The 60,948-nt window shown below is 38.2% G+C and overlaps 1 protein-coding gene across 1 annotated transcript; it reads left to right on the plus strand.

The window, feature by feature from the left end:
- The first annotated feature begins 18,654 nt into the window (after nt 1-18,654).
- On the plus strand, nt 18,655-59,905 carry LOC140233212 (uncharacterized). The gene is made up of 5 exons (XM_072313326.1): nt 18,655-20,060; nt 32,013-32,224; nt 55,054-55,152; nt 57,877-57,974; nt 59,582-59,905. Exons 1-5 carry the CDS (start codon nt 18,655-18,657, stop codon nt 59,903-59,905), a joined length of 2,139 nt encoding a protein of 712 aa, XP_072169427.1.
- Nucleotides 59,906-60,948: the final 1,043 nt, after the last annotated feature.

Raw genomic sequence — 60,948 nt, forward strand, 5'->3', positions numbered from 1 at the left:
TTGTGTATTCAACAAAACTTAAAATCGATTATACGGACTCAAATTTTTACAGTGGTTGTTTCTTTCCCAAACTCACATTTTAGGACTATTCTAAAGCACTAATGCTGGGTTTTTGTTTCTTCTGCAAATGGTAACTTATATTCTGCCTTAAATGCCATTGGGGTCAGTGTTTTCGGTTTGTCTGTCCACAAGGATTCTCTGTGGAGGATGACTTGGCGAGATGTTGTCCTTATACTTAGTTGCCTCGATGCCGGTAATCTTTACATTGTCAACTGAGTAGTCGGGCTGGTCTGCCACTCAATTGACAATGTAAAGATTACCGGCATGTGTTGACCATTGAACCCTACACAGTCCCTTCTCAATCCCCACCACTTTCATTCAGACTTGTGAGAGAGACACAGTCACAGCCCATTGGCTACACAAGAGAGCTAAATGCAGGTAAAAATACCCGCAGTGGTCGGGCTGATCGACCACTCAATCGACAATGTAACGATTACGGCCACGTGTTGACCATTGAACCCTACACAGTCCCTTCCCAAACCCCCTCACTTTGACTTCAGACTTGTGGAGAGACACACAGCCCCTTGACTACACAAGAGAGATGAACTGTGATAGCTGAATGCAGGTAAAAACACTCAAAGATACACTGCAATCGTTTTATTATACTATGAGACCTTATCTGTACGTTGCATTGATTACTGCTGTATGACCTCTCAGACATGAGTAATACGTTATAATATATATATATATATATATATATATATATATATATATATATATGTGTGTGTGTGTGTGTGTGAGATATGAGAAAGGGAGGAGAAATCGGTGCGTAGCTTTCACATCGTTATTCCTCTTACTGTTCCTCCTTTTTGGAAAAGCGCAAGAGTTGAAAAATTGGTCTCCGCCGGCAATCGAACCCGGGTCTTTGGCATGGAACGCCATATATATATATATATATATATATATATATATATATATATATAAATATATATATATATATATATATATATATATATATATATATATATATATATATATATATATAATAAACAAATAGATAAATATATATATATATATATATATATATATATATATATATATATATACATGAATGCGTGGAAGTGGAGTTAATATAGCTGCCAATAGGCAAAAGTCCCATCCCAAGGTGCATTTAGTTTGCATAATTATTAAAACAGATGGTTAGCTGCAAAGAACATAAGCATCGGCGAAAATGAAATCGCATGCTGATGAAATTGAATAATCCAGTTCGCAGTTCCACTTTGCGCATGAGCGGAAAAAGGTCATTTGTACCAACAGGCATGTTGGTTTTTAAATTCACTGGGATAAGCATCTGTAATGTAATAATTATTCATGTAATCCTTATAAATGCTGCTTGCCAGCATATCCACTTGACAGCAAAAGTGGTATTTGGCAATAACAATAGAAAGAGATTGTTAATACATCCAATGCAAAATAATGAAATTGATGCTTTCCGAAGTGTGAATTGACGGATCATCCTGGTCATCTGGTCTACTCAAGTTTATTCTTTGTTTTTTAACAAGATTGATGAATCCCATAAGTTGTTACTTCAAGCTTATGCATTATGTCGCTCTGAAAATAAGTGTAGTGCCCCATACCGACCGAAAGGTCATTCGTACCAATGTGCCAATGCGTTAACTCCGAACTGGCTTATTGAATGGACTAGTTATCTTTTTGAATGTTAATCTCCGTGATTATTCAAATTCATTTGAACTTGAATGATCACATCGTTAAATCGAAAGCAAATCTGATGAAATTGGGCAGGAAAACCTAGTGTATATCCCGTTTATCCTATATCTCAAGAAAACATAAACATTAAACTAGTGTTCCTGGTATACGTACCATCATTGAAAAAGAATAAAAAAGAGTACAGTGTACAAAAGTGTAAAGCGCGTGGTGACCACACGTTGACGCTTACATGGATGTGAATTTGGGAATGAACTTCTGCAGATTTCCACATTTATCTCTCTCTCTCTCTCTCCTTGTCCGTTGCTCCCCATTTTCTCTCCATCTCTCTCCCTCTCGTGCGCGAGCGCCCCCCCCCCTCTCTGTCACACCTTCACTTTGTTGCACTCTTGATATCTGCCCTTGAAATCTCTACCACTTTCCACCAAACTTGCTGGTGCGACGCGATAAAGAACGTGATTTGTCAGGACGACATAATACATTAATACTTGCCGCTCTTATAGTGGCGCGAAAACATCACAGCGCAGAAGTTGGAAGCTGTCTTCCAACGCCGCACCTGCGGAGCGTACACTCATGGGTCACATAGCCGCATATAGTCAAGTGACAATATGTATTGTGCATAACAGACCAGAGAGTTTTCACCAGGGCATCTTTATTGTCTCTTTCGACGTTCATATCTGGCAGAGATCGCTCCGGGTTACAAGGACGAGCAAAAGATTCTCGAGGCTACTCTGTCGATGCAGCTCACGAGATCTGTTCAGTCATTTATTTTCCTTTGCTTTGTTACCTCTTTTTTTTTTTGTCAGACATTTTAACTGACGGGGGAAAACGCGCAGCAATTTCTAATTTGCTAATAGCTGACGATAAAAACAGCAAATTGCATTTGAGGTTAGCGGTTTACGGCGTATCATGTCTGTTTTGAAGAAAGGGGAACAAATATAGCTCGGTCTCTGCTGATTTGCCTCGCTAGAGTTGTGCGGGGTTTTCGAAATGCATCGTTGCGTGGATTGTAAAGAAATGATGGTGGTGTGGCCGTTCTGCAGTTGAAAAAGAAAATCCCCGAGAAATCAGAAAACTACTTTCCTCGTTTAATAGTGCGTCGAGCTCGCTGGCGATGTCTCCGTGAATGTGGGCTAGTCTTGGCGGCAGAAGCGGTTTCTCTTGCCGTCATGCAAGGTACGTAAAGATTCCTATACAATCTCTCTCGTTTCAAAGGATTTGTATTGACATCTCTTCATCGAACCGTGGACCTATACTACACATGGACGTTCATTGCTCGGTAATGAATTTATGCACCTGTTACTGTCAAAAGCGTGACAATAACATTTTAAACATGCATTCCTTTGATCTTCCTTTAAGCTCTGATCTCATATCACCACCAACAGCCAGTCTGGATAATAACAAGAACGCGCTTTGAGAAAATCTTAAAAACTACATGCGCGGATTGAGCGAACTTACTAAATACTTGCGAACGTTACTAAATACGAAAGAATGAACGAACTTAAAATCCCGAAAAATGCATGAGACGTTATAGTGTTTATTAGGAAATCATCTCTCCAGCAAATTTCATTTACGAAATGGTCGTACTTTACAAGAGAAAGCTAATATTTTTCGCAGGTTGATTGTGATTTGTAATTTCATTTTCCCCATTCCACACATTGTTTCAGAGTAAACATGCACAGTAACAATGGGGTAACATGCGTGTACGCAAGTGTCCACTTTTATACCAGTTTTGTGACACAAAATTTGGCATGTTTTGAGGTTTGCTGCTCCCCGTCACTAGTCTTGGTTTCTAAATTCACAGGGATGAGCATCTGTGATGTAATGAATATTCATGTGATCCTTAAAAATGCTGCTTCCCAGCCCATCCACTTGACAGCAAAAGTGGTATTTGGCGTGTCAATAAAAAGAGATTGTTAATACATTCAATGCGAAACAATGAAATGGAGGCTTTCTATAGTGTTAATTGAGGGATCATTCTGGTCATCTGATCTACGCATGCAAGTTCATTCTTTGTTTGAACATGACTGATAAATTGTAACGTTAAGCTTATGCATGATGTTACTCTGAAAACGAGGGAAGTGCCCCTAACCGACTGAGAGAATAAAAGAATGGTCCTTCGTCCCATTGTGCCAATAAGCTTACTCCAAACTGACTTAATCAGACAAAGATGAGAGAAAGGGTTCTTTTGTCAGTGACCATGCACGATTACATAAACTGAAAGTGCTCATTAAGATGCACACAATAATCAGGTGGCCGTGGTAATGACGGGATCACAAAAAAGACCTCCGTTCATGGTCCACGTGTAGTAGGCCAAGTTCAATGGTGGCGGTGCATTCAAGTAACGATATTGGTACAGGGTCGCAATGAAGACACTGTCAGCAATGTACTCACACTGTACCCAGCCAAGTGCTTCATCATTTAGCACCGTAGTTTTCAACGTTGGCAAAGACGAGCAACATTTAGAATGTGAACTGCATGTGGACACTTGCCAACAAACAGCACTGGTTTGTGATTAATAATCATTAGCTTTGTTATTAAACATGCTCCTCTTTTCCGTTTGAAGGAAGAAAAAACAAATCTAAAGAAGTAGTTTACTATACTGCCATACACGTGTGTATGTTGTATGTTGTGTTTACACAGACTGATATTGACATCAAATTACATTAGAAGTATGGTGGTTGTTCTGCGCCAGCATTCCTTTATGCAACAACATGCACCATTGGCTCAGTACTACCACTTGTTTCTTTTAAATTGCTGAGCGAGTGCTTACCATTGTGTGTTGTAATAATGTGTATACGTATTATTCATGATGACATATTATAATTTGTATACTGTCCATGATGACATATAATGATTTGTACATGTATTATCCATGATGACACGCATGGCAGCACAATTAAAGCCTGCATATATTACTGAAGTATACGCATTTACTTAAAGGCAGGTGTACATGTTTAAAGGACAAGTTCACCTTCATTAACATAAGGATTTAGAGAATGCAGCAATATTAGTAGAGCGCATCAGTGAAAGTTTGAGGAAAATTGGACAATCGATGCAAAAGTTATGAATTTTTAAAACTTTTGTGTTGGAACCGCTGGATGAGGAAACTACTAAGGCTCGTGATATGAGTACAACTGTATAAAGAAAATGTAAAGAAAATTCAACATATTTTCACTTTTTTTCGCATAATAAAAGAGCACTTGACTTTCCTCTTTCTAAAGGCAATGGGAATAATATTACCCATAACATATGTCAGTAACGAGTCAAGGGAATGTGTACTTTTTTCAAAAGATGAAATTTTGTGAAATTCTCTTTATATTTTCCTTATATTGTTGTACGCATGTGACATCATACACTGCAGTAGTCTTCTCATCCAGCGGTGACTGCACAAAAACATCAAAAATTAATAACTTTTGAACAGATTGTCCAATTTTCCTCAAACTTTCAATGATGTGTTCTACTAGTATTGCTACATTCTCTCAATCCTTATGTTAATGAAGGTGAACTTGTCCTTTAAAGGGGAAAAGCGACACAAATCCCAACTCATAAGTTAAACAGGTCAGTTTGTACAACTGCAACCGCAATCATTGATGAATGAGCAGTATGATAAAACGTTCATCAGCTTTGACAGAACAGGCATTCCTGAAATCCTCTGCAACTGATTAAAATTGTCGTACATCAACGTAAATGCGCACCGAATTAATCGGTATTTTAGCAGTAGCCATGGCAAAAAAAAAAAAAATAAATAAATAACGGGCATACATATTCCGGCAGGGTTCGAATCAGCCATCTTATCATGGCTATATTACTAGAACACCGATTAATTTTGATGCTCCTTTACCTCTATGTAGGGCAATTTGCCAATCATTTGCTATAAAAACAACTCTACGCAAGAGTTTCATTAATTTGATTCCTTAAATTCTCTTTTGCTCGAATCTGTAAAGCGATATGTTTAGACGCTAATACGTACATAAAACAATGGCAGTGACTCGGGATGATAATCGAAAATGTCCTAACCCGCAAATCTTCATGGCGTTGAGCAAGCTATCTACGTCTCGTCAAGGTCCCTGATCAGTCGACCGTTGCGAATAGCTTGGTAGACGCACCCATTAACGTCGATGAAGGTTTGGTTACAATACATGTGGATCACTTTACCATGACAACGTTAAATCAAGCCTTATAGCCTTCCCCCCCCCCCCCCTGTGGCAAAGAGCAGCACTGGAAACAATTGCATGGCTAGCCAGTATAAGCGAACACCCAGCTTTGACAGTGAAATAAGGTATTAATCCTGAAAGGTTCGGTATGATAGATTCCCATGTGGTCTATAGCTACAGCCCAGGTGGATTAGTGAATGTAGTGAATGGCGGAGTTAGTTCTCGTGGCTTGCATTTTATCTGCTATTAATGCTTTCCTGCCAACAGATGCACAAACTTATACAGTTTACTGGGTAATGTTTATAGCTACATGTAGCTTTTTGTGCTGGTTCCCGTATTCATTCGGTTTTTTTTTTTTCATTCATTCCATCTCCAACAGAACAACATTTTTTTTTCTCACATAAAACATGAATACATTTATAATGTATGTGTCAACAATTACAAAATATGAAACATGATATTTATGGATAAACAAATGATAGGGTGGGAAAAAAAACACAAAACATTTTGAAGTTTAGAAAATGCAGGAGATGGGGAGGAATGCTGAAGAAACAATACTTGTAGGGTGCATTCCCCCCAAACACAGTGAAACAAAATATACATAAGATATCATTGATCTTTTACTTTGTACGCGAAATTCAATTTACAAAAATGAATTACACAAATTACGAATAAGAACCTAACTAGCCCTAGACAGACACCCGAAGAAATCCAAACACTACATCGCTGTCATGCAGAAAATAGAACGGGAAAGGAAAGACAGTGAGATGAAGAAGAAGAAGAAGAAGAAGAAGAAGAAGAAGAAGAAGAAGAAGAAGAAGAAGAAGAGATAAAAGATGGTTGGATAATAGAAGAAAGAAAGAACTATGTGGACTGAGAAGACAAGAAGTGAAGAGCGAACGGAACCGCTAAGCCATACGCATAATTATGAAGGGAAAAATGAAAGTGAATATTCCAGTAATTCTGCAATCATTAAAATGAATGAATGAATGAATGTATGTATTTAAGGTTTCACCAAGATTTCACCAAGGAGGTTGGAGGGGTGGAGTTACAACTATGCATATTTATTCAAACGGCTGCCACTTTTCTATGGATAGATAGAGGAATTCCTTAGTCGCATTTGTGTCTTTGATGAACTGACGTCTCCCTGAGCAACCTGAAGAATTATTTTGAACTTTGACATAATACCGGAGACATTTTGCTTGTTTATTCCTTTTAATGAAATGAGATTTCACCCCATGATAAAATATGTAAAACAAAGAGCAATCCTGTTTAGAAATATAATGTGCAAAGCGTAACTCAGAGCTGTGTGATGTCAATTTTTTTTTTAATTTTTATTAATCTGTACCCTCCTGGAGAGCCGATTTTCATTTTTTCTGCTTGATTCCGATAAGTACAACTGATGATGTTTTGTAATATTCAAGTAAAGTTCTTTGTCAGATCAGAGTCCGGACATGCCCAGTCGGGTAAATTTTCATTTTTATTTCATCAATTTTTTGCTCAATTTCTGTTCGCACATTAAAAGTAATTACCATCGCAAAGACATATTTTCCTCAGAAAGTGGCTTGTCATTATACGCAATGAGACATGAGTCCATTTGTCCTTCTATCTGTGAAGCATATCTACTTTGGCACGTATTTCAAATATTTTTGAGTGGCGGCTTTGAACATGGGTTAAGTTAAAGACAAAGACAGTTGTGACTCCATCTCTTGAACCTTCCTGGCTTCACCCATGCTTGCATCTCGCATTGATCACTTCCTAAGGGGCTAAAAAGGGAATGTCGATAAGACGTCTGTTTATAACTCGGACTCAGATTGTCGAGTTGCATACAACATCTGAACAAAGAAGCGTTTGTCGCAGTGAAAAATTGCATTCCACTTTGCCCGATTATATCTTTACCTCTTTGTAATATCAGAATCTATGACAAGGTGACAAAATGCGTCACTAAACTTGACTTTGACTTATTCCAAATGTTTAATATACTATGTTAGTGTCTGACCTTGTTTCCGCACCTTCATTACATACATGTACGTAACTATTTTTCGAAATGCCAGCAGAGGCTTCTAAACGGCGCACTGTGATTTTGTCCACGTGCTCCCTGAATGGCGTCGATAAGTTGCCTGTTGTGAGAGATAATAAAAAACAATTAAATACTCAAAGGAAAGACAGTGTGTCCTTGCGAAATGAAGGGTATGACATTTTCAGTGCTTGATGATATCATACGCATGGATCACCGGGGAAAGGACATCGTGAAATGCGTCTGTTCCGGGAGAATACGTCTTGACTGCAATTGGTTGATATTGTGTGTTGCGTATGGCACATGGGTTATTTAAGAGGCAAACGATAATTCATTCATTTCTTTATTTCGGCACGGCACATGCTTCAGCCATGACTGTTCTCTTAAAGATGTCTGTACACAAATAAAAAAACAAAACAAAATACAATGATACAATTTTACAAAACAATACATTATGAACATACAAAAGCGTAGAGAAGGGGAAAAAAGAAAAAGAAAATGAAAAATAGTTACCTAGAGCAAAATCACAAAATCATATCTCATAAATATAAGTGAGGTCAAAATGAATATCAAATCATATCGATATCATAATGCCCGATTAGCAATAAAAAACCCGTGTTCTACGAGATAACTCTACAATGTTTTCTTTCAAAATATTGATCTAATCTCTGTTTAAAGCATTTAAATATACACTGAGATTTTAGATCTGATGACAGATTATCCCATAATTTGAACTGATTGTAACTGAGGCTTTTCTTTTCAAAATAAGTATTGATCTTGGGGAACAAGAAGCTCAGCAACGAGCTTCTTAAGTTGTAAGAAGTGGATATTAATATTTTTTTCAAATATTCAGGGGTTAATTGAACGTAACCTATATACTCAGCAGTATGTGTTTCTCGCGTCTTGATTCCAATGTGTCTAGCGACAAAGTTTCAAAAATGAGATTTGAACATTTCGTTTCTTAGTATTGTTCCAAAAGACGTCAAAAAAAAATCCTATCTACTTTGTGCAATAATTGTTGTATAAAAGAGCAATGCCTGTTTTTGAGAAACAAAATGTCTTATTCTTTTCCGTAAATATAGATCATACATGCCATTCACTGATTTGTATTGCAAAACACAAAATATGGTGAGTTGATTTTGACATCGATTCTATTCTCTGTATAATCCCTGTTATAGTGGTGGGAGAGAATTTATCTCCGTAAAAGGAAAGGATAAAGCCAGATGGCTTCAAACGGCGCTGTAAGCTTGGCACAGACCAGCATACAAAATTATGGGTGGAGAGGTGTATCAACCTATTGCCAGGTACCCCAAACCTCCAAAAGCCCCTGATCTGATTTGCTTTTATGCATGGCCTTTGTAGTCATCGCATACATAATAAGCTAGCCCTTTCTGGTACACATCTTTCTATTTTGCTGTAGCTGCTTTAAATCTGTATCAACAGGTTTCATTCAATAGTAGCAAAGAAGGAGGCAGAATAACTCTTTCCCATTGTGTTGTTATTTTAATGAAAATTGTAGAGAAATACATGCAGTGGCGTATCTAGGAGGGGGAGCAAGGGGGGCACGTGCCCCGGGCGCCACTCCTTGGGGGCGCAAAAAAAAAAACGAAAAAAAAAAAAAAAAACGAAGAAGAAGAAAAAAAAGAAAAGGAGAAGAAGACGGAAAAAAAATCGCCCGGAAGGGGGGAGGGAGAATGAAATCAAACAAGATAAAAAAAAAAATGATGATGACGCGGACAAAATGACAATGTTTATTGTGTTCACACAAAAATTCCATGTTCTGTGAGCTGAAATACAAGTATTTTCGGCTCACTCGCTGCGCTCGCTCGCCAAAATTTATATAAAAAAGAAGGTAAGAACAAAACGTGATAATGACAAAATGACAGTGTCTATTGTGTTCACACATGTCATTTTATATTTAGTATAGGCAAAATGTTACACGGAGCAGCGACTGCAATTTCATTCGTTCTGAAGCGATCGCCGATTGGATCAAAAGAGGACGCCAACGGTTTCGAACATACGGGGGAGGGGGGCGAAAAAAAAAGATAAGAAAAAAACGTAATGATGACGCAGAAATATACAAATTTCGGCTCACTCGCTCGTACTTATTTAGAGTATTTTTTCAAGTCCTCAGTTTGTTGGAATAAATCGTTATCTATAAGGTCGTCACTATAATTGTGAGATTTAATAAGCAAAAAAATGACAAGAATTCCATGTTTTGTAAGCTGAAATACAAAAATTTTCGGCTCGCTCGCTGCGCTCGCTCGCCAAAATTTATATAGAAAAAGATAAGAACAATACGTGATGATGACGAGGACATAGACAAATTTCAGCTCACTCGCGCGCACTAATTTAGAGTATTTTTTAAAGTCCTCAGTTTTTTTTTGTATAACTCGTTATCTATAAGGCCGTTACTATATGTTGATTAGAATTGTAAGATTTGGTAAGCAAAAAATGACAAGAATTCCATGTTTTGTAAGCTGAAATACAAAAATTTTCGGCTCGCTCGCTGCGCTCGCTCGCCAAGATATATCAAAATTCATTACATTTAAATCACCCGCAAAAGATCCCTTTTAAGTGCTTGAAAAAGCATCATGTGGACTTTGTTTAAAGTCCCTACTAGGATGGTGTTGGGGTTGAACACTTTTTCAGAAATTAGGGGCGCAATTTTCGTGCTTGCCCCGGGCGCCGTTTTCCCTAGATACGCCACTGAATACATGTAGGTGAAATTTACGGCGATTGAAGGGATGCACGTCACAAGACCGACACCCACGAGTCATACAGCCCATGAGTCATACAGCCCACCAGTTATACAGCCCATGAGTCATACAGCCTATGAGTTTGACACTAAGCAAACAAGGCCCCTTCAATTTTGAGGGTGCCTCACCGAAATCTCGATGATTCAACTCTTGCATCTGTGAGAGTTTTGAGATATCCAAAATGGCCGCCAAAATTTTTTTTTTCGAAAAATAAAATGATGCATTTATCCTATTTCAAGATTGCTGAATCCGAACCTAGTTGATCAAACTCTTGCATATCCTTCTGGGTTTAGGAGATATACAAAATGGCCGTCAAACTGGCCATCAAAAATCGATGGGCCTATATTGTATGCAATATTATACAACACATGTTCAAAAGAGTCTTCCTACTAGAATTACTTAATTTAGAATAATAATGAATATCAACATCTAATTAATACCCTGCATGATAACGTATACCGCACTTCTGGAAAGTAATCGTGATAATAATTATATCTTAATAAAATATTGACTCTGTTTCTCTGGCAGCCCCGCAAGAAAGAGAGAGAGTGTGTTCCATGATAATATAATTATTTGCTCCTGCGACAATATTACTCCCATGAAATATATACACGCAAAGTCAAACGTAGATTTTACCCGCTGATACATTCCTGACCCTAATCCTAGTCCTCACATCAACTAAACCTAAAAACCTATGACAACCCTAACCCTGGCTAACCCTACGTTACTGGACAAAATAACGGGTGCTGTTCGTTATTCCGAAGGTTCGATATTCCGAAGGTTCGTTATTCTGAAGGTTCGTTTATCCGAAACACACACATTCCCTATACCTAGAGGTTCGTTAATCCGAAAATGAAAAAGGGTTCGTTAATCCGAACATTAATGTGTCGTTATTCCGAAGATTTGTTAATCCGAAAATGAAATTCGGAAAAACGAATCTTCGGAATAACGAACCTTCGGAATAACAAGCTGTAACCAAAATAACACCGGAGCAATTGTCATATAGGTGCAAGTGCCGTGTCATCGAAGAGAGAGAGAGAGAGAGAGAGAGAGAGAGAGAGAGCGGGGATCGGGGATTTACAAGTTAAATAAAAGACAAACAATGAAATACCACTTTATTTCTAGCACACAAATTAATGGTTGGTAATAATTAGTAAAGGAGTCTTTTATACCTTCGGGTGAATGGTACCGGCCCGTGGAGCTCATCCCTGGTGTACAATAGGTCCTGGTAGTCACTGTGACATGTATTATTGTACATCTAGATTCACAGACGTTATCGAGAAGTACACTTTCATATAAGACATTAAATCTGTAAGAAGTTATAATATTAAAAGCATGCAGAGTAAATGATCGTTTAATGCTTCAAAAAAGTGGGAATCTGTGAGTCTCCTATCCTTAAATTTTCTCCCAAAATAGTCATAAATTATGATAAATTATTGCGGAAAAGATTCAATTGCAGGACGATATTTTGTTCTTAATTACAGAGCGCACGGTGAAGAAATATTGCTGCTGCTGTTACATGTATATGTAATTAAAGATGAGGTTCAAGGAATTTATCCTGTCTTTTGATGATAATGATTAAGAACATTGCAATTGTCTTTCGTGTTTTTCTCTCTAGGCTTCGTTTTTCTCTCACTTTTTACATTCTACTGATTGAGAATTTTCCGAGGAAAGCTTACGGTACTTACACGATTGAAAATAAAAATCGTCTTACGGGCATACAGCGCCGACACTGCAGGATACCAAAAATGTGTTTTCCCGACAAGCATAAGCTAAAAAAGAAAAAGAAAAGAAAAGAAGAAGAGCGAATATTTAATTTCCTTTTTCATTGAAGCCCACTCTGTCCATTTGTTGCAAACTCTTCCCTCCCACATCAGAAATCTCAGCGTGCGATTTGATTCCTGAGTTCACGCAATCAATTCGTTTCATTTGTTTCATTTCTGATTTGGCCTGGGAATATACCCTCGGGCCCAGGTGCCGAGGCAATCAACCGACGAGTGGATGTGAGGTGGAGGCGGTCAACTTTACCGCTCGTTATTTCTAGAAGTGACGTCACTGCCAAAATTGAATTGAATCGAATTGAAGTCATTCCCGCATAAGGCATTAAAACAACAACATTGACCACAAAGGCAGATTACACACAAACTTAACTAGAAGAATCACAAATTCACATGACAGAGGCTTGTTGATAGTGATCCCTCTATCATAATCATATAATAACGATTAAATCTACAAAGTAGCACCATATATCAACGGGCTGTTTAATGCGTAATATGTATATATATATATATATATATTATATATATATATATATATATATATATATATATACTAGGTGTTTCAAAACACATTTGCCATTTTTGATTCTTAATAATTCAAAAACTATATATCAGATAAAACTGTCATTGATATGAGTGATAGCTGAATAGTGTACAATTTTGTTGGAGGTGGTTTAAATATGAAAGCATAAATCAGTTTCATGAAATCCATGATTAATTTCACAGTTAGGTTCCAGATTTTGCTCTATTTTCAACCCTCTGTACAAAACTTTCACTTTGCACAGGGGTCAATGGGTGTGTATGGAAGTGTGTGGTTAACACCCTGACAATGGTCCTGAACAATGGCCAGGGTTTGAATGCTTCATTATCTATTCATGAGAAATTCCACTATCACAACTAGCCTTTATTCAGCCTCTGGCAGTATCTGTGTAAAGTCAAACGCCTGCCGATACTGTCGTTGAGTCGCGACAGTGCTCTCCCTACTTCTGAAAAACGAAATTGCAATGAATACCTTCTATTCTGTCGTAAACATGGTGACAGGAAGCAACACACTTGTGTATATGGAGCCTTACATAAATCTACTGTGAAACAAATCGCCCCAATGAAAAATGCTGCTGAACTCTTTACCAAAAATGATCTCTTTTTATCGGAAAAGCGACAAATTTGTCAGACTATTAGTAGACAGTTGTATTAAACCTTAGATCATTTATGCTTATTTATATCCCTAATTTAGTGATATGTGAAGCAAAATTTGAAAATGATTGCCAGCTGGAATGAAATGTGGTGTTTGCAAGCACATGAAAGCATGTGCTTACTTTTCCATGTGCATACAATTTACCCTATACTGTGTATGAATTCAGACTAGCAGTGCCCAGGGCAATCTACATGAATTATTCATAAAGCATTCATGTGACTGGGAGCGCGAGACTGACGCCTAGTCAACAGGTGGTTCAGACATGTTCATTGTTCAGGGCCATTGTCAGCACACACTCACATACACATCATTGATTCCTGTGCAAAGTTCAATTTTTGCACAGAGGGTTAAAATTTGACCAAAATCTGAAACCTCACTTCAGAATCAATCTTAGATTTAATGAAACTGATTTATGCTCTCACATTCAAATCACCTCCAACAAAATTGTACACTATTCAGCTATTACTCATATCAATGACAGTTTTATCGGATGAATAGTTTCTGAATTATTAATGATCAAAAGTGGGAAACGTTTTTCAAACACCTAGTATAATACATGTACGAAGAACACGGGATAAATCAGAAAATAAGGACTTTTCGACTATTAATAATATATAGTCTGTAAATCTTCTGATTTATCTTCGATAATATTTTGTAAAGTCTGTAAAATTGTCTTAAAGTCTTATTACTTGTAATAGAACTTGAAAGATAATTCCAAAGGGTTGAACAATGATAAAGTATGGAAGATTGTGACATTGAAGTCCGATTGAATGGATGGTGGATACTTTGGGAAGGAAAAAAAGCACAATAACTAGACGTACTGATCATGAAATTTCATTAAGGTAGAATTTCTCTAGGTATTTTATAGCATGAACTCGGAAATTTCCGAAGGATCGATCAATTCATCAATAGGCAATATTTCTATTTTCGAGAATAGATGTGTACTTGTGACGTCATGGTGATAGCAAACACTTGTAACTCTTCAATATGATCTGTATTTTTCTTTGAAGTAAAACCCCAACGACATTGCCGTGACTAACATAATCTGAAATAAAAAAAAATGACAACATCTTTTGAGATATTTTGTGAGAGAAACAGCATCCAACGGTCCGAGTTCCACAAAACATGTAGCTAGTTTTATCAGTATTCATGATAAGTTTAGCTTCCTTGGAGACAACACACACCTCCAACAGCCTTGTCTGTAGATGTATACAATTAATTCATATTATTTCACAAGCATGACTTTGTTTAAACAGACTGGATTTACCTACGGCATATATATTGTAGGTCGGTCGCAAGACTAAGAGGCGCGTAGAAACTATTTTGTTTGTTTTAGTCCAATATACAAATACATTAAGGAATTTATTGCAACTGACAAGAATGACAAGAAACAATAGTATGCAAAATTTTCAAATTACAGCTCTTTTATCAGTAGATTCCTAATAGCGAGAATTCGTCAAGTCTTGACAGGATTGAGTTTGAGAGCAATATCATAATAAAGTAAAGAGCAACAATCAAGGGTTGTGCATGCGATTAAAATAAACACGTTCAAGAGAAGGGGTGGCGCATTAGGCAACATCAACTGTGAAAAATATAAGTGAGCTGTATGCGAGGGACACACCTTGATTTATGGACAAGCAACAACAACAACAACAACAACAAAAAGAGAAAGATATGTCAAGAATGTAAAAAAAGATACAACCGTCTCGCCTTGTATGATATATCTACTCATCTTCGTTTTTCCCCTTTTCAATGTGTTTACTGTACTTTATGTATATGCTCATCCTTATCAAAATACACGTTCTTTTTTTAATGCATTGTAAATTATTGCATTAATAACGGAAAATCGACTGCAATCGATAGCTAAATCAGTGAATAAATCCTGATATGCTGTCGGGTCAAGTCATTGATAAGGTATTTTCTTTGTTTCTATAATGTAATACTTTATGTATTAGATTAAACATAAATTAACGAGATATCCATGCCTCGTGAGAAAAAGAAAACCATATAACAGATATAGTGAAGGTAGGATGAATCAGGAGAAGAAGTCGAATAGATCCTTAAAGTTGCATTCCAGACGATTTTCATAATTTCACATCATGTTGTACATAAATCGACAGCTCCATAGATTTGTGGAATTTATCGTGGTCCTTGAGCAGAGAAACCAATAAACTGAAAATCTTAAACAAATTACACTGAACAGTGTTGATGACATCAGAGCCTCACATATTTCAGAAATGTAGCAGTGTAATTCCATTGCAATACCACTTGCTTAACAAGTTCACCTGTGTAGAATGTATGCATGTCATCTTCTTTTGTTCTGTTTCCTTGAGCCCCAACTCATGCATTCTTATAGTGAGGCTGCCATGTCATCATCCTTGTTCATTGCAATTTGATGTAAATTTTGAAAACATTCTTATTCCTCAACCCAATCACTCTAAATTCTGAAACTCTACACTCGGTATAACTAATTTATAGTTGTTCAAATATAAAAGTTTGAAAATCATCCGGATGTCTCCTTTCAAGTTGCTAACCTGTTACAATCTAAATTGCATAAAATTCCTATTGTGCAAGGATAGCACGGGGGAGAGGAAACTCCTTCGGCATGATAAAATGAAGGGAATTTTCGTTGACCCCCCTCCCCAACGATTCAGTGGCCTCAAAATTTTCATGACTCGAAGCACCGAAAATTTGTGAAAGCGTCGGAAAATTCATCGATGTTAGTGTTTTCATAACGCTCGCAATATACATGCCACAGGAAATTCAATTATAGCACTTGCACAAAACTTGTATTAAACTTTGACCGATATACAAAGTGTAGCCGGTGATATATGTATTGTACGTCCATGAAAATACTCTCAGTCATCTTAAAGGCTGTGATATTCCTATCTCCCCTTTCTTTTCATTATTATTATTTATAATCATACAGAAGGAGAAGGGGAATTCAAGGCCCATGGCAGATATTGCATCGGTCGGTCTCAAGAAGAGAATGGACTTCCTACTCCAAATGCCTAAAGATTTTACAGGCAGTGGTTAAATGCGTGGCAACCCTGGTGAAATCCACGTGCATTATGAGGATAGTGAACCGAGTCATGGTTTTGATACAATCATGTTCATTTCATTACGCGTCCAGTTCTACCTAGCACCGATACAATAACATATTTTAGAGGTAGATATCTTGCACATTTATTTTTTTTTTCATCTCCAACAAAACATGTTAAAGTTTGGTTTACATAACATGTATGTGTACATCGACATTCAAAAACATAAGTGAAACTTATGGATATATCATTGATAATGTATAAAGAAAAACCACAAAAACATTCTGAAACATGAAAAATGCTGGAGATGGAGAGGTATGCTACAAAAGATGAAATGTTTGTTAGGTGCATTCCCTCAAACATAGTAAAACAATTATACATAATTATATCATTTGATCTTCCATTTTTGTACATAAAATGCATATGAAACCATGACAATGCATTTTCAAATACTACCTGTATATCATGATCATTTGCTATGAAAAGGCAATGCGTAAAACATGCTGTGAGTAAAAAATAGATGAATAAAAATAACAAATAGCAATGATAATAGTAAACAAACAAACAAACAAACAAACAAAAATCGGGCATGGAAAGTGGCCTTATTCTAAAGGGGTGTATGTACGAAATGACGCGCTTTGAAATGAATAGACTCCTGCCATTAGAAGGGTACTCTCCTGGCCTCACACCTGTAAGTCAACAGATTTTCCAGAGAGGAGGCGGAAAGTAGATCAGGGTTTGGACAAGACAGTAAATCGTGTTCCTCGCGTCAGTTTCTCGGTCTGTCGCATTTGAGTATCATCACGGTGTCATACACTTCACTGACAAGTGGCGAGCTGGAAGCAAAACAACAAGTATTTATATTTAGCAGATAAAAAAATTTTTACAATAGCTCATGAGCACATTACTTTCTCGCAAGAGCTCTACGACAGCTTTACGAAAGCTTGACCTTCATATTTTCCCCTAAATCTTTACTGGTAGGTCGTTTCAAAAATTGTAAAGATAAACACTCTTTTCCCAGACTCGTCTTAAACTTTGGTTTGCATTAAATATTCTCATCTTTCTATTGCCTTGTACTATATCCACATCAAATTGATGAACAATATTGTGGAAGTGAGTGGGGTAAGTTCTCATTAATTGAATCCTACGTAAAATTACAAAAAGACAACAAAAAGTATATGCAGTTGCTTACAATCAAGTATCTTAAGATCCCTGAATAGGTTCTTGACCTTGTCATGCACTCTCTACACGTGTGAGGTTTAAAGAAAACCACTTGGCTTGCTTGTACATCATCACAACTTCAGAATTCATCAGCACGGTCAAAGCTCTCCTATCATAATGCACACTTCACTTTGCTAAGCGACTTTGCCTCGATAAGTCTTGGATGATCGTAGGTCAACATTTAACCTACCCCGAAGCAATACAATTAGAGAGAATTCCGGAGGTCTCCTCCACATTTGACGAAGATGATTCGTCAGCATTTTCCTGTTTCTTCTGCGGAGATGAAACCGTTGGCAATCATCTCGTCGCGTGGTTATATAACATTAGATATCTTGGAGGTTTCTATTTATCGCACTTTTCATAACTCGCGGAAATGTTTCAGGATCTGACAGATTGTACTCTGTAACGTTTTCGACATAACCCTGTTTGTGGCTCTGAAGACGTCATGCTACCAATTTCTAGTGTATTACGAGCTGATTACTGGTTTCGTTGGACCAGGCATAGCCCAGGGAACGTGTTATACCTACATTTATTGCAAACGGTTTAGTACAATCTTTAGTTGGCGGTTACTTGATTGATCAATATACAATACATCACTTATTCTGTTATATCAAGGTAATAATCAATTTTCTTTGAATCTTTCCGTGAGAATACATGCAAGCATTCTTCTTATATTTCGGCAGGCAGTATAAGTAAACATACTCTCACTCATATCAATTGTCTTTAAATTTTCCAGACAGGCGCCTCCTCAATTTGCCAGAATGCCGTCACTCAACAAGGTCCATGATGTCGGCTCCCCGAAATGGGAGGGGAATCGCAGCGGCAGCGAAGGCACGCTGTCCCAGGCCTCGGTGTCCATTAACAGCGAGAGGCGTAGGATGAGACAAGTAATACGGAGCCTGGCGTCGCGAAATAAAGTCAGGGAGATGATCAAGGTTATGAGTGTCCTGATCGTGCCTTTGGTGGTCCTGGTCGTTCTCTCTGGGATCACTCTGGGAAATAACATCAGCACTTGGAGGACGGCAGCGCAGACCAGCAAGGCGGTAGGCGACATCCAGCTCACAAGCGACGCCGTGAAGCGGTTGCAGGTGGAGAGAGGGTGGTCGTCGACCTTTCTCAGCGGCAATCGGAGCGACCCGGCAGTGCGCGCAAAGGTGAATTCCGCCAGGAATCTCACGGATCACGCCCTGCATGAAGTGACCGTGTGGCCACTCAAAGGTTTGAATACCACCTCAGAATTATTTCTGACAAAGCAACAATTTTTAAACACACTCCAAGCACATCGTCGCCGAGTTGATTTGATGAACGATCCCATGACTGTATCAGAAAACATCGCCTTCTATACTGACGTGAACACCGAGTTCATCTTGAGTGGTATCACGTATACAGTAGAAGCAACAGATGGCAAACTTATATCTTTACTCGTAGCCAAAGACAGCCTTCTCTTTGCCTCTGATCTTTATGGCATCGAGCGTGCCCTTGGGGCGACGTATTATGCGTCCTGCAAACTTTCACAGGGGGATAGTTCCTGGTTCCGGGCTGTCAATTCTCAGGCTGAGATTCTCTTAAAGTATAGCAACGCCTACTTTTTGGATGAGTTGACCGTGGTTTCAAATCCAGCCTACCTTCAGGAGATGCGAGATGAGATAGCAGAGAATGGGGACGCTTGCCAGAAATACGGGACCGAGGGGTCTGCTCTCAGGGCACGGATGTGGTTCGGCAATATCACGATATTCATCGAAGAGCTGGCATCCGTGCTATCGGACAGGTCAAGTGAGATCCAGACACTCAATAAAAAAGTGCAGCAAAACGCCCTCACCACCGTCATTGTCTATGCCGTTGTCGTGTCCCTCATCGTGCTGACGTGCTTCTCGCTCGGCACGTGGTTCGTTTTCCAGACGAACAACCTTCTGAGTTTGGTTGGTTCCCACGCCAAGAAACTCTCGGAAAAGACGAAAGAGCTGGCGGAAGAGAAGAAACGCGCCGATCGACTACTCTACCAGATGCTTCCAAAGACGGTGGCGGAACAACTCAAGTTCGGGCTCGCCGTGGCAGCCGAGCAACACGAGGGCGTCACCATCTACTTCAGCGACATCGTTGGCTTCACGACATTGGCCGCTGCTAGCTCGCCTCTTCAAATCGTCGATATGTTGAATGGCCTGTACAGGTATTATAGGACTTATTTGTGTTCAATTGAATATAATGTGCCTATATATGATTTGAAAAAAAAACTGTGATTGCAACGCAGGTATTATACAAAAAAAAAACTCAAAAAAGGAAAATGAGCAACGTAAAACGAATTGGCATTACTTCTTGCCACCAAATAAATCAGACCCCGTTATTGTTGCTCTCGATGATTTATAGTATATATGACAATAATGGAGGCGGACATCGGGGTAACGGCACTCCTCATTTTGCATTGTCATATTTTAAAGGAATGGTATAGTTTCGGATGGGATGGGACTTTAGTTTTCTAATCCTTTTTGATGATCATTTTTTTTTTTTAGATAATGAGAAACCTAAGAAAGAACATATAATTCTAAGCGGAATTCAAAGTTTTATTTCATGAAAATTGGGTTTAAAATGGCTGAGATATCCAAAACGAAGCAATCCTACTAAAAGGTGGGACCCACCTTTCATTCCGATCCCTTTGTTTTACTTTGTTTTGGATATCTCAGTCATTTCAAAACCGATTTTCAACAAATAAAAGTTTAATTCCTTATAGAATGGTTTGTTCTTTAACATTTTCATAAAGTGGTTTCTTTAAGTATCTCGCAAGAAAAGTAAAAGCTAAATCCCCGTCTCAACCAATACTATACATCCCTTTAACAAGTGAGACGCGGCTTTAAAGGGGATGGCTAGTAACTGATCAGTGGGAATCAGTGGGAATGCTGGGGTATGATTGTTCCAATCCTTGTGGGATTCATTCAAGAATACATTATATGTCTACTGTTGTGTGAAAATTATTTGCTTCAGAACGGTCTCATATTCAAGTAATGTGCAGATTAATGCCCCGTTACTGACCAGGCACGCTAACCTGGAAGCATTAAACTGCACATTACTTGAATGTGAGACCGTTCTGAAGCAAATAATTTTCACACAACAGTAGATATATAATGTACTCTTAAATGAATCCCACAAGGATTGTAACAATAATCCCTCAGCATTCCCACTGATTCCCACTGGTCGGTTACTAGCCATCCCCTTTAAAAGTGTAAAGGTGTCCATTGAGGATAGTCCCCGTAGACGTGTATATTTTATTTTTTCGATTACAGGAAATGTTCTGTTATGTCATTCTTGTTCACTGAGAATTGTAATGAATTTGGCAAGCATTTATCCTTAATCCCAATCACTATTAGTCCTGGAACTTTGCATCCGGTATAACTAATTTATAGATTGTAAATGCAAAAGTCAAAAAATCAGCCGGAAGTCTCCTATTAAAGATTTTAGTGTTTTTTTTTTTTTTGTCTAATACTTAATGCATTTAAATGTTTAGACCCCGACCACTTGATGTTTATTCTTATTATCATCAAGTTTTCATGCAACTCTGACTGTTTGAGTTGTTTATATTTATCGGGAAATACACGCTTGTTTGTTGCATTCTGTTATCTCATTACCAGCTCTGAATATACCCAGATTTCCTGTCGCCATATCGAATTATCGCTAAATATTTAATCAATCTTGGCAAAAGATAAACTGCTACGAATAGCGATTGGGGAAACAGAGGAGGGTGAATAATTCAAAGTGATCCATAGGGCAACAACCTTAGTGATATCCAATCAAAAATCGCGAATTCGGCATCGGACAAAGAAAAAAAAATGGAATTCTGATCATACAGATGGTGTCGATGACTATCGTAACTACCCTGTCCTTCAAATGCAAACAAACAAAAGCACTCTTGTTTTCTAAATGTATTTGGTTGGATACATGATATCATTTTATCAAAACTTCGATTCATAGCCAGACACAAAAACTGTGTTTGTTATATTTACCCCCTTTTAGGATGTTTAAAGGGAAATTTTATACTGCTTCGTATGACAACAGATTTTTTTTAAAGAAGAATTTCAGTGAAAATTTTGGGGAAAAAACTGGACACACACACACAAAAGTTATAAATTCTAAATGTTTAGAGGGTAGGACAAATTGGCAACTCATGGTGATTTGGCATTGAACAGCTCTTTATTTGTTTCGTGCTCAAAATTATATCAATTCTGTTTTTTTTTTCAAATATTTGGACACAGACGAGACGCATCCGCAGAGGAGGAAGCGCGCCCGCAAAAAAAAAAAAGATGAATACTCTTATACGCAGTATAGATCAAGATTTTTTTTTTTTCGTGGACGTAAAAAAAAATAGAGGAAATTAATTGTGAAATTTGATGTACAAACTTAAGGGAGAGCTGCTCAACACCTACGTCGCACAGAGTTGCAGATTTGTCGTAATCTCTAAACGACGACAGTTCATGACTTTTTTTGTGTGTGATTTTTGTGTGATTTCTTTTTCCAAATATTTACTAATCTACTTCCCTGATGTTTTAGTGTTTTTAAAGCAACGTTATGTCAGGATGGAATTTCTCTTGAAAGAGCTGCACAGCCATCCATCTCCTCAGCAACTCGGACTCTTGTTCATTCAACTTTCTAAAAAGTGCGTCACCATTTTTTTTTTATTTTTTTTTAGTCAGAAGTTAGAAGGAGTTGATCGTGATTAACTTTGCATATTTCCAAAGCAGGTCAATGCAAATAAACGCGAATGAGCAGGATATGACGTTAGAGGTAAATCTGTTTGGCTATCTCGTACATCCATTGTTTGATCTAATCTTGTGTGGGCTCGAGCAAACGAAGAGTAGTCATTGATTTCGTAAATGAAAGACAATTGATTGTACTCTAAAGAAAAGTGTGATTCCAGAATACGGAGGCAAGATTTAGACACAATGTCAAACAAATCATAATGAATGAAGACATAAACGTCAACTGTTTTTGATTAAGAAATATCATTATCATAGCCATAGAGATGCAAAAAAAAAAATACAATATCAATAAGAAATACCTTTTCATATAAAGCCAATTAACCTTTAATCACTCACGTGCACTTACATGTGAATAAAAAAAAATATTATTGCACAATTTCGTCTTCAATTTTGGAATAGACGTACGGTATAAAGTGATTACGTAATGAGAAATATTTCTATCGTCTTTTTTTTTTTTTTTTTTTTGGTCCGGGACGCGCCACCATCCGAATCAATGTTGGCTTAATATAGGGGGGGGGGGGGTGCTCGCCTTCATTTACATGTACCTTCTTTGCTCATTTTGTCTAAGATCAAATTTTACTTTTTCGCGATAGTGGTCACAAAATGTTAATTATAATAATGACTAGTCCACGGGCCACGGGCCTTTTTGTTTATTTGTTTGTTTTCTTGTTATAAAATGTGTGTGTGTGTGTGTGTGTGTGTGCGCGCGCGCGTGTGCGTGAGGGGGGAGGAGGGGGTAGTGCTCGTGGTTTGGGGTCAAGGCCCCCCCCCCCCCCCATATTGACGAAGTGTATACGTCTTCCCTTAATCGTTGTAGTTTAGCGAGTAAACAGCTCACCTACTGAGTACGGTCACCTATATTCGTGTCCATCGTCCAGGATTTTATATTAAGGAAGCTTTACTAAGCATAAACGTCCATACTTTTTAAGATACTACTGTGTAGCTATATTTGCCTTTAGATGCAGTTGCACGCATTACGATTCCATTGTTAGATTATTTTGATCTAATTAAGATATGAACTGTGTATGTGCTCGTGGAATTGGTTCGTGAAAGCTCAACTATAGAGCCTCGAATGGCGTCGCCATTGGGGTTGAGGGACTGGGCTCTATTGGCATTCCCTGGTGTAGTTCGTAATGTTATATCACAAATCGATGTCCTTTCAACCGAAATTTGAGGATTTGTAGCTATTCAGTCGCTCCATTGCTTCCATTTATCAAATTATAATGGAAAGGAAAAACAAACAGCTGAAGGTTTGGCAATTACGCATGTGCGTGTAGAGTAGATTTTGTGTTAAGCTGTTCTTCTCTCTAACAGAACAGAAAATAAGGATTCAAAAACAGCCTCAGTCAATGATTTACGCGCACAAACTGGATAAAGGTTCACAAAGAGCACTATAATTCTTAGTATCGTCTATATGTCATAAAGTCCATATAAGAGAGAGGTCATTGTTAATGGACAGCCGCGAAAGAAAAGTAAGCCTCACAGTTTGAAATGCACACTTTGATAGTATGATGGAAGGAACTCGGTGTGGTATTGTTACAATTTTCATGAACAAATCACACATGGAGATAAAAAAAACCCCAACATCTTTGGAAACAGATCATACGCGAGCAGACAGATACATTAAAAAAACGCGTGGGAATTAACTCCTGCTTTTTCCCGCCAAACCATTCCATTCACTGTTTGGTGCGAAGGACAAAATGCCGGAAACTCTCGCTGCTCATCTGTCTCAAATTTTCTTCCCCCGCCGCTTAATGGCGGAGACAATTTTTCAGCTTAGTGAAGGAGGAGGGTGGCATTGAAAGATGCAAACTTGATTCAAAATGCTGTTATGATGGGGGAAAATAGTTTAAGGATCAGCAAGTTGGGTGTGTTAAAAGCATCTGATACAATCTTCTATCTTAGCAATTTGGGTGTGTTAAAAGCATCTGATACAATCTTCTATCTTGAGTTCAGTCTTTGCTATCAAAGGACCTGATCTCACATTGTATCTTGACCTTCGTATTAATGCAGGAAGCGCAACACACGTTATGCCTGTCTCATCCCCCTTCGGGGATAATATTAGACCACATTAGCTGTGCAGATTGTTACTGTTTGTTTATCCTGTAAAGCGAGTGGAACCATTCCCGACGGAGAAGGCATGTTTCTTAAACAAAGAGTAAACCCTTCTCACCTTACAATAGATGAAAGAGGAGGTAGTATGTACGAGCATGCTGTCAACTTGACTTTTTATCTAAATTTAACATTCTTATCTAACGCACAGAATAATAGAGAAAGTACTTTCTTCCGCACTTTTAACAAGGAGGACAAAATGCTCGAGCAATCACGAAAACTGAAAATGGAGTGTTGTATGCAGTAATTCATCACATTTCTAGAAATTGAAATTTCATACTGAATATATTATTGATTTTGAGACCACCAAATATTTAACTTTCTAGATCATAGTTTGCGATCACCTATCAGAGGACAGTTTTATTTTATTATTTTTTTTTTACCTTAATAGCGATAACTTTTGCAGGGAGGGACGCTGCCTCGATTTCCGCGCATAATGCTTGTCATGTACACTATTTGAATGCCACAGTGACAATGAAGCACATTGTAAACGTATATAAAACTCGATTGACTTTTATAGAGACAATGACAAAAGCGAAACCTATATTGGTTATGTATTTATAGCAATCACGGTACTATCGGTTTTGTTAGTGTTAAACACCATACAAGATGTCGCAGCCAGTAGATTTTCGTACACCCATCATTAACTATTTTGAACTCAAATTCTTCGTGGCGTCTTGTTGGTCTCGCAAACTCTCACGCCGGTCTGTCGTGCTCATTAACACAGGATTTCATGCAATTCACAATTTCTTAAATTCAGAAAAGTTACCTGACTTATCGGAAACTTGAAGATGAGAATGATAATTCCGAAGGCTTATGAGCACGCACCTCCTTTTCATTTTCCGACAACAGAACCTTTGGAAAAGCGAAACTTCGAAATATAAACACCACAAAATATTCGGATGAAGGAACCCCTATTTATTTTCGGAATAACCCTATTTCATTGTCGGATTAACAAACCGTCGGAATAATGAACCGTATTTCATTTTTTTTTTTTTTTTTTGGATTCACGAACCTTTGGGATAACGAGTATCACCCACAGTCATTGACAGTGCAGTGAGCTGATGATTTACGTGTTCAACTCATGGAATCCAATGCTATATACGTCAATAAATAGACTTATAAAATGTAAAAAAAAAAATACGCCGTTGGAATGGGAAATCTGATGAAAACGGACATAAAACAATTATCATAACACGCGCAGCTTGAAAAGATGTTCGAAACCTGAATGATTGATTATTAAAGTTGACCATTATACTGATTTAAACGTTGTCTCGTTTTAATGGAAAATGTGCTAATCATGACAGTAGATTGTGAAAGTGTCGTTCTCCAATTTCGTTACTGTTTTCCCCCTTCTTTATGAGCTTCTTCGTTTTTGATTGGATGAAAAGATCTGGACCGTGGGCGAGGACGTAATATATCAATATTGCTCACGTGATCAACATCCATTCTGCTCATCACATGCTTACATCTCTCTCTCCCTCCCTCCCTCTCACTTCCTCTCTCTTTGGGATAATGTCTTACCTCGTGTTAACCTTGGCATAGAAGGCACTCTCTCCCTCGACCCAATATATTTGACACCATGGTGGATATCGATATTAATCATATCATTAAAAGCTTTTCATTCGCCCTTGGAAATATCTGTTCATCGATATCGCAATTGCTGTCCTCCAGCAGACTACCGAGGGGGGTGGGGGGGGGGGGGTCCAAACCTGCTCCCATATATGTAACATCTCACGGCGCCTGTCCTTCAACGCAGTGACGTGTGAAACAAAAAAGTGTCAACGAAAACCTTTCAGTGCTGGCTCTTTGCACTTAGAGTGCCATACAAGTTTCACAGCATTCCCTTTCCCATTTCTATGCGACTGTAAACAATAGCTGTTACCCACAAGGTATGAACCCCGGCCCGTTTTTTCATGTGTTTTCATGACTGATCAATTTTAATCAGGGACATGATCAAGCCATATCATCGCCCATTAGTGTTTTCTTCAACGCAGTGGTAAAATTACCGTCCCCCACAAAAAAAAAACGAAAAAAAAAAAACGAAAAACACTGTAAAAAAAGAAAAGAAAAAGAAGATCATTAAAGTATAGAACCAGACACTTAAAAACGCAATAAAACAGAAACGGAATGACAGCAAAGTGGATTGCGATAACCAGTGAACTTGACCGTCACCTGAGGTTGGGACTGAATTTTCCTCGTGAAAGGAAATTAAAGTCTGAGGATGTGATAGATGAAAAGCTGTTTCGTCCGTCGGGCTCGGTAAATCAGAAAAAAAAAATATCCATCCAAGTAGATAAACCCACTATTGAAAGCCGGTCATATATTGTTCATATTTATGAGTGAAGATTGAATATTTTTATATATGTCGGGGCAGTGTCACATGACATAATGCGTCTCCAGTGGAGACAAAGGTTAAGAATTCAAGGAATGTTCATTTCCTATAATTCATTTATTTATTTATTTATTTATTTATTTATTTATTTATTTATTTATTTATTTCAACATATTTTGACAGGTAACAAGATCAGCAAGTGAATGCTGTTTTACATCAAGGTCCTGTACAATCCAACTATATAAATCTAAAAATCATGTTACATAAATATAAGCATAAAAACCACTACAAACAAGCAATCAGAGCTGAAAGGAGCAATACGTCTAGTTGAAATCAGTAGTAACCAGATCTTTGTATGATATGACGAAACAATATGATAGAAAAAGGATATATCAAAACAGTGAATAAAATGATGCAAGATTATATATGATATATAAGATTATATATATGCTAAACGCGCGAGGCCTTTACGTCTTGAGTATGTCCAGGGGTTTACAGCTCGTTATTCCGAAGGTTCGTTATTCCGAAGGTTCGTTTTTCCGAATTTCATTTTCGGATTAACAAATCTTCGGAATAACGAACCTTCGGAATAACGCCACAAATGTTCGGATTAACGAACCCTTTTTCATTTTCGGATTAACGAACCTCTAGGTATAGGGAATTTGTGTGTTTCGGATTAACGAACCTTCGGAATAACGAACAGCACCCGACCCGGGGAGGTGGGAAGATCTTCCCCCCTCCCTGGTATGACGTAACTTATCTTCTAACCATAGGGTCTACCGTCATCAGGTGGAATTATTAGTGATTTAAGAGCACATGCACACACACACACACACACACACACACACAAATCTCCAAACTGTTTATGAAGGCTCAGTGATTTTCTCACAGGCATAGGTTGGAAAGCATAATCTTTGAATAAAGTGCATGTGTGCGTGCGAAAAATATCTCACAATTGCAAATATAATAATCTGTGCTAACTGGCGCGTGTCATTGAGCATAGAAAATGTTGTCAAAACGAAGCAAAGAAACTCAATGGACATTACAAATTGATTTGAACGTTTTACACACACACACACACAGAGGGTCAGTTGGCACATTCACTATGCACAATATTCATTGACATTTTTTGAAACAGAGTGTAAATCTTTTTTTATTGGGGGGGGGGGTAATATTGACGAAACGTCAGAGAAATTCATGAAAAAATTCATTCAGTTACTTTTTTTTCATAATGATATGTCTTATTTATTAAATCAAAAGAAATTTCAACGTGTACAAGAATCATTCAGTTACTTAACTTGAGACCATGTGCGATTGACCATAACATTAAAGGAATTTGCCATGACTTAAAATGCAAGGTAGTTGATAAGAACATGTCTTCAGACTGACGCCGAACATGAATGCCAATTTCCTCATCTTATCTCAAACCTTTCGTCTCCAATTATAACAAAGGTCAAAGAATGTTAAAGGACAATTTTTCCCAGGTATACATTGAGCGAATGAAGCAACGTTGTGTATTAAGAAAACATCAGTAAAGTTGGAAGAAAATTGGAGATCCCGGTCTAAAATTATTTAGTTTTAGAACCTTGGTGCCACTATCACTGGAGTAGACTACTCGAATTCGTGAATGAGAACTACATTATATATAGAAAATATATATTGTGAAAAGAATTTCACAAAAATTCATTTTCTTTCAATAAAAGAGGCACATTCCTTCGACTTGTTACTGCCATAATATCTTAAGGCTGATAACATAGCCTCTGCTTTCTGAGTGAGGTAAGTCAATTGCTCTTTTATTGTGCTGGAAAACTGAAAATATGGTAAATTCTTTTCATGTTTTCTTTTTCGTTTTTCTGCCGTGATGTCACGAACTGTTGTAATTGATGGGCGGCATCGAAACCTTAAGAATTCACGACTTTTGAACGGATTGTCCGAACTTTCAAAAAACTTGTTTGCTGCATTTACTCAATCCACGTGTACACGTGTTACTTTAAATTCTATAGTCGCTAACCGATTACTGTCCTTCCTTACTGACGGTATGAAAAACTTTATCACAAAATGGCCCGAATTCACGAAGGTGGTACAAACATGACAAATGAAACCATGGTTTAAACCATGGACAAAAACCATGGAGCGCCAACGTGTTGCATTGAATATTTCGTTACGAAATCAGTCATTTCGTCGATGAAATTATTATTTTGTAACAAAATGACAACATTTTGTAAGTCAATGAACATTTCGTTAACGAAACGGTCATTTTGTCGACGAAATGACCAATTTCGTAACGAAATATTCCGTGCGACACTTGGCGCTCCATGGTTTTTGTCCATGGTTTAAACCATGGTTTCATTTTGTACCACCTTCGTGAATTCGTCCAATTATGTGTCTATATATCCAACTTCTCTTCAGTTTCGTTTCCTTTTTGTTTTCAATATCAGCCAATGAAAATGTTGGTAGTCTTTATATTGCCGTGCCTCTCGCCAATTTCCCTTTCACTTTTGAGTGGCTTAGCTTTTATATTTATAAAAGGGTGATGCGTTACTTCGAGCACCAACACCATGAAAGCCTAGTTGCTTTCTGTCAACACCATGCCCTTGGGAGATCTATTGGAGGAAGAATGGTTGATCAATGCCTAAAATCTCTTCCATTAAAGTGATGGATATGATGATATGAGCAGGGGTTAGTCTCTTAAAGCTTATATACCATATGAATTATAGTAATGCTGCACAGTAAATAATTATATGGTGGTTATGAAAATGTTGGCATATGACTGTTGTAATGACGCTTACATAATAAAGACCGGAAGAGAGAGAGGGCGGGTGGGACTCCCTGGACAATTAACGAAGGGGTTGCTCCAAAAAATTAAGAGCAACTGTAACAAAAATCCTTTCAAATCATGTCATTGTCATTGTATAATATATGTTGCAATTGTAAGTGGTATTTTCATGAATAGGCATTTTAATGCAAGCACAAGATGCTTTCAAGGCTGCCTGGCTTTTATTGTCAACGCCAATGTGATATGCCTTTGTCTTTTATTTTGCGGAATAAGTGGTCTCGAGTGGCCTCAATCAATCAATCAAAAGGAAAAACTCAAAGTCCAAACATGTTTCTAATCAGTGAACAGTATTATTCAACTATTATTCAAAATCAATTAGATATTTTTGTTTTGGAAGCTTTATTTGCCATATTTTTTTTTTTTTTTATTGGCTTCGTGGTAGTTCCTACTAGTTAAAAGAAAGAGTGAGTTGCAGAAGTATTCTCTTTATATCTGTTTTTTTTTTCATCTCGCCAAACGTGTCCAAAGGTGTTGAGAACTTGAATCTGTAAGCCTGGTCATACGGCAATAAACTAAATGTGCAACCACAACGATGTCGTCATTACAAATACAATTTCTTCATGTTAAACAATACATTTAAGCCAGTAATTGTGATTTATGAGCATTAGTCCATTATTCGGCGTGTGATGTATTTACATAAACGAAAAGTTAGGAGAAATCTTTTCATGAGATCTCAGACATGGGGTGTCATGTTCCTAATTCAAGATATTATTTCTTAATACATGCATTGAAATTGTCCATAACTTATAGAAACTTGCATCGACGAGATTAAAATGTTTCACTGAAGGTTTCAACGTCAAATTGGCATTTCAGTCGCGGAAGAGCAAAGATGTCGTTATGAATATTTACTTGATAATCAGCTACGTATCAATTATTTATTTTATGCTCTACAATGAATGCAATCCCTGTTCTTGAAATCAAAAATTCTTCAGGAAAGCTTTTGTCATTGCATACATTCCGTTGCTCGAATGCATTAGGATTTTTCATTTTAGGACAGGATTTTGATTGAAAGTACATTTGATTACCGCGAGTATTCTAATTTTATCTATTCTGTAGTATTGCCAATCCATCAAATGGAAATTAATCGAGCTCAAGAGATATTTCACCATCCAAACCCTGGGTGCCTAACTTGCTTCTCGTTCACTTATGATCCGCGCAACATAAAAACGGGGAGTGGAGCCCGCTGAATTCTCATCTTAATTATCGTGATGCAGTATCTATGTCAGTGAGATGAAATATTCATATCAATATATTAAAATGTCATGAGCGAGAAGAGCTAATTGTAACTCCCCCTAAAAAAGGAAGACGTAACATACAATGTTGATGCTGCAGCCGATGTATTGCACCATTATATGTTGCTTTCTTCCATCTTTTATTACGTGCAAATTGAAAACCAATCGGGCCATGTCATATAGAATACAGAAGAAGAAATCTATCTTTCGACAAAGGACGAGGAAAGTGACGTAAATAATTTCATCAATCTTTTTAATCCATGGCTGTCTGCTATCCCATCAAGACGTCGAGACTCAAGAATGGCATAGTACATACACAGTATATGCATTCATATAAATAAAGCGAATTACGTATATGAAAGCAATCAATTCATATAACTTAAACAAACACACAGATGATGATGATGATGATGATGATGATGATGATGATGATGATGATGATGATGATTATAACAATGATAATTATACAGGGTACTTAGATGCGCCAATTCCACATGACTGATGTGCTCAAGATGCTCAAGGCGCAGTAGGAAAAGTGAATTATAAAATACAAAAATCATTACACACACGTGTACATGAAAATTAATGAAACAATAATGATGAAAATATATTTATGTACTTTATCCTGGTATGTGTACTGTGTGTAGCTATATAACGTGCAAAAAAAGTGTGCATTTCGAGCTTTCCATCATGAAGAATGTTAGGATATTTCGTCCTCGAGATAATTTTGATTCGTTTTACTATGAATCTGAAGAGATGTTGCCGTCTTTTATATTCGTCTATATGCTATGACAGTGGAAAAGACAGCTTATTCTTATTCCCTCTTCGTCATTCTCATATTCCAATCTGGTGCATATAGCATGTTCGACGGCTGCATTGACCAGTACGACGTGTACAAGGTAGAGACGATCGGGGACGCCTACATGGTCGTGTCGGGCCTGCCCGAAGCCACCGACCGACACGCGTGGGAAGTCTGTACCATGGCGCTGGAACTTATACGCCTCGTCCTCAGCTACAAGATACCTCACAGGACTACGGAACGCCTCAAACTCAGGGTGGGAATTCACTCGGGTAAGCCATGAGTCATGTTTTGCCGAATTTAAAGCAAAAAAAAAAGTAGATTTCAAATTTCAGATTTTAATATTGATTGATGCAAAAGTTCCGCTTTACAGTAGATCACTGTCTTCTATCACTATATATCTTTTTTTTTGTGGCCATGACAAAATGTGCATTGTTTTCTCTTTAAAGGATTATTCTTACACAATCTATTTCATAAACTATACCTCATTTGTAAAAATATATACCTATTTATAAAAATTGTTAAAAGACATTAATTGACGATTGTTGATAATTGTTAAAAGATGTAAAATGGCGATTGTACGTGTTTCTATTATGTATCACTTTCTGCTTGATGAAAATACAAATATATCATTTGCTGGAAATATGATAATACTATATTATATCAGTGCATTGAAGAAAAATTGCTCATCGCGTTGATAGCCATGAAATGGTAACAAACATCACATTAGGGTATGTAATGAATATGAATATGGATATGTAGATATATTGATGCGACATGGCCTTTCCATTCTTTCAATCCAAAAGCATAAATGTTCTTTTATCAAGTAATGCAAAACCATTATTTTTTGGATAAAATAATAAAGAAGATCACTCTATCTTAGAAAAAATATCACTGAACAAATGGATTGCTTTCTTTTGATTGATTCACTTTTCGTCACTAAAAGTGCAATTCTACTCTTCTGCCACGGTATAAAATAATGACTGAAAAACAAACTACACCAAAGACATGTTTTATGAAGAGTTATAATTGATTATATAGTTGATTTCTATGGAAAGTCTATAGCAGCCTGTGCGGAAAGGAAACTTATAATAAATTATATCTTTTGATAAAATGGGGCCCAGGAGAGTGATTACACCATACAGTGTATAGGATAACCCCCAAAATGATAATGATAATAATAATGATGATGATGATGATGATAATAATAATAATAATAATAATAATAATAATAATAATAATAATAATAATAATAATAATAGATCGAACCTCAATTATAGAAACTTATAATCATTATCATAATCAAAGCCATGATTATGATTGTAACGAATATAATGAAAGCACTGATGTCACCATCGTCAATTCTTAATCGGACACTTCCAATATCAGAACACGTGACCACGCCACAACTTTTAATGGATGACTCAATGGCACACCATACATTGTCGGCTCATGATTATTTAGTCTCTGTTTTAACGCCTCTTATTAATTCTGTCTGTTTATACTGAGCTGAAAGCCTGCTCGAAGCGGCACAGGGGGTTTCAGAACCCGCTTTTTCCTTAGTATAAACGAGGTATTAGGGCCGATATCTTAAATTTTGTATGGACATGAAAGTTGGTACCCACTCAACTAATGGAAGTTTAATCTTTTCAACGCTGACGAGATCAAAAGTAGATCCTTTCAAATATAATAGGAAAAGAAAGAGATAGTACCTTTTCGCGTACATATCCATTATATAGTACAGTCATAGTCAGGGCATGATTGTATGTGTGTGTGTGTGTGGTGCGCGCTTGCGAACGTGTGTGTGATGCGTGCTAATGGTCTGCCCATATAAATGGGTCTGCAAGTACCAGTACTATGGATGCGTTTGTGAAAGAACCCCCCCCCCCCACACACACACACACATTTTCTTTTCTCTTTTTTTTTTGTCTCTAAAAAAAAATCGAAAAAGAAAATCGAGGGTAAAATTCGTGAAAAAAATCCACAACCATATTTTCCGACGGTTCCGTCCTTATACGTTCTTCCCGTCTAAGGGAATTACCAATGACCCGAAAAGAAAACAACAACAAACAAACAAACATACAAACAAACAAATATACAAACAAACAAACAAACTAAAAACGTTCCCTGTAATGTGGAGTCGAAAGTTAAACAAGAGGAGACAATCATTAGCTGTTACCTTCTGCCGGCTTCATTTCATGCGCCCTATACTAGATGTCTCTGAGCGCATGCCCCGCTTATGTACACTTTGTTTTTATCATAGAGAAATTGAAATATCCAAATATCCACAGTGTGATATAATAAGATATTTCAGCGTGTCATCCTACTTGAGCAAGTCATCGCTTCCAGAAAATGTACTGCATTTATTCTTCTCTTGCCTTCAAATATTGAAAGTTTGAACTTACACCTGCTATTAGGCATGGAAGGTAACACCCTGTAAAAATGCCTAAAAATGAATAGACCTGTGTATAATATGGAGAAATGCAGAGCATAGCTTGACTATGAAGAAGCCTATCCTAGAGGAGCAGTAATGCACTATCATCTTTTCAATATTCTTCTAGCATAAGATATCAAAATTCACTAACAATGATTATGTGGAAAATCAAAGGAATAGAGACAATCGTAAAATTTATTGAGGCACTGCATGTTTGTCCACTTATATCTAAAATCCTTTAGAGTTGACAGTATATAAAGGTAGACATAATAACACATGTATACAAAGGTTATTGCCGCTTTCAGTGAGACCTACATAATAAATGGATATCTTTTGCAAAGAAGTAGGCCCTTGCTTTCGTTTTACAAATCTGACTGATTTTTTTTTAACGTATAAGTCTTATAAGGGGTTTAAAAAATTGACTTCTAGACCGAAAATTTCATTTCGGGGATGTAACATAAAACAGAAACTCCACGTTACTGTATATTCATAGATATTTGAAAAAAAAAAATCCCCAACAGATCATCATGTACATAAGTATTGACTGCCTAGCATTAAAAAAAAAAAATGAATCTCAGTGTTACTTAAAGGCACTACCTAACAATATTTCCCGCTGATGAACCACACAACTTCATCGTCCCACATCCATGACATTCACCACAGTTTCTGATATGAAGCAATGGGGATAATAAGATACAGAGAAGCATAACTGCTATAAATGCTTCCAGAAGAAGATATGGGTGAGTGGATTCACCAAACTAAACGTTTCCCATTTTAATGCACAGTTATTCTATAGGATATACCATTCAATAAAAGGTTCAAATTTTTGTCAAACTTTGTCAAACTTGTGACGAAGTCTTCCTCGCACGGCTCAGTCGACAAAATTGGACAATCCGTAACACTGAGCCGAGACAACGTTGAATTTGATATTGTGTGTTGTCTGACCCTCTTTGATCCTATGCCCTCTTTGTAACATGCAGAAGTGACATATATTTTTTTCTTCTTCTTCTTGGTACACCAAAAACTTACTTTAGACGACGAGAAATATCAGCTGAAGCCTTTGAATTCAGCGTTCACAATAAATGTCTGCCAACTGCATGGTAAAAGCAGCGATTTGAATCTAGTTTCAGTGTATAGCTCCTCCATTATGTTGTCATGGGTTTTGTCTGCTAAAACATTGCATCCCGTATTCATGTGCATCTATGAAAATAAAAGGTGGCTCCGGTGTGCGCTGACATGGCTGACATTACTAGTAGGCTCGCAGTGTAATTCAAAAATAGAACCGATCAATGTTAAATGCAAAAAATATTCTAATGGTTTATAGTACTCTGGGTCTCATAACTAGGGCAAATGACATTTTAACATTTTAATTCTCTCCTTTTTGAGTCGCATTATACCGTGGTATTTAACACTAAGAATTTATTTGATTTCATTAAATTATTATTGTATTCATTTTTATCTTAATAAACAATGAGTCAGGAAACCTGGTTACAGGCATCGGGTCAGTAGAGCAGCTAGTGATAAACCGCTCAATTCATCACTAATTGACGAGACAGACTCAGAAAAAGATTACGTTATTCATCTCCCCTCTCAACCGGTTCGACCCAATTATTGTATCATTTAAGGAATTCTGCAAGCGATATCAGAGACAGTTACCAAGCGAGAAATTATACATGTCAGCAACTGGCACATGACTGGCAACTAAGATGAGGTGGAAATGAGCAGTTCAGAAATTTCAGAAATAAGAGACGAGTCAATTACATTTTGTGGCAAATTTGACTTTTTTGGCACACATCTTTGTCAAGATTATCCAAAAATACTGAATATTTAACAACAGCTGATATTTGTTCTTTAACTCGTTTCAATACTGCAAAGGGAATAAAAGGTCTTGAGTGCGGATGCTAACACTTCGAAGTATCGTCGAAAATTGCAAATGTATGACAGAATACAATCTACAATGATTACTGTCAGGTCGGCTGGTCTTAAAGTATACCATCTGGTCTAAACCCACACTCTGGACTATCACTGTGTGATGGGTTTTTATGCTGTATTCCAATCTATTCCAATATTTTCTTTGTGCCAATCTCATCGTACTGATCAATTCACGGCTCGATTAAAAAAAAAGAATACCTGGAAATGGACAGGTTTTGTTTTTGTTTTTGTTTTAAATCCTTTTTCATTCATTTACTTGCATGACAATAAAAATTCTGTTCGTCACTGATCTTCACCCTATCCTCACTGTTTGGGCAGACGCGATTTTGCAAATTTCGTCAACATTTTCTGTTTTTGTGGGTTTTTTTCCCTCGCAATCTATAGTTGCATAATATCTACTATCTAATTTCTCATTATTTTAAATATACGCATCTCTTTTAATTGATTACAATGTTTGAACTTTTTTTTTTTCTAATCGACATAGAGCCGATTTACTTTTATAACCAACATGACCAGGTCATAAGTTGCGTAATAAGTTTCAATTTTGTACACATTCAAATCTGAATCTAATTTAATTCCTCAACCAAACCTAAAAGTGCGTGGCCAGCCGGCAACACCCGTGACGGAAAACGTAATTACGCAAAATGAGCGGGGTATATTGCATTAATGTTACGGTAGCTTCTAAACAAACATCTACTAACTGAAGTTGTCGGCAAGAAATCGTCATTTGCATGGAGGGTCAGACTCAATATTATCTCCAATGTTTTTTTCCCGAAACATGAGTGGATTTTAAGACAAGACGGAGTTTTCTTTAATAGGCAAAGAGGCAGCGAATTTGCTTTAGCAAGAGACCAAGGAAATAACTGGGTTAGCAGCGTGTATTCCAAGTTAAATAAGATGTGTCCGGCTACCATGCTTATCAATGTTGTTTTGTAATAATTGGCCGCATTTTTCTCATTTTAAAGAGCACACTTCAATCCAGTGTATTATGACCCTTGCTCTAGTACTCAAGGACATCAATTCATTTTGAACTTTGACAATATCCGCTCTGCTTCTCCTTACCTGGAGGTATTAATTATCATCGACCAAACAAATCAGCGATATCACGAATCCCTCGTCGGCGTGTGTGTGGGGTATAATGCCATGGCGGCAGCCTAAATATGCACTGCGCAATATCATTATCATCCACAAGAATTTATATTGTGTAATTATGAATTCGTTTTGTGTATAGTAGTCTACATGTCTTACCCAATGAAAACTTCAGATTTTCAAATCAGACCCTGCTATTTAAGCATATCACGTGGTGGATATCAGAGTCCATAGAAAGCAACCAAAGCAATTTAAAGGCCGTGTCACACCTTTCAGGGCAAGATAACCGGGCTTGTTGCGAGGAGGGATTTTCCGCACGCAGGAGAATTTTCCGCGGGCGGACAAGAATGTTTGCGAGTTTCGCACCTGTTTAGTACCTACTAGTCACGTACTACATACCTTCTACTTGCGTGTATTCTGTGTGACCTGCGTGAGAGCTTTGAAACCGATACATTTTCTGTTACGAGAGACTTACAGGTACTGAGATGTACCTGCGTTGGAGTTGCCTGCGAGGTGCTGCTGGTAAGGGTCTCATACTGGTGTTCTGCGTGTACCTCTGCGAGCGAACCCCCATGACTCACTCGGAACAAGTTTTGAGCATGCTCAAGGCCTTGTGATACCGCATCTGGGGAAGTTTTGCGGCTTGATTTGCGGGGAAACAAATTTGCTACCCGGAGCTCTCCGCAGTTGGTCCGCACCTGACAGTACCTAGCGCGTTTCTCGCCTGTAGTTGCCCGGAGGTACGCACGCAAGTCCGATTTAACCGCAGCCAAGTTCTGAGCATGACCAGAATTTTTTTCCGGGTGAGTCGCGGGGATGCCCGAAGAGGTTCACGCAGAACGCCAGTAGGAGGCCCTTAGCGGCAGCACCTCGCAGGCAACTCCCACGCAGGTACTTCGCAGTCCCGTATGCAGCCAAGATAGTGACATTCTGTGGGATTTCTGCCATTCCTTCAGAGGAATTCCTTCACTGAGTTGTCAACCCCCACCCGACTGGTACAAAGGTCACACAGTATACTCGCAAGTAGAATTTAAGTAGAACGCGTCCAGCAAGTAAGACATATGCACTGACTCGCTCAAATCCTTGTCCGCCCTCAGGAATTCTCCGGTATGCTGGAAAATTCCTACACTCAACAAGCCCGCGTAACTTGCCCGGAAAGGTGTGAAAGGGCCTAAACATAGTTACGGGTAAAAAGATTTACGTGCGCACCTCCGGGCGACTACGGATGAGATACGTGCTAGGTACTGTCATGTGCCGGTCATCTGCGGGGACCTCCGGGTAGTAAAAATTGTTCTTCGCAAGTCGTACGCAAGGCTTGCCCGGAATGGTGTGACACGGCCTTAAAATTAGTACTTTCTTCAAATTCGTTGTGCCATTATTGGCCACATCATCTATTGCTCGACAAACATTATCGCGCGTATGAAACAAGTTACAGTGTATTTTGTTCGCTTGATCGCTTGTTTGTTGTAGTTTAATCCTTTAATTACCTATTAGATTGAAAATATTTTCATTGCCTGTCGAAAGGAAAAATGTTAAAGTTGTTTTGGAACTTACAAACGAATGAATGATAGAGAAGTTTATCTGTATGATATACACACACATAATATTATATCATATACATATACATATGCGTATTATTAAACAATTTAAAAAATGGTGCACTCTAAAAACGCAAATGTTGAATCAACATTTAAAAGGGCCGAGGAGTGACAGCATTTTTGAAGTGTTGCATCCAACTTTTAAGATAACATTTTAAGTGTTGAATCTAGCAGGAAAACCAACACTTTGAAAATGTTGTCACTCCTCGGCCCTTTTAAATGCTAATTCAACATTTAGTCCGGGAGCCAGCGGGGGTCAGCCTAGCTGAAAAGGTTACCAATTTTTATGTATATAGCAATTTAGTACATACGCCCCTAAGTATGGAAATGCACGTCTGGCTGGTCATCGGTGGTGGGTGTGGCCAGGAGGGCCAAAAAAAGGACCCCTCAAAATTAGGCTAGCCTAGCTGGAAAAGTAACCCCATGAAAACAACTGGAACTTGTTCGTTACACTTACAGGATAAATGAATGACCATTGCCAGACGTTTTAAGTGGTGGGGGGTAGCCGCCAGACGCTCTTAAAGGCCCAACTCCAGCTAGGCTAGCCTAGCTGAAAAAGTAACCTCATGAAAACCACTGGAACTTGTTCGTTACACTTACAGGATAAATGAATGACCATTGCCAGACGTTTTAAGTGGTGGGGGGTAGCCGCCAGACGCCCTTAAAGACCCAAATTTTTCCAGCTAGTTTAGCCTAGCTGGAAAAGTAACCCCATGAAAACAACTGGAACTTGTTCGTTACACTTACAGGATAAATGAATGACCATTGCCAGACGTTTTAAGTGGTGGGGGTAGCCGCCAGACGCCCTTAAAGACCCAAATTTTTCCAGCTAGGCTAGCCTAGCTGAAAAAGTAACCTAATGAAACCCCCTGGAACTTGTTCGTTACACTTACAGGATAAATGAATGACCATTGCCAGACTGTGCAGGCTGTATACGACACAATTTCTTGCTAATTTCAGAGTTGCCAATAGTTTTGAGTTTTGAGTGACATCTTGAAAGTTGATGCCGAACTTGGCACTTTCTGAAAACTGATTTGCAAAGTTCAAATTCATGTGAGCAATTGGGAATAGCTAGGCTACATTGTATTAAGTAGGAATCCTGTGATTTTGGTGCAGTTGGGTTAAATGTTGAATTTCAGACATCTACCGTACATGCACATGGATGTGAAAGTACATTTCACTTATTTAGCCGCCAGACGCTCTTAAAGGTCCAACTCCAGCTAGGCTAGCCTAGCTGAAAAAGTAACCTCATGAAAACCACTGGAACTTGTTCGTTACACTTACAGGATAAATGAATGACCATTGCCAGACGTTTTAAGTGGTGGGGGGTAGCCGCCAGACGCCCTTAAAGACCCAAATTTTTCCAGCTAGTCTAGCCTAGCTGGAAAAGTAACCCCATGAAAACAACTGGAACTTGTTCGTTACACTTACAGGATAAATGAATGACCATTGCCATACGTTTTAAGTGGTGGGGGTAGCCGCCAGACACCCTTAAAGACCCAAATTTTTCCAGCTAGGCTAGCCTAGCTGAAAAAGTAACCTAATGTAACCCACTGGAACTTGTTCGTTACACTTACAGGATAAATGAATGACCATTGCCAGACGTTTTAAGTGGTGGAGGGTAGCCGCCAGACGCTCTTAAAGGTCCAACTCCAGCTAGGCTAGCCTAGCTGAAAAAGTAACCTCATGAAAACCACTGGAACTTGTTCGTTACACTTACAGGATAAATGAATGACCATTGCCAGACGTTTTAAGTGGTGGGGGGTAGCCGCCAGACGCCCTTAAAGACCCAAATTTTTCCAGCTAGTCTAGCCTAGCTGGAAAAGTAACCCCATGAAAACAACTGGAACTTGTTCGTTACACTTACAGGATAAATGAATGACCATTGCCATACGTTTTAAGTGGTGGGGGTAGCCGCCAGACACCCTTAAAGACCCAAATTTTTCCAGCTAGGCTAGCCTAGCTGAAAAAGTAACCTAATGTAACCCACTGGAACTTGTTCGTTACACTTACAGGATAAATGAATGACCATTGCCAGACGTTTTAAGTGGTGGGGGGTAGCCGCCAGAAGCCCTTAAAGACCCAACTTTTTCCAGCTAGGCTAGCCTAGCTGAAAATATAACGTAATGAAACCCACTGGAACTTGTTATTTACACTTACAGGATATATGCATGGCCGTTGCCAGACGTTTTAAGAACTCAGTGGGGGGGGGGGGGGGGGTAGCCGCCAGATGCCCTCAAAGACCCAATTTTACCAGCTAGACTATAGCCCTGATGGCTGGAAAAGTAACCTCCTGAAACCCACTGGAACTTGTTCTATGTTTGTATCTCACCTGATAAACACTGTCGACATAGTATTCTGGTGTTCTTTCAATAACTTTCCACACTAATTGTCTTTTGAGCTATACCGAATGACCACCAAATTCACTCCTCAGATCATCTAATGATTGCTGTCAAGTGTTAATATTGGTGAAGTCCGACTACGTCAACAGTCAAAAAGTCAATGAACTAGGCCTATGCCATTTGAAAATCTCTGCAATCACAAAGTCGATACGTGGACGAGACATCACTTCGCTTTTGCCTTGTTAGATGGTGAATATTTGTAAGCTTCCGTTTCTAATTCATACAGCACCAACATACATGTCTGGGAATAGCGGTAAAGAAGATTAGAGTCTTTGGCAACAAGTGCAAAATTAAATTCTGTGCCTTATTTGCTAAACAAACGTGGTATAGTGATAGGAGGACAACGACCTGTTAGGCAATATGGCGGACCAATAGATCTATATTATTAGTGTTATAGAATAAATGACAATGATGTAGTTCTGAAGCATACTTTTCATTAGATGCTTTTGCAATGACTCAATGTATACTTTTAATCGAACTAAGTATATATCCATGACTTGCTCATGAATACGGCAGAACGATTCGGTGAGGAAAGTTTTCTGTCATGTCATTACGGAAGAAGTGAACGTGTCAATATTTTGCTATTTGTTCCATAATTATTTCTGAAGTGGTTAAATGTATTTTCCTAAAACATTTTTTTCTTTTATATAATACCTACGTTGCATCCAAATGCCTAATCGTTGAAAAAATGCGGGCCATGTATTCAAAGGTCAAAGATCATAGGTTAATGGAAGTAGGGCATACATTGTACAACATTTCACTAAGTTGTTGGTTTGTTTTTTGTTTTGTTTTGTTTGTTGTTGTTGTTGTTTTTTTTTTTGGGGGGGGGGGGGCATGATTCAAAGTGTCCTAAAACCTTGTATAATACATGTATTTAGTTTTGTAGTCACGACTCTTGCTACGTATGATGCCAAACTCTTCCCTCTCATACAAATGCAGCCGTTTCAGGGAAATAATTATGATAATGATTGTTAATGCTGAAGTGGTTCATAACATTCCATTGATACTATGTATAGAATTAAAGTGAATTTGACAATGGTATATGATATCCGCAATTTACTCTTTGACAGGTTCTATCATCCGATTGATAATGTATAAATTGAATATACAGTAGTCCCCTATTCAGTAACTACAGGTTAAGTTAGATAAGCTGCATTCATTTTGCACGCGACCATGGCGTTATAGCCAAAGATGATTGAATTCTGTAAATCTCTGTGTGCTCATTGCAGTTCCGGAATCTCAGCTCGAGGGACTCGAATTGATCCCAAATCAGTCGGCATGCGTGTATCACCCAAAACAATATCTGAACACAATTATAACTGCAGTCCTCCATAGCCTCTATTGGTTGCCGATAAGGGCTGGTATCAAGTTTGATTTTCATATTATTTACAGTGCCTTGTATTTAAATGTTTTCATCGAAATGCCCGTATACGGTATGCGTATCTCAGTTAACTCTTTAAACCATAGTTGTAATCTACGTGCCAAGAATCTCATGTTTTCAATAAGCGTGAACTCCAAGACATGTCGTGATAAGGACTTTCAGACAATTGGCATCGTCATTATAAAACGAATTCCCCTTTTACAAGACACGTTTTAGATTTTAGATAGAAATATGGATTCGTTTGAATGCATACAAACAGCTTCTTAAATCCTCTTACATTTTGTTTTTAAGATATGGTGTATACTTTAGAAGTGTAAGAAGCATGCTCTTGTTTTAGAGGCTTTGAGTACTGGTAACAAGCATAATATGTTATTCTTATAGATTATGTGAATAAGTACGCATTCAAGAACGTTTTGAATAAAACGTATCCAGACAACTGCATATCATATTTTCACCTCTTCCGTCATGCAGATGTATACTCTTGCCGAGAAGGTTAACTGTTTGATAGATATAGTGCTCACCTTTTTTTAATATTGAAAAGGTAACTGGGTAAGTTTTTGGTTTCAGTATATTATTCAAACACAACTAAGTTAACTTTTACATTAACATTTTCACAACTCACAAATTCCACACGCACACACATTTCATGATTCACAAGATCCAAGTTACACTAATCCTATTTACTTTGCAGAGTGCAACAACATAAGTTATATACTGAGCAAATAGGCTTACATCAGTTCGCACTATTCAAGGTTTAGAGTAGTTAAGAAACTAAATCGTACCCGATTATGTAATGCTAAGTTGCACCTTGAGATGATGGGCAATATTGCCCCTATAAAGGAGCAGGCGGTGACACTGACTTGCTCCTTTAAAGGAGCAATTTTGCAGCAGTCATGGAGCAAATAAGCACCACATAGGTGCAACATCATACCAATAAGGCACATAAGATTGCACCCTCAAGAGAGGGTACATTCTTGCATCCTTCGGGCATAAAGTTGCACCTAAAGGTACGAGGTTGCGCCTTTTTCAAGGGGGCAAAGTTGCTCCCGAGGGTGTAACTTTCACCCTTTCTTGAGGGTACAAAGTAGCACGCAAAGTTCCAAGATTGCACCCTCAAAACAAGGCACAATCTTGGAACTTTGGGTGTTTCTTTGCACCCTCACGAAAGGATGTAAAGTTGCACCAAGATGTAAAGGCTACACGGGGTGTAAAGGTGCGCCGAAAGGTAAAGGGTGCAAGATCGCACCCTCAAGAAAGGTGCAACTTAGCACCCCTTAGTGTGGGTGGAAAGATGCACCCTCAAGAAGAGGTGCAACCTAGCACCACTTAGTGTGGGTGGAAAGATGTACCCAAGGGAACATTTTCGCACCCTCAATAAAGGGTTCAACTTTGCACCCTCTCTGCAGTATTATTTTATACACACGTGAATTCCTTGTTCCTGTGAGCTACGTTTAATATGAGCTTGACCCAGTATTAGACACGTGTCAAGCCTTTGCAGACACAGAATTTTTTTCTTCATATTGTTTAAAGGTCATTTAAAACAAATTTAAATATATATTTATTTCTTTTAAGTTAAGAGGAGCAAAAATGTGGAGATCATGACCTGTGATACATGTTACGGAAAGTCTGTATTTTTATGTGTACTCGGTTTTTTTTTCAACTACAAGGAATTACCTATGAGCTAATTGGATAAAGAAGCTGAGCATTACTTACATTTTCATCAGTTAATGTCAGTGCTGGTGTATTATTCTTGAAAAGTTGGCATCTAAATGTCCTCCAAACCAAGTACTTTTTGCACTGTATAAAATTATATTCCTGTGAGTTACGTTTCTTATGAGCATGACAGATCTGTAGACACGTGTCATAGTGGTTACAAACACTAAGTTTCCTTTGCTTTCATCGTTATCAAGAAGCGATTTTGAACAATTTCAGATGTTCTGTTTTTTTTTCTATTTCGTTACGAGAAGGCAATAATGATTTCATGTAAAACATGATAAGGAAAGTTGATAGTTTGGTTATTTTATCATTACTCATCTTCGTCTTCTCTACAAGAAGATGATACACATGAGCTCATTTGCTAAAGAAGTTGAAGGATGTTTAATTGCTGGTAGCCACGTAGGGGCTTTTGTCATAACATTTTGCATCTAAATCCCTCAAAACTAAGTACATGCAGTATTAGTTTATAGATAACAGAGTATTTTTGTTGTTGCTGTGAGCTTATTCATATGAATTTTAGACATGTTTCTCATACTATGTTTCTGTCATATGTTTTACTGAAGAACAGAAAATGTTGAGTTTATTGCCAAGAGAGGTTGATCATTACTTTACATTTAAGTTCATTGAAGTGCCGGAGCATAAACTTGTCTTGAAATATTAGCATCCAAAACCCTCCAAACCAAAATACGTGCAATACTAGACACGACAGGAATTCCTTGTTGTTGTGAGTTATGTTTCTTAAAAACACTGATTTTTTTCTGCTTTTGCAATGTGCTATGTTCAAAAACACCCTTGAACAATTTTCAGATTTCGTTTCTTTCTTAAGAGAAGAAAACGGTGAGGTCATGTGAAGCATGTTCCTATGAGTTTTATTTCGTTAATAATTTTTCTTTACCCATCTCCTCAACCGTAAGGTGATACGGTACCTAAAAAAGTCATAGGCCAAAGGTGTTGAGCTTTACTTCCCCTTTTTAAAGTAAATTTAAGAGCTGGGGCACTATTTTTAAAAAGTTGGCATTTTAAGCTATGTACACCGAGGACGAGTCTTACTGAATGGATTTCTTGTTGCAGTAGAATTGTATTTTTTATGAGCTTGATGGAGTATTAGACAAGTGTATAAAGTGTTTGCAAAAACTGTTAATGTATTCCCTTTTGCTAATGTCCAAAGAGTTCATTTGCCAAGTTTTGATTGTCTTTTGTTTTAATCATCAGGGGTTTGTTTTATCATGGTCATAGAGGAAAGAAACTTACTTATAAAAAAAAAGGCCTTCATAATATAAGAAGAGATACTGTAGGAGACAATTTCATCAAAAGTTGTGATTTCCAACATTTCCAAAATGCAATTGATGAATATTTCTCCCCAGGGCACAGAAAGAAAGTAGTTTTTGGTCTTGTTTTTTTTTTTTCACGTCAGTATGTTATAATACCCGCGCGTTTACGCCCATCCCACCAATTTCCATCCGGATACTGTACCCGCCCTGCTTTTTTGTTTTTTATTTTTGTTTTACACTGCAAAGAAAATGAGAACACTGATGTTTGAGAAAAATCCCGACATGTTTGATTGGGCAATTCTTTTTTGATGTCTATTATTCTTTCCAAATAATTTTTTTGGTTATCACTGAGGACAAATACAGATACCCTATTTCTTCTACCAAAACCACAGCACTGTATATTCTCATATTTCTACAGTATTTCGTCTCAACACTGGCCCTATTGATATTTCAAAGCATGTTTCCCTGTGCGCTCAAGAAACTCCCCCATTAAAGGAGACCTCCGGGTGATTCTCAGATTTTTACATTTGTACAACTATGAATTAGTTATACTGAGGACAGAGTTTCAGAATTTGTGATAATTGGGATGAAGAATAAGAATATTTTCAAAAAATAGAACAAACTGCAATGAACAAGGATGATGACATGGGAGAGTCACCATAAGAATGCATGAGTTGGGGCTCAAGGAAGCAGAACAAAAGAATAAGGTATGCATAGACAGGTGAACTCGCAAGCAAGCGGTATAGTTATGGAATTACACTGCTATCATTTCTGAAATATGTGAACCTTATAGCTGGTAAAATTGGGTCTTTGAGAGCGTCTGGGGGCTACGCCCCACCACTTAAAGCGTCTGGCAACGGTCATGCATTTATTATGTAAGTGTAAGAACAAGTTCCAGTGGGTTTCATGGGGTTACTTTCCTAATTTTCAGCTAGGCTAGCCTAGCTGGTAGGAGTTTGGTCTTTGGGGCGTCTGGCGGCTATTGTCTGGCAACAATCATTCAATTATCCTTTGAGTGTATCACAAGAACAAGTTCCAGTGGGTTTCAGGAGGTTATTTTTCCAACTATATATAGGCTAGTCTAGCTGGTAAAATTGGGTCTTTGAGGGCGTCTGGCGGCTACCCCCCCCCCCCCCCACCACCACCATTTAAAACGTCTGGCAACGGTCATGCATATATCCTGTAAGTGTAAAGAACAAGTTCCAGTGGGTTTCTTAAGGTTACTTGTTCAGCTAGGCAAGCCTAGCTGGAAAAAGTTGGGTCTTTAAGGGCGTCTGGCGGCTGCCCCCCCCCCCCCCACCACTTAAAACGTATGGCAATGGTCATTCATTTACCCTGTAAGTGTAACGAACAAGTTCCAGTGGGTCACATTAGGTTACTTTTTCAGCTAGGCTAGCCTAGCGGGAAAAATTTGGGTCTTTAAGGGCGTCTGGCGGCTACCCCACCACTTAAAACGTCTAGCAATGGTCATTCATTTATCCTGTAAGTGTAACGAACAAGTTCCAGTGGGTTACATTAGGTTACTTTTTCAGCTAGGCTAGCCTAGCTGGAAAAATTTGGGTCTTTAAGGGTGTCTGGCGGCTACCCCCACCACTTAAAACGTATGGCAATGTTCATTCATTTATCCTGTAAGTGTAACGAACAAGTTCCAGTGGGTTACATTAGGTTACTTTTTCAGCTATACCGATAGGCTAGCCTAGCTGGAAAAATTTGGGTCTTTAAGGGCGTCTGGCGGCTACCCACCACCACTTAAAACGTCTGGCAATGGTCATTCATTTATCCTGTAAGTGTAACGAACAAGTTCCAGTGGGTTTCATTAGGTTACTTTTTCAGCTAGGCTAGCATAGCTGGAAAAATTTGGGTCTTTAAGGGCGTCTGGCGGCTACCCCCCACCACTTAAAACGTCTGGCAATGGTCATTCATTTATCCTGTAAGTGTAACGAACAAGTTCCAGTGGGTTTCATGAGGTTACTTTTTCAGCTAGGCTAGCCTAGCTGGAAAAATTTGGGTCTTTAAGGGCGTCTGGCGGCTACCCCCCACCACTTAAAACGTCTGGCAATGGTCATTCATTTATCCTGTAAGTGTAACGAACAAGTTCCAGTGGTTTTCATGAGGTTACTTTTCCAGCTAGGCTAGCCTAGCTGGAGTTGGGCCTTTAAGAGCGTCTGGCGGCTACCCTCCACCACTTAAAACGTCTGGCAATGGTCATTCATTTATCCTGTAAGTGTAACGAACAAGTTCCAGTTGTTTTCATGGGGTTACTTTTCCAGCTAGGCTAGCCTAATTTTGGGGGGTCCTTTTTGTGGCCCTCCTGGCCACACCCACCACCGATGACCAGCCAGACGTGCATTTCCATACTCAGGGGCATATATACTAAATTGCTATACACATAAAAATTGGTTACCTTTTCAGCTAGGCTGACCCCCGCTGGCTCCCGGACTAATTTGTGTTTTTAGAGTGTGGATCTGCCATGGGGTTTGAAATACAATCAATTTTGCCCCCTCTACTCAAATAGTTTATTAAAAAAAAAAACTCCTCAAAATCGAGCACCAAATTGTACATTTTGAAAATCTCTCTAATTGCAGGTCGCTGCGTGATGATTTGAAGGTTAGATTAAACATTTATGTTTACTTTCATTGTGAAGTCATGTACCCCCACACGAAGTGCAACCCAGTACCACTCTTGAATTGTTAACGCAAGCCATTCTTTCAAACTTTGCCTCTACCTATTCACTGAGTGCACTTCAGGAGAGTATTGACGATTGAGCTAATCGCATCGGCCCTTAATATGTCATCATCGCCTCCCGCCTGTATCATGGTGATAATGAAATATGTATAGGAATGTCTTTCGCCGTTCATATGAATCATTCACGTTTACGGCAGAATTCAAATTTCAAAGAGAAACGAGATGTTAAGTGTCACGTACAAACTCTTCGTGTCAATCAAAAGATGGCAATGAAACGAACGACGTTTGATACACGGGAAAAAAAAAAACACCCAGGCTCTATTGTCGAAATTCGTGCATTTTCAAAAGAGTCTGTCCCTGTGGCAACGACGATGAGTTAACCTTGGTTTGAACAACCGAATTCTGGCAGTTGCTGTCGATTTGTTTTGCCTACTACCCATGTAACGACATTAAAAAAAAAAAAAAAGAATGTGCGAGTCGCGAATGAGTTCCTACTGTAGACTTGTGTAGAAAAAACAACGATAGATCAGCATTGAATCGCAATACAACTGTCTATTGAGGAAGAATTTAGAACTATTGAAATGAGTTACAAAAAACGCAGCAAAACAGGGTCCCTGTAATTTCCAATGTCATTCATCGAAATATTACCCGCAACCTGGAAAACCAATATATAATTGTCAAAGTATGCCGATATCATAATTATCAGTATATTCTATACTATATTATATGATCTGTATTTCTTTAAAAAGAATTGACAACTGCATATTATTTATTATGTGTTACTTCTTGTTGATGGAAATCAATTGAATTGAATTGAATTGAAAAAAAAAAAGATGAAATCGTTTCCATGTGTTGAGGTGACCTTTTAAACACTGATGTTATTCATAAACGCCTATAGTTATTTCAACTATCCAAGGAGCAGCCGTGAAATGTGACACTATACACGAAACTGGCTAGATGCGAAATATTTGGACGGCATTATGACCTATAGCTTATCCCTTGGGGTTGCAGTTCCTACGTATAGCTCTTGCATTCATGTGCTATTTACACACATTGGAGACTTACCTTATCAATATCATTTAAGTGAAATCGTCATATCCCCGTAAAAGAGCACCCATCAAAGTCGATAACGGTAATCCTTTTGATGGATTTTTTTCTTCACACCGGACAATTCATCAGGTAATTTGATTGAGAGTTTCAACTTGGTTGCGGTTGGCAATGGCAGAATGATTAATGCGGCCGATAACGGGGACAAACTATAATCAGAAAAAAAAAAAAAAAATGTAACGACGAACAGCTTTGCCTCATGATTAACTTTCTGTGTGCCACTTAAAAAAAAAACCAAACTGTCTATTGACCGATTCTGTGACGCGCTATGTGTATTTTTGGCATGGGCAGCGCCATTACGCGGTGTCTCAGCCGACCCCCCCCCCCCTTCCCACTCCCCACCCCTCTCCCTACATTAGCACGCGCGCAGAATGAAAAACTGATGCATGGTTGCTTTAGCCAATGGGCGTCTCGTACTGAGTGCGCGAATGCTTGCTTAGTGCGCGAACCTTTGTTACAAGTGCGCGATAAACATGTTGCCCGGGGGGTGGGGGAGAGCAGGGGGGGGGGGGGGGGGGTCGGCTGAGACACCGCAATTTGAGCTCATGGCTGCGCCCAGTGCCATAAAATGTCTGCTGCCCTCAACGAACCCGAATCGGTCAATAGGTATGTGTGTAAAATTTGTGCACATTTTGACTCATTGGCACGGAAAAGGTTAAGGAGTCCAGCGAGTGCAGTGTTTAAAACATACGAGTCCACGCAATTCACCAGTATTAGAACGCAGCACAACACAAGCATTCCTTCATCAATAGATCTAGGCCTACTTAACGAACAGTTTTTGGTAATAATGGCATCAGTCAACCGAGTTATAATGAACATAGGTATCATAAATTAAAACGTTAAGCAGACACAAATACCCATAGTTGCACAATCATACGCGCTGTAAACCGTCACCTCTTTCTTTTATTAGCTTGATGAAGAATCCTTGGAACATGACTCTGTGAAATGATATCAACTGATTAAATTTTGTGGGTTTTTTGCGTGATGTTATGGTAAAAGCCGAGATCTCTCAACCAACCGTCGTGAGAATGATATGATGACTTCAGTAGATAAAGTTACCATTATGGACGTACAAGGGATGAATAGTGCTACACCATCGTCTGCTGCTCTTTATAGTTAAAGGGGCATTTGTTTATTTTCAGAAGATTTTCATAATTTTACATCATGACCGTAGTACATAAATCAACAACTTCATGTATTGATTTGTGGAATTAAAGGGGCATTCCGGACGATTTTCATAATTTGACATCATGTAGTACATAAATCAACAGCTCCATGTATAGATTCGTGGAATTTATTGTGATCCTTGAGCAGAGAAACCAATAAATTGAAAATCTTAAACAAATTACACTGAACAGTGTTGATGACATCAGAGCCTCATATATTTCAGAAATGTAGCAGTGTAATTCCATTACAATACCGCTTGCTCAACAAGTTCACCTGTGAAAAATCCATGCATGCCTCCTTCTTTTGTTCTGCTTCCTCGAGCCCGAACTCATGCATTCTTATGGTGAGGCTGTCATGTCATCATCCTTGTTCATTGCAATTTGATGTAAATTTTGAAAACATTCTCATTCCTTATCCCAATCACTATAAATTCTGAAACTCTGTACTCATTTTGACTAATTTATACTTGTTCAAATGTAAAAGTCTGAAAATCATCCGGAGGTCCCCTTTAAGTGTAGTTTTTGAGCAGAGAAACAATACTTTGAAAAACTCTAAACAAATTACACTGAACAAGGATGATGACATACAGGAGGCTCACATAATCATTTCAGAAATGTAGCAGTGTACATATGTAATTCCATTACGATACCGCTTGCTTGCGAGTTCACCTGTGTATAATCTATGCATGCCTTCTTCTATTGTTCTGCTTCCTTGAGCCCCAACTCATGCATTGTTTAAGGTGACCCTGCCATGTCATCATCCTTGTTCATTGCAATTTGTTATAAATTTCAAAAATATTCTTATTCTTCATCCCAACTATTATAAATTTTGAAACTCTGTCCTCAGTATAACTAATTTATAGTTGTTCAAATGTTAGAATGTGAAAATCATCCGGAGGTCTCCTTTAAGTCGCATGCAGATACTAGTGTCTCATTGTCCTTTGTTTTTTACATTCTGCAATTGCTGAATAATATCTGGAACACCCCCCCCCCCCCATAGCATACTCATAGAGGACTCTGAGTCCGTATTAATGTTAGGATCCTACATGTAGCCCGAGATGGTGGAGAAAAACCCCTCAACAAACAAACGATAATAATTTCAATTGTGACTACAAAAAAAGAAAAAGAAAATGAAGTCAGTGCAGTTCGATTTCATAATGGATTTTTGACAGAATTTATTCAAAAACAAAACAACACAAATTCCGTCAATAGATGGCTTACGACAAAGCACCGTCACTGTGTCAAGGGTGCAAACAAATTTTCATACAATTTCTGCCATTTATAATGCATCAATAATTGTCAGCTTGGTAGAACTTCAGAGTAAAGTATTTTTCGTCATCCTTTCGTTAAGCTTTATACATCTTGTGCCTGGAATTCCGCCTTCCTTACTCATCTACAACGATTCTTAAAAATATTAATGAACAATTCATGCGTTGAGTTTCTGGGGTTGTTTTTTTAAGTCAACTTATTGACGAATTGCCCTTCATCGACGTCACTAACTGATTTTCCAGTATCTTGAGTATCATAACCATGACTTATAAAAATATAAAAAAAAAAAAAAATCCTGGACATGCATACTCGGGTGGGATTCGAGCCCGAGACCTCCTAATGTCCGCCAAATAGCCGGTGATGCCTTATGGCAGTGGGTACTGCATGTTTATTTAAATCAATGATTCTTTTGCTGAGTTGTTTTTATTCCAACAGATTGACAAATTGACCTTCACCGACTTAAACCCCCCAAACACCAATTATTCGGTGTATCGTATACTAATTAGGGGTCATGAATTAGATTCCCACCCAAGTATGTAGGCCTATGTACGCCCATGATTTGTTTTTTTTTTTTTAATCATGGCTATTACTCAAAACACTGAGTAATCGGTGTTTGTTTACGTCGATGAAGGGCAATTAAATTTGTCAATTAGTTGCGAAAGCCATTCTACTCAGCTTGAGCTGAAGAACGAAATTATGATGCCATTGTTAGTACTACCTGCATCCAGCTTTGGGAATTGGTAGAAAACACCACCAATACGTATCCAAACACTTTACTGAACACATTTTGAACCAACAGACGCTTATCTAATGAAGTGAACATTAAAAAAAAAAAAAAACAGGTGCCCAGTAATTGGAAAAAAAATAATGATCAGTATAATTTGCTGAAAAATTATGGACTTGAAATCTGCTGGTGTCATTGCGTCTCGATTACTTACTCTGTACTCATTTCTGCAGAGGAAACCTGGATATAGATTGATGCAATATTATTCACTAAATATTTGCACCCAAATTCTATAACATGAATACAGGTTTATATTTTTTCTTCTTTATTTTTTTATTTCAATTTCTTGTTGAATAAGTTACGGCAATGTGACAATCGAAGAGAAAATTTACTTGATTTTCTGCATCCACTTTTATATTTACTATATTACTGTGTTTGCTACACGCGCAAAGGGGCAAACGGAAGGTGGACTCTATTTCCTGCAGCATGCAAGATATTCGTGTTGTAGTATCAGATTTCGTGAAGACGTGTATTGTTTCGTACTATCTCAACGTCCTCCGTAAAACATCGGCTTCTATAGGCTCTAATTCAGACCTCAAATGTCCCTATTTCACAGAAAACGGATACGTGCCTTTCTGCTATCTAAATCGATCATAGATTTAGGACACACACAAAATTTGAATTGATTTGACCTGCGTAGATCTTGTGAAGATCTCGAAGACGAAACAGACGAACAAAAAACAACAACAACAAGGGCAAGAATTCACCAGATTACGTTCATGATGACTGTCTTTCCATGCATTTCTCATGATGGTTTTGTTTTCCCGGGGACATCCCACGAGCTAGTCACCCACGAGTCATACGGTCCACGAGTTAATCATTGAAAAAGAGATTCATTAATCATACACCCATGAGTCATACACCCACAAATCATATAACTCACGAGCTATAGACACCAAGTAAAATAGGCCAAGACCTCGACAGGCCCTATGTATATTATGTCCTGTATGAAATGAAATCTCGTGGGCTTTTTTTTTTTTTTTTTTGCCGAGTGACGATATCGTGGGCCTTATTTGCCACGTGTTTAGCTCGTGAACCGTTTAGCTCTTGAACCTATTTTACTTGTTGTCGAGCTCGTGTACGGGCCTTGTTCAATTAGGCCCGAATTCACGAATGTGGTACAAATGAAACCATGGTTTAAACCATGGACAAAAACCATGGAGCGCCAAGTGTCGCACGGAATATTTGGTTACGAAATTGGTCATTTCGTCGACAAAATGACCGTTCGTTAACGAAATGTTCATTTAATTACAAAATGTTGTCATTTCGTTACAAAATAATCATTTCATCGACGAAATGACTGATTTCATAACGAAGTATTCCATGCGACACTTGGGTTCCATGTTTTTTTTTTCCATAGGTTAAACCATGGTTTCATTGTACCACCTTCGTAAATTCGGGCCTTAGTGTCTATATCGTGGGTTGATGACTAGTGAGCTGCATGCACTCGTGGGCCGTATTACACGCAAGCAGTATGACTCGTGGATGGCTAACTCGTGACATGCACCCGTTTTCTCATGTCAATGTTCCGACAATGAATTAATGCCTCTGGTTCATCATTTGAGTTGTTGCTTTCGTCCACTGCTATGATGTTGAAGTGTAGAAAACTGCTTGTGTTCCAAATTTAATGTACAGAAATGTTTTTCTCTCTCTATTTCTCTGTCCACACACACACACGCACACACATGCCTACATGTTTTATATATATATATATATATATGTATAATATATATAATTTATATATATATATATATATATATATATATATATATATATATATATATATATATACATAATATAAGTATAAGGCCTATACATGGTTTCCACTTGCATTGCCAAGCAACGATCATTGAGAGTTTATAATATGACGTGCAAGAATCTTTTGCAATCATTTATTGAGTGTATGTTACGTCATTGCAGAGTTGTCGTTTGTCGGGGCCATACATAGTTATCATCAGTGCACGAATGCAGAGCCCAAAACCATCCAGAAAAAAAAAATGCTGTTTTCTCACACTGTTTGCACAGTGACTCGTCAAATGTACGTCACGTCAAGGAGTATAGACAAGCTTGATTGACAGAATTTGGAAAAGGACTTCATAAAGTCAGGGTGAAACCGAATGCGAAAATGTATACATTCTCTTTTTCCTATGCATACCACTAATTTTGAAATATCGTGCATAAAAAGTCATTTCCTCTCAAGTCGTATCACCAATACGATATCATCTTCGTTGCTGAATTACGATGTATTTGATTTCTGTCGTTCTCAGGCAGCTGTGTGGCAGGCGTCGTGGGATTGAAAATGCCGCGATATTGTTTGTTTGGCGACACCGTCAACACTGCTTCACGCATGGAATCAAGTGGAGAAGGTTAGAAAAATCCCACGTCTAATGTTTTCACTATAAGTTCATTTTGATTTAAAACAAACTTCATCAAAGTATGTAGTGTTTAAGGGGATGATTGTAATGCGCATTGCAAGTATCCCGTTTTCTGTTTTGGAGGAATTGGCATGCATGCTAACTATATATTTTTAGCACGTAAACATTTGTGGCTAAGTTGGCAAGAACATTTTTTGCAGGAATAACATAACGTATTTTTAATTTTCATGTTTCAACGTATACTATAGATTATTATTCGAATGAAATGCCGGGAAAGTAAAACGGAATTACGGCTGAGGAGAGATGAAAAACACTGACAGGCATTAGATGAACTTGCTGAACAATTTTATGTAATTGCCATTCATTTTCAAACTAAGCTGACATTCCGATATGCCAAATTCAATGTATGTTTAGTATACTATTTTGTAACTCTCTTTAAGTGACGTCGAATTAAGTGGCGCCAAGGAGGGACTCGGTGTATAGTGTAAACAAGTTTGCGTGATGTTACATAGCGTGGCACGGAAGTATAGGCATATTTGGCGGAGAGCGTTGGGAAATATTTAAACAGTGGGAGAAAGGGAACCCTGCACAAATCACCATACTGCGACTTAACAAAAGTCGACGTATTATTGGCTTGCACAGATATGACTGTAACCTATTGGTTTCAATCACAATACTTGTCTAAAAGTGCACATTACTCAAAGCATACTAATCATAATGGTAGCAACAGAAGAATGCGAAGTACTATTGACATTATGTAGCCGTGTATTAATTCTAAAGCATATTTATTAGCATGAGCAAACATATTGGCTACAGTTATATTATCATTTTGATAAGCATGATTTAAGTCAACCACACTTTATTGCCGATTTTTTTTTTTTTTTTTGGGGGGGGGGGGCTTTCCCTTCTACAAGTAAAAACGTTCTCGAATTATTATAATCAAATGAAATGAAATAAATGTATTCATCAGTATACTATTTGAATGTCATTCCTTTTCGCCCCATGGGATGAAATGAATTCGTCACAATCGTAGAGTCAAAAATTCATTTCATCGCATTGAGTGACAGGCTAAATCATATTTTGCACAACTCGCTAAAATCGATAGTGCGTATTTTGCTAGGCCCTCCACTGCACTGTCAATTCAATTTCAACATGCCCAGAAAAGGGAACCATAGACAGGGCTAAGGTGCGTTGACCGCTGTTCCTTACATCCTGCATGCTCAAGGGAATTTGATCGTGATACAACTGATGTTACAACTATTATTATTATATTTTCTTTTTTTTTTTTTACTGTGGTGGCAACTCCAGTTTGCTTGAACAGGTCTCATCAAAAAATGTCAGACTCACAGTCCTGCTTGTTTCCAAAAAGAAGCAAGCAAACCAAAAGCAAACAAACAAGCAAACGGACAAACGAAGCTGATATATGCTGAAGCTGAATATTCACTTATTTTTTTTATTGTATTTCTTTAAAAAAAAAGAAATCCATAACACTAATGCAATGAAGGAAACTACTGTGAATAGAAATACAAGCTTAAAACACTATTAACTGTGGTTTTTATTACTTTCCCAAAATAACATTGTTCGAAATGGAGGGGAATGCTAACTGTAACATTTTCATCTCCTCATTTCAAGCTGTCTTCTGTTGACAAATGCAATAACATTTGGTAGGGGTATGGCAAGTTATGTTTATGTGACCCAATTCAGGCACTCAACGACACCTTATAACCTTTAATAAACGAAGGACTTTGGAGAATGCACATCAGTGCTATGAGAATTTTGATGCCAATCGGCACTGCAACATACAGAATATCAAAGGACGACAAAGAGATATACAGTTTAGTATAGGCCTAATGCACGTGATTTTAGTCCAGCGGCAAAGTGAAATGATCACAATGTCATGAATAATTACATTAAGTTTTGTTTAAAAGCACTAAATTTGGTACCCATGCGAATTAAACCGTCTAAACAAATCTGGATATTGAAGTCATTTGAAATTTGTCAATGAAAGCCATGACCGCCATATTGTATCGAAGAGATAGTGAGTAAATCAGAAAATGCATCACAATTGCAGCATTACGTAATTTGTTAAAACAATAATGCTTATACATGCATCATTTGTAAATCATATCAGTTTGATTCATAATGGCGTGTTTTCCGATGTTATCATGCATCGAGTTCAATATTTAAACACTGAAATAGGAAAGTATTGTAGTGTCTGCTGCCACATTCATTTTCTGGAAAAAAAAATGAAAGTTTTCTATCTGTAATCAATGGTGTTGGGCATGCAGTCTCGGTTTAATAGATATGCAAACACTGCTGCAAATATTTACTTTTCACCATATTGCTTATCCCTTTCTGTGCCGATGGGTGAATATATGCACACATTACACACACATTTGGCCTACCTGTAGACCAAAACATTTTATGTGGAGCAGAGTGTTGTCTATACTGAACAGTGGCCATTGCCAAAATGGCTAGCATAGCACTCCTGGTCAGAATTCCAAAGGGCTCAAAATCAAATTTTTATCATAATATATCAGTTTATTCATGTGAGCCAAATTTTGTAGTTTTAAACAAGACCGATTAATAGGTCTAAGATATTTGACAATGCCTCTGGACTGTTACGGCTTTTAATGAACTCACATTACTGCTATACACTGAACTTATTTTATTAACATTATCCAGCGCACACTATTCCCCCCTCGTCTTTTCCAGCGCTGAAGATTCATATTAGCAAGACTACGAAGTTGGAACTAGAAAGCCGCTTTCCGGGAATGTTTGAAGTCACCAAGAGAGGCACCGTGACAATAAAGGTAAGAAGGGGGAGGGGGAACACATAATCAGGTGTCAATTGAACCATGGGGCGGCTATAGTAGCTCCATAACTGAACTGGAATTCCAATCCTTGCTCAAGTTGGCTTTGAACAGATCAGTAGAGTGTTTTCATCGAAATTGGATGTTGAATAAACTAGAAATGTCGCTACGGCGACTGGTGTATGCCTCCGCCATAATGCATGGTTCTCCTAATAGGTCTATAGTACAATGTCTTGACAATGTGAGATGAAAGTTTCACACAATTGGCAAAATATTAAAATGACAGGTTTTCCACAAATGTGCTGAATTTTCACTTTCCTAGAACTATAGGTTTAATTGGATGAATGATTAAAATGTCAGAGTGCAGGTATTTGGGGGAACTGATGATTTTTACTTCACTTTTGACCCTTTTATAAGTTTATGCATTGAGTAATTTTCAAGGTATTGAGAAAAAGTATAATTTCAGTATCAAATGGTAAAATAGTATTATCTAAACCTGGCCTTTGACCTTTGACCTCACAGTTCCAAAGAGAATCACTGTTAGGTAGAACATGCATAAATATGTAAGTTTCATGATAATACCTTGAGTTACTTTTGAGATATGGAGGAAGAAGTGCAATTTAGCACTTTCACTTGACCTTTGACCTTTTGGCAAGAAAGTTTCCACAGAATATATATTGGGTTATACATGCATACATCAAGTTTAAAAAAATCCTTCAGGCATTGCATAAATATAAGGAAAGCAGTGATATTTTGAGGAGTTGACCTTGACCTTTGACCCCTTGACCTTTGACCCATGACCCCCAACTTCCTTAAATAATCACTGCCCATCGGTACATGCATATATACTAAGTTCCATGAAGATACCTGGAACCATTTGCGAGATATGGAGAAAAACATGAAATTTCAACCTTTTTTTTTCACAAAATAACCTGTGACCTTTGACCTTTGACCCCGTGACCCTAAAATCCAAACAAAGTATTATCCCCCAGGTTATACCCTCATACCAAGTTTGATGCAAATCCACCTCACGGTTCTTGAGATATCGACAAAAACAAAACGGGACGGACGTACTGACGGACGGACGACCCGAAAACATAATGCCTCCGGCCACTTCGTTGAGGGAGGCATAAAAAAATTCTTACAAATCATGTAATCTTCAAATATTCTTCAAAAAGAAGTACAGTTATGATAAACAAAATATCACGATCAGTGATTAGTAACTGTTGATGAAATCGTATAATGAAACATTGCAATTCCGTAGCTTTGTCTACCCTTCATGTAATGTCCATTATTTGGAAATAAAAAACAACTATACTATTACCATTACTCTCGTCTGAATTTTTCTACATCTCATCAGAGTAAACTTTGACCACTGTTTGAAAGTGTAATAACGGTACATACCGATAATCATGGTGATGTAATGTCTCATTCAGAAAAGTGAAAGTTCAATGATATTTTTTTCTTGCGAATGTCTGCTCAATGAATGCGTACACATATGATTATGTACTAGTATATCACTCTGAATTTTGATTCGGAATCACTGAATATCGATTGTATGATAACGCGTATTATCACTTTCATAATTATCATATTTATTTATCCAGGGTAAAGGGGAAATGGAAACGTTTTGGCTCATCGATCGCATCGCTACCCTTTCCCCTCGGAAGCACCACGTGGGCTGGGGGAACGACACGGGAAATGGGAAACCCCGTACCCCGTCTCCCCATTCTGCCTCTCCTAGATCCATCATATCCCGCTCGACCACGCCCATCCCCCGTGGCGCCATCCCGGTATCTAGAGATCCAGTTTACCACATATCGTCGCCTCGCCCGACCACGCCCAAATCCCCCGTGCCCACCATAGCTTTCCGGAATTCGTCCGACATGTATAAGCCAATGATTCAAACTGAGTCCCCCTCCGACGACTAAATCTTTGCGGAGGACTCTCATTATCTTGTGACGTCATCATACGATGGAGGATCAGGGTAGGGTCGTGAAAGAAAATAGCTAGAATAGCTCTTATCCAGGCGTTGGTGCAGGTCAAGTATACGCTAAACAAATTTTTCAAACCCTTCCTTATTACAAGATCACTTTGGAAGTGGTTGGACAAAGATGGACGTTTGGCCTTTCGGCAGCCACACGAGAGTTCTGGCAACATGCAGTGATGTGTGTCATTGCGCCAAACAGATTCTTATTACAGGAAAACGATCACCAGTTCCATGCATCACTTCAGATGAGCGAGCTACCATCAGAGGCATTTTGATCGATCGCCATCAGCACTTTGTAGGGCCTATACCTCCCGTGAGAGCCGGAAATGTGATACATGTCCTCAGTCGCCTGGGAAGTACGCTATCAACCTGATTAAACCTGTGCTCTGACAGTGCAGACTAAGTCAACAAACACTAGCATTTTCACAAGTGAGATATGGGTAACGGGGACGGGGTCATGTTTGTTATATTCCTACACTTTCATAATATATACCATTACAGAACACATGCACAGTACACATGCTCAGGAAGTGATTGAATGATGTTAAATCTTTTGATTTACGCACTCGCTGTGCCTAAAAGAAAGCTTTTACGCGTAAACTTCCTGCTTAAAACTGCTTGATACTGTATACGTCATGATTGTGTGTTTCTAGTGTTTGTTGCAAATACTGGTATAGAGTGACTACAATCTGACCTTTATCTCCCCAAACCCAGGGTATTGTTACTGTGTTGACATCTAGCGATTGCACCTTGCATTTTCTGCAGACGCATACTATAGGCCCTAGTCATTAGTATTATCCAACCTCTAATAAATCTTTCAGTATGGCATCGGGTCTTTGCCAGCTCCTTCAGCACAAAATCGCTGTCTTTTTTTTTTTTTTTTTTTTTTTTTTCCGGGGGCTGGGGAGGCTTGTGTTGAGTCGAGGCTCTGTTATTCTAGCTGAAAAGACATCATTTCTTGATTTACAAAATAAGTTTGTTTCT

The sequence above is a fragment of the Diadema setosum genome, chromosome 9, assembly GCF_964275005.1.
Source record: "Diadema setosum chromosome 9, eeDiaSeto1, whole genome shotgun sequence".
Classification (NCBI taxonomy): domain Eukaryota; kingdom Metazoa; phylum Echinodermata; class Echinoidea; order Diadematoida; family Diadematidae; genus Diadema; species Diadema setosum.

Excerpts from the sequence above, each read along its gene's own strand:
- LOC140233212 (XM_072313326.1), top strand. The coding sequence starts at position 18,655 with ATGCCGTCACTCAACAAGGTCCATGATGTCGGCTCCCCGAAATGGGAG. Across the intron at positions 20,061-32,012 it reads ATGTTGAATGGCCTGTACAG|CATGTTCGACGGCTGCATTG; the intron begins GTATTATAGGAC and ends TGGTGCATATAG. Across the intron at positions 55,153-57,876 it reads CATGGAATCAAGTGGAGAAG|CGCTGAAGATTCATATTAGC; the intron begins GTTAGAAAAATC and ends CGTCTTTTCCAG.